At 31.9% G+C, this 72,089-nt stretch overlaps 3 protein-coding genes across 3 annotated transcripts in view; 1 reads left to right on the plus strand and 2 right to left on the minus strand.

Annotated features, from left to right (window-relative positions):
- Positions 1–31,034: 31,034 nt before the first annotated feature.
- LOC101221779 (vesicle-associated membrane protein 722) lies at positions 31,035–42,773 on the minus strand. Its single transcript, XM_004145407.3, has 5 exons — positions 42,300–42,773; positions 39,742–39,883; positions 39,542–39,662; positions 32,005–32,067; positions 31,035–31,442 (listed from the first exon to the last, which is right to left on the minus strand). The coding sequence occupies exons 1-5, from the start codon at positions 42,487–42,489 to the stop codon at positions 31,290–31,292; spliced, it is 669 nt and encodes a 222-aa protein (XP_004145455.1). The 5' UTR covers positions 42,490–42,773; the 3' UTR covers positions 31,035–31,289.
- An 8,397-nt stretch (positions 42,774–51,170) lies between these two features.
- Positions 51,171–55,127, minus strand: LOC101222010 (peptidyl-prolyl cis-trans isomerase FKBP17-1, chloroplastic). The gene is made up of 4 exons (XM_004145408.3): positions 54,756–55,127; positions 53,217–53,339; positions 52,486–52,602; positions 51,171–51,622 (listed from the first exon to the last, which is right to left on the minus strand). Exons 1-4 carry the CDS (start codon positions 55,041–55,043, stop codon positions 51,473–51,475), a joined length of 678 nt encoding a protein of 225 aa, XP_004145456.1. The 5' UTR covers positions 55,044–55,127; the 3' UTR covers positions 51,171–51,472.
- A 7,828-nt stretch (positions 55,128–62,955) lies between these two features.
- LOC101208000 (zinc finger protein ZPR1) overlaps positions 62,956–72,089 on the plus strand; it is a 21,731-nt gene continuing 12,597 nt past the window's right edge. Inside the window, exons 1-6 of the mRNA XM_004145433.3 lie at positions 62,956–63,326; positions 63,538–63,582; positions 63,666–63,706; positions 63,794–63,875; positions 66,694–66,738; positions 67,526–67,582. Coding sequence (XP_004145481.2) covers positions 63,198–63,326; positions 63,538–63,582; positions 63,666–63,706; positions 63,794–63,875; positions 66,694–66,738; positions 67,526–67,582 — 399 coding nt within the window. The 5' untranslated portion in view covers positions 62,956–63,197. The remainder of the gene's footprint in view (positions 63,327–63,537; positions 63,583–63,665; positions 63,707–63,793; positions 63,876–66,693; positions 66,739–67,525; positions 67,583–72,089) is intronic.

The raw sequence follows: 72,089 nt of genomic DNA on the forward strand, positions 1-72,089 counted from the left end.
TGACGCACGAGATATCGCGTCGACTTCGATTTCTACGCAAATTTATGCATTGGAAAATCCTTTTCCAATGTTTTTCTATTTCTCCTGACGCTTTTGTGAGTCGAAAGATCCCCATTTTCTTATAGTGAATGAACCAGGGATTTCCAAAAGATGCTGGTGAAAGGAATCCTAAGTCCAAGGGTTGGATGCTGAAGAAGTGAATTCCGAATCTAAGTGGCTTGATGCTGGTGAAACGAATCTCAAGTCTAGGTGAGGGAATGGTTCATGTTCATGGTGGAAAGAAATAAGAAGGAGCTAATGTGCGATTTAAATGTTTTCTGAAATGAGGCGTTGGGAGCCTGTTTATGAAAACTAAAATGAATTTGTGTGATTGCATTGTATTTCCCAAAAGGATTTCAAAATCATCACTCACTAAGTATTTGACTTGTAGTTTAAGTTTTTCTTCCCCAAGTATCAGACGTTGATACCAAGTAAAGAAGGATAAGGCGAGCTACTACACAGTGAGGTGGGAAAGCTAAGCATTACAAGCTATGCTAGATGTGAAGGCATAAAGTTTATATTTGAAGCTTTGTTGTAAAGAGAGCATGTTCATTATATTATAGAACTCTTGCATGTTGCTAAGTTAATAAAAAGTTGTTTGTCATTTTTCGCTGCGTTTTGTCCGTCAAAGTTAAGTTGATGTAAGCGACAAAACTAAGTTCTAAGTTGCATTGAGATTGGTTGTTGAAGTATTTTCGCTTACTAGGCGTTCAGCATGTTATCTCACGAAGAGATATGCGTTGAGTGTCTAGGCAACACGTCTCCACTAGGTCGCGTAAAGTGACATTTAGAGCGGAGCGTGACACATATCAACTAGCTTTCTCATATATATTTTTGTTTATCATTTAAGCATTATTTTTCAATAGCACTTCTCGCTCTTTTATCAATGTTGTAAGAATATTATCAACGACTTTGTTCTCCATCTAAATGTATGAAAACAATTTGTTTAATAAAATTATTGTTTTGAATTTGGGATCTAAATTCTAGGTTACAAAGAACAAGAAAAATATAAGTGAAATATTTTTTTAAAAAAATGTACAACTCCCAACAATTTGGTCAGAAGATGCCACAACATTTGATGTGGCAAATGTGGAAAGGACTCTCAACACCGTCAAATCACCGTTATAGTTAAGATGAGTTCTTGAAGTTGGTAAAATAGGCGTAGGGAGTTAGTAACTGCCCACGTTGTATATATATACACCATCAGGAGTTTTTATAAACTCTCGATGATTTTTCACTATGAGTTGGAAGATACTCTTCTGACGCAAATCTCCCCACCTTACTCCTGACAAAGCTAAAGACGACGAGTCCCAATGCCATTTTAATTCTTTGACATGAATGTTAAAGTGTTACTTTTTTACATAACCGTTAAGGGTAACAAATCTCAGGCGTTGATGATCTTCTAATCATTGAGGCGTTACAAAATCTACCACTATATATATTTCATCTCCTCGTCTCATTTCATTAATCCGAATACACATTCTCTTACAAATTTCTCTTAAAAACTTATTCTCTTATTTTAGTTTTCGAGCTAAGTCATTCACGAGTATTTAGTATTCTAATTGGTTTTGGTACATTTTTTATTGAATATTTTGGTTGTTTTATCTTGGAGACAATGTGGCAACATCAAGAACTGTTACCACTTCGAGCAGAGTCACTAAATGTCTTAAAGAGAGCGTGTTCCACTACTCAGCAATCTTCTAATAACTTTATATTTTGCAATTAGACGTCCATAAATTTAAGCATTTTGTTTAGGCCACCACCATTCAAGCAGTCTAGGTGTTTAGAGTAGGTGACAAGGTCTTGGCCACATACCTTAGACATTCAACCTCTGCTACCATACGTTGAGTTCAAACGCATTTCGCCAGGCATTCAGTACTTGCACCAACAACATATAATGTCAGTCACTAAACACAAGAATCAATATCGATCAATCTATCACCATCCTAACTTATGTTTTAGCTTCCTTTTTTTAAAATAAAAAAAATTGTGTTTCTTCCCACCATCATTGTTTTTGCACTCAAATTTGGTGAATGAGATTTAAGAACAATTTTTTTTTTTTTTGTAGTATTTACTTATTTAATTTCTTATAAAATCTTTTTTCTTTCTTTTCTTTGATATTGTGCACCCTACCAATTTACAAGCAAGGATCCTTCACATTTTTAGCTATATTATCTTGAATCTAACCTAAAACTAACTCTAAACAAACATGAACATAGCTGAATGCATTAACCTAATTCAGTTTTTAACTATCCATATTTTAATCAAGGTTAGTTACAGAGTTCTTTAATTTTTTGTGTTATAATCCAAAGCCACGAGTCAACTATTTTTTTTATTCATATCAAATAGAATGACTATAGCAACATAGAATTTTGATCCACACAACTCCATTATCCTTTAGTGCTTCATTTGCATAAAAGACTTTTGATAATCATATCATCAAACTTTATATCAATATTCTTCACTATATATTATTGTTTTGGTATTCCATTCGTTGATAATATTAATTAGATGATTGACCTTGTAAGCCAAGTTTTGTTGTAAATCTTGCTTCCTTCTAAAGGAAAATGTCACTTAATGCAAGCTTTTGGAAGAAAAAAATAATAATGATAGGCATACATGTACTTTGAAAATGTCATTCTTAATTCTAAAGGAAAATGCCACTTAATTTCATTATAATATTGATTATCAACTATTAATTTAAAATTCGGTTGAAAATCCATTTATACATAGACATTTTTAGAGTTTTAATCGATTAAATTATGAGTTAATAACGATATCAATTTACACTCCAAAATTTTGTAAGTGAATCAATTTATATTTTTTATAATTACATTCTACTGGATAAACATCATGCCAGAAATTTAGCTGGTACAATTACAAGACTCATGCAAAATTTTCAAACAAAATAAAAAATGATATGGTACGAAGAATTGATACAATTACAAAAGTTATAAGTTTTACAAAATTTTCAAAGGTAGTGATTTGTTTAGTTGTCTCGCACAAAGTCTTAACATCTAGTTTTAATATTAGAAGATTTTCCTCCAAATATTTTTCTTATTGGAAAATATGTAGTTGTATTATTTTATCTTATATCTTTTTTCATTTTGGAATATTGGTTTATCTTTTTCTAATGGTTGGTAATTCCCTTTATGGATTAGACTATTTAAAGTAAGTTATGAAACTTATTTAGAGTTGTCAAATATATTTATTGTGTAAGAAAAAGTGGTGCTTGTAATTTCCCAAATTTAGGAGAGGGACATGAATAAATCGTTATCACATCTGAATGAGATGAATCCTAAGGACATGAAAGTAATGTTAAAAAAAGACTTAAAAGAATTAAAAAGTTTCTACTTAAACCAATAAGGTGCACCTTCATTTCCGATGGCTCAATCATAAGAACTCTAAAGTTAAGCGTGCTTAGCTTGGAGCAATTTTATGTTGAGTGACCTCCTAAGAATTTTCCTAGAATGCATGTGAGTGAGGACGGAGCATGCTGAAAGGACTCGTATTGGTTTATGGAGGACATAGCATATTGAAAGAATTTGTGTGGGAAGCACTTTCAGTCTAATAAGCCTTTAATACAGTAGGGAAGATATTATCGTTAGAGGGAGCGAGACTTTCAATATTAGTGGATTATCTTTACTAGGCTCATTGCCCCTCAAATGTAGATGGTGTATCAATGAACTAGGTTACCAACTTTTAGTCTCTTGTACTTTTACTTGTTGGTGGTGTTTTACTTGTTTCAATTATTGTTTGTGCTTTTTCGTGCGACATCCGAGAGTGTGTGATGAGTCATCTACATGATTTTTCAAAATACATCCTCAAAATTTAAATGAATAAATTGACATTAATAAATTCATCTCAAGTACAAAGTCTTCCACTTTCTTTGTTCTTCTTAATGGGCAAAGGCATATACCCTTTAAGCCTTCAAGAGGTCTTCATCAAGGGATGACCCTCTTTTTTCCTAATTGTTCCCTCCTAATTCCCATATTTTGTACCCCCATTATGCAAAATTATTTCACATTAATTCCCATCTTTTATACCAATGGCTGTTGAAACTTGATTGTTTTGAAATTGGAATTGTGTTTCATGGGACTTAGGGTGGAGTATATTGCATAGTGCTGGTGAGATCAATGCTTCTTGAGAGTCGATCTCGCGCAACCTAATCTATTTCGCTTGGTTGTAGTTTCTTTGTTTGTATGTTAGTATGTTTGGTTTGTGGGTTTATACAAGTTAATCCTACCTGAACAAGCCTACAACTTGACCTAGTTTGTTAACTCCATAACTTTTGTGACGGTTCTTGATTCTAGACCGCATAGGTTCAATTGTGATGTTGCCTATGTTAGTATAGTGCTTTTGAATTTGGATCATATGGTGTGTTATTGATTCAAAGTCATTGCATACAAAATGCTCTTCATGAATCCCTTCATAATGTGAGTGGATATGATCATTGCATGCAAAGTGCTATCAATATCTTTCATCATTGTACAAGTTTTTCTATTGCTTGTCCAAGTGTAAGTGAAACAATAGGTTTTCCTAGATGAACCAGGGTTGAACACAGATAATTGATATCAAAGTTTTGTTCTAGAGTCTACTTATCAATTAGGCGATATAAAATAATAAAATAATAAAATAATATAAAAGAATGGAAGTATAAAACTACATCTACTTATCTACACGTAGAGCATGCTGTAAAGATAATTTAATGAGGTGGTTGAGATGGTGTAAATGTGAACTAACTTGTATTAAAGAATAGAGTGGAGGAGTGTCCAATGCTACCAGGGGAATAAGCTATATGACCACCTCAATGTGATATAGCTTGATTAACTAGCTTGTGGTTAAGATGTGCTCCTCTTAGAGTCATGGAATATCACACTTGGTTTATTGTCAGGATCTAAATGGCTAAGCAGCCAAACAAGGTATATCTAGAAGTGTTTACCTATAAAATTTATAGAGCTTCACGTTTAATGACAACAACTTCTCGACGCCTATTGCCCACACTTGTTCATTTTTTGGAATATAAATGATGGAAACTATCTCACAGAAGAGAAAAATCTTCCTTGCGTGTTTTAGCCATATCCTTGCTACTTGCCCTCTCGGGTAGTTGGTGTTATACACTGATCAAGTGATGAAAATAGTGCAACTAACTAATAATAATTATAAGTAAAGTTGCTTGTCAAGAATGTATCATAAACCTACACTACAAATAACACAATAACGGATGGAAAGTAAATAGATGGACAAAGTGAATGAGGTGTAAACTTATATTGTATTAAAGAATGAAGGCATTCGGCCACTATACAATATGAACAAATACAATGTAAAGAAATACAAAAATGGTAAGAAATAGAAGTGATATTAAAAGTTAGGGAGAAATGGGGGATGGACTCTTCTTCACTCAGCTTTCAAGCTTTCACTTTACAACTGATCGAAGAAGAGGAAAGAATACTTTACATGTGGTGGGAAGGCTACTCCTTCCATCAACTCTCTAAGGTTCCACCTACCTCTTCAAGTGAGTGGTTGACCCAATTAAGCTTGTAGTGGCTGGTCCATTCAGACGTCTAATCCCTCTAATGGTAAAGATAAAGTTCATTTTCATAGGCAGATTTAGGCGGAAAATATAATATTATGAACATGTTAGTGCTTAAAGTTGTCCATCTTGTCAAGTCATGTCAACTCCATCTATCACTTTTGTCTTTTAGTGAATCTCTTCTCACGTTTTGATGTGGTCTTCTCTCCTAGTTTTTACGTGAGTTCCTTCGTGATTCACCAACTTCTTCTTTTGTTGATAATTCTACGTTTAGACACTAAAAGCTGGGTAGAGCAGACATATTGCTTGTGTAAAGTTTATTTCTAAATAATTATGCATTTACAACATGAACTATACGTTTTGACACTCTTATCATGCATTTTGAACCCATTATTCTAGCTAAAAGGCTATAATAACTTGTATTTATATAAGTTATCAACCATCCTCAGCTCAAACGTTTACCACACTTTTTTGCTGAGTTACGGCTGTGCGGAGTAATCTCCACACATACAGTAAATTTTTCATCAATTCCATTACGCATAACACGTCTTCTAATACCAAATCAAACAACAAGCAAAGGGTATCTTATACCAAATTACACAACAAGTATAAGAAATCTCATACCACATCATACAACAAGTATGAGACATCATATTTTAGAACACGCAACAAGAATAAGGCATCCTACAACATATCACAAAGCAAGTGTGAGGTACCTCATCGCATAGGGTACTGAAATCATTTCTCAACAACCAATCAAGTTCATTTTCAAATTCAATTCATTGGTAAACCAATTCCATGCATTTTAGGAATTTGAGAAATATAATAATAATAATAATCATTGAACTTAAGAAATTCAAAGAGAATATGCAAAGATTCCAAACTTCATGAAAATTCATTTAGTTTGAAAACATTTTTAAGGAGAAACCACTTAAAATCAAGTAATCTTCTCGTGGAGCTCTTAGCTAAGAATCCCTTGTAATTTCTTGAAAATGGTAGCTCACCAAAAATCTTTGCAACTCCTTCAGCTTTTCTTAAGTAAATACAAGGTAAGAGTACCTCCTAAAATGGTCGAACTTCTCATGTTTATAAGTTCTCTGATGAAGTTTTCTAAATTGAAATGATGGCTTATGTCCGCCAGTGAGGTTCATCCAATATTAAAATGTTACGTGTTACTATCACCTCTTATCCGGAACTCAATTGGAGAACAAGGTCAAATCAATTTGTCGACCTTATGAGATCAGCTACTTCATGATGAAGGAAGCTCCCATCGCCTCTCAGCTCAACGCATAGCTCTTCTTAATGCATAATTGAAATGGCTAACCCAATTTGCTTCACAACACTTCCAATCGCCAACTCTAATCGCACGCAATCTCATCGCATAATCAATTCTTGTTGCATGTAGTCTTAACACATAGTTCATAATACAATTAGGGTCTCACACTTATTCTCCTTTTGAATGATAAGACTTAAACCTTTGAGAGGTATCTTTTTATTATTATTATTGAGGTGAAGTTTATGATAAATGATTTCAAGTATGTCTCCTTCTTCCATGTGTGATAGGACGATGATGGCACAATTTGCTTGTACATTCCCTAGCAAGTAGTGGCACTAGAGAAGAAATTTCTACTTTTGGTCTTTTGCCTCCTATCCTAAATAGTTTACTTTCCTATTGTCTCGTGATATAATTCTATAGTTGATTGCAATGGTTTTTCTACAAAAGAATTTGATAAAAGTTTTCAAATTGAAAAAAAAAATCATTTAATTAATAAAGTTAGAAATTGATTACATTTTGGTTCATATATTTCAAAATTTAATATTGTAACCTATTTATTTTAGAAATCTTTAAATTTATATAGAGGATATATTTTACGATTCTTTTTAGGTTAATTCATAAATATAGAACAAAATCTAAAAATATTTACAGCTTTGAGTAACAAAAAAAAATAAAAGCCCATGAAGCCACTATTATATTTTCATACATTTCATATTTTCCCTTGTTCATTTTGAATTTCGCTTTGAGTGCTTGTGCATCTTATTCATATTATTACTTCTTTTTCATATTCCTAGTTCTTGTTCACGATTTTTTAATCTCCTCTCCTTCATAATTATTTCTTCCTACTTTGTCATCTCTCATTCTTCAGCATAATCTTCTTATTCTTTTTTCATTATCAGGTATTGTGTCTTTCTTCTTCTTTTTTCACTATATGATCGTATATCAAGATTTAAATAATTTGGTACAAGATCATGTACCAAGATCGTTTAGATATTGATACACTCATGTACTCTGAATGATCGTTTACCAATATATAAACGATGTTTTAGACTATATTATATGATCATTTTAATTAAAAGTTTTTCACGCACGTGTGTGGCCAATTAATCGTGGAATATTTTGTTATTTCACGCTGTGGACTTTTTTCCTTTTTCAAAATTGTTCTATAAATTTTGTGTTTTGTTCTATTTTTTAAAAAAACATCTATTTTTATATAACATTAGATTTTATAAATATATATTTAGGAAACGATGACATTACACTCAACCATGATCTCAAACATTTCTTATATTTACTCATCGTATCATTTTTAATCAAAATAAAATATTTATTTATAATTCAAATCAACTAAGAATCTACATATATTGCAAATAAATGCTAGCTACCTACAAACTTCATAGTATATACCATATTCAAAAAGAAAACTTTAATTAGACCTAACAAGAGGAAATATTTTCTTTTATTTTTCGAAAAGCCATATACAAATACTTTTTGTTAAAATATTGTTTTGGTTTATTTACTCGAAAGCTTACTCGGTTTTATCCTTTGTGCTATCAAATATCAAATTTTAGTCTTTTTTTTTTTTTGTAAATCTCAAATTCAGTCTCTAATACTAATTTCTTGATGATATTTTGAAAAAATAAAAATGATCTACTATAATTGTATTCACATATGGTACTATTACATTTATTGTTATTATTGAACACATTCGATAAAAAAACATAACTTGAAAGAACTATTTAGAGTAAATATTTGAAAATATAAAGATATATGAACTAGAAATAATATTTTAATTTAAATGATTATATGAAATCAAATAACTTTTGAAGAAAACAAAAGTGTATATATATGTACAAAAGTGGGATAGCTTTTCCACCACATCTCTTTCTTTTCTCTCTACTTACATTTGTATCTATTGACAAACAAACAAAAGCAATATAAAAAAAAAAAAAAAAAATCAATGGCATTGACAAGGCAACCAACACCTTTAATGGGAAACCAAATAGATTGCATTTGTAGAAAAAAAAAATTAATGAAAAAGAAAGGGAAAAAAAAGTCATTTTCTTGGAATTTCTCTTTTGGAGGCTGAATAATATTGTTCATATTATGGCATTTTTATTGCAATGATGTGTCCTTCACTCATTGAATTTTGTCTCCCCAAACATATGGTCCAATATATTCATCTTTTCAACATTCCATCTCTACAATCATTTTGATTTTTGATTTTTTTTTTCAAACCCCATTAGGGTTTTAAGTTTGGTAATCTGATTAATATCAAATCCACTGTCTCTTTCAATCTGCATATTCATTTTCTTCTTTTCTTTGTCATAATCCTAATCCATATTCTTCACTTCTACTTTTCTAAATATATTTGAATTTATCTCATTGTACAATATTGAATAATATATTAACTGTCGTGGCTTGACATATCAACATTTAATTGAGTGATGTGACATAGGATTGATTATTAAAAGATAATAGTTTTATAACTTTCCCCAGGACACAATTGAAATATAATAATACATATTTAATTTAGTTTTAGAAGGATATATTTTAAAATTTATAAACTTGCCAAAAACATGTTTGATTAATATTTGTACAATTAAGAATTAAATTATTTGGCCTTGTTCTTATTTAGTTTGTTTTCCTGGTTGACCTAATTATTGAAATAAGTATAAAGTTGTTATTCTTTCACAAATATCATGGACTATTAATTTGTACAAAATAGTTTTAAAAATAATCACTAGAAGCTCCCTCTCTTCTTTGAAAGCTATTTTTGTGTTTGATTTTTCATTTCTTTTGAATGTCTCACCAACTAATCTTGGAGAAAATAAAACATGCTTTAGCACCATGTTTATGATTATGTATTTAAAAATTAAAAATAATTTAAAGTTCAAACTTGATTTATATTGAAAGATATATGTACCAAACAAGCAATATGACAATTGATGCAGCAACCAAAGCTAAGGCCAAAGAAAAGTAGATGTCATCCCATCTGTCTAGAAAGGTGTACCAAAAGATTTGGAGAGAAGAATGAAAAGGAAATTTATCAACTTGAATCAAGTATCCAATTCTAGTTCCTACATTATACTTATCCAATTCTCAACATGGTTTCCATAAGGATCAATGATGGCCATGTTAAAAAAAGAAAAGAAAAGAACTATCAATTTTACTTCATGTGTATCTTATTCTTTTGCATGCTCTTTTTGTCATTTTTTTTCTATAAATTAATAGGATGATTTGATCCATAAACTTCTTCATTCTCAACGTGTGCGACGTCGATTAAACTAAAATTTTGTTGGCATTGCATTTGTAAAATTTAGAAAACAAGAATTGCATACTTAACTTATTCATGCACATACATGAATTTTTTTATTCAAAATAATAATATATATGTAAGGTTAGTATGATATTTTCACACGTACTCATATACTTAAATTAGAATTATGGAGATCCAAAGGAGCAGCAAGCTTAAGAGACTCAGTAGGTAATGTCTCATGCATGTGCTCAAGATTTGAACTTGGACCCAATATTTCCTTGCATACCATGCCACTCTAGTCGCACTATGTTTCTTGTCTTCAATTACTTGCTACAGTTAATACTCTTTGGTGAACAAAATAAGCTAGTCTTTAGACACAAAAGTTTTAGCTAGTTATTAAATCAATTTAGTACTTTCACGTGTTTAATTGATTAAACAATGGATTTTGAGTATTTAGAGCATAAAAGAGGATTTATTTAATGAATAGATGCATTTTTAGCATTAAAGAACATAAAATTAGTAGTGTTCCAAAATTTAAAAGAGGATCGTAAAAGCCTATGTAATGTTGCAAAGTTGTGTTGTAACATTATATTTCAACTTACTATATGTTAAGTGTGTGGTGGGAAGATAAGACAACATGCTTTGATTACTATACAAGATGCATTTTATCTTGTCTTAATTCGTAGATTTATTATTGGTGTTCTAAGTATACAACTTTAGTTAAGCAATAAGATCACATGACTGTGCTTTAAAAAATGCTTACTATGCCTATGCGTTGCTACTTCTAATGATAGTCTGTGTTGTGTACAAGTTTTTCTCTCATTTGTCCAAGTGCAAGTGAAGCAAGAGGATCCCTGGGTAAGCCAGGGTCTGTTATGGATTTTGGTTGCTATTTTATTAAAGGCAAAATTGGAGCATAAATTCCTTATACATATTTATTTAGATTTGGTTGAGTACAAGTTTTTCTACTGTTTGTCCAAGTATAACCGAATCACTAAGTTTATCTGGGTGATCCAGAGTCGAACTCGAGTAAATGATATGAAAGTTTTAGTTCTAGAGTTTACCTATCTATTAGGGGGTATAAAAGAATTAATTAAATAGTATAAATAATGTAAGGATAAACTCTACATACTTATGTACACATAGAGAATTATGTAAAGAGGAATTAAAATGGTTGTGCGATGAAGATGCAAATTAGCTAATGCAAAATGGAGGTGAAGGAAGATCTGCACATTATCAGACGATTAAGCAATGCGAGAGCTTTGACGCAATATAACTGCTTACCAACTTACGATTAAAACGAACTCCTCTCAAAGTCTTTAAACTCGCATTTTGAGATTTAAGTGGCTAAGCGTGATTAGGCAATATATCTACAATAGTTCATTTATAATACTCGTAGAACTTCTCGTTTAAGGAAAGCAACCTCTCGGTGCCTAATGTTCGCATTTGTTCACCTTTCGGGATATAAGTATTGAAAGTTATCTCACTAAGGTGGAGTTTGTCAAACTCCTCCTTACGCATATTAGCCTTATCCTTGCTACTTGTCCTCTCAGATAGTTGACGATTGGCACTAGTCAAGCGATGAACATAGCTCAACTAATGTGATAAGAATTGTAAGCGAGACTTCTTATCAAGAACTTATCACCAACTTAAACTACAAATAACACATTGACAAGTGAACAGTAAAAAAGTGATAGATTGAAAACGTATAAACAACATATATTACAAAAAAAAAAAATGCAACTAAAAATGGCAAGAAAAGAGAATGGAAAGTATTAAAAGTTAGAGGAAATGAGAATACCAAATCTTCTCTACTTAGAAGTTGAGTTCTCACTCTACAATCTGACCGAAGAAGAAAAGAATGGGATTTACAAACGGCATAAATGCTACTCTTTTTCATCTCTCTCTAGGTTTTTGGCCCTTGCAGTCTCTTAGGTCTATTCATATCTCCTTCTCTCTTGGTAGATATAAAGTTCTTTTATAGGCATTTTTTTTGCAGAAAATTTCTATTATTGTGATCATTTTAGCTTTAATAGCAGCTTTGTCACGTCACATCCATCTTTAGCTATCATTCTTGTCATCTAGTGAATCTTCCTCACATGATGATGTGGTTCCTCGCCTAGAGGTGTTAGTCACCAAACGAGTTTCCACCATGTAGCCTTTGCGCAAGATGTTCCATGTGATTCACGAGTTACTTTCTTTCTAATCATCATTTGTTAATACATGAAAATCACATAAAATAAGCATAAAGCTTATGTAAGATGTATTTCTAAATACTTATGAATTTGCAAGATAAGTACATGTTTTGACGTCCTTACCATGTATTTCGAACCCATTATTCTACCTAAGATGTCATAATAATGCGTATTTTTACAAGTTATCAGGGAGCCTAAACTTTTATATTGTAAAAGTCATAGAATTCGAGATAGTTGATTCTTGATAAGCTATGTACTTGTGATACTCTTCAATCTTTATAAATGAACTTTTTAATTAGACTAAAGGCCCTCCAGATGTAGGTGTGATTACATCGAACTGGGTTACCAAAGTGTTCGGGTTCTATTCTATCTTTCACTCTGTTACTCATGTTCTTTCCTCAGTTATTGTTCTTTCCTCAGTTATTAGCTTGAGCATTAACTTAAGCCGTCAAGTAATTAATTATGACTTAGTTTTTTTAATTGGTATTAGAGCGGGTGACTGTTGGTTCATTGAGTCTCAATGGAGTCGATCAAGGAAGGTGGGGCTACAACTCATCCTCCAGTCTTAGATGGAACGAATTACTCATATTGAAAAGCTCGAATGATTGCTTTTCTCAAATCTATTGATTATAAAACTTGGAAAGCTATTGTGACTAGATGGTCTCCTCCTCAAGTTACTGATAAGATTTGAATTCTTAGTCCTAAAACAAAAATTGAGTGGCAGTGGCAAACGATGAAGCTTCAACTGAAAACTTACAAGCCTTTATGCAATTTTTAATGAGATGGATCAAAACGTATTCAAATTAATCAACACATGTACATCTGCAAAGGAGGCCTAGAGTATCTTGGAAGTAACTTATAAAGGTACTTCTAAATTGAAAATGTCATTACTGCAACTCTTAGCGTCAAAACTTGAAGCCCTCAAAATTTAGAAAAAACTTATTCATTGGTCAAACAAATTTTCTCACCTAATTTTGGGCTAAATATTAAATGAATCTATCAACAAAAACTAGTCTTAGTGGCAAAATCGGGTCAAACGTAGAAAGCATGTTAGATTTCTCAATTAGCTCGAGGGTAACCAATGGAGGGTTTGTTATACTTTGTTATGAATAAAAGACAATTGCACTAACTTAAATTAAGTAAACAATCAAGATTAGAAAACCTAGCTTAGGTCGTTACGAAATTTCTCTATTTGTAATATTTGTTCATCGAATTCTCATCGTCAAACTTAATATATCAGTTACTGACAATTTGTATAAATACAAGTTATTAGAGCCTTTTAGATAAAATAATGAGACCAAAATGCATCATAAATGTGTCAAAACGCATAACTTATGTTTTAAATTCATAAATATTCAGAAATACACTTTATATAAGCATTTACGTCTATTTCACCATGATTTTAGTATCTTAAACCAGGATTAGGAACAAAAGAAGAAGCTAGTGAATCGTAGAGGATGCGAGAAGATTTTATCGACAAGCGAGAAGAGGTTCGCTAGATGACAAAAGTGGTAAATGGAGTTTATGTGACTTGACACAGGTAGCTTTCGATGCTGAAATGTTCAGAAGAATAGATTTTCCGCCTAAATCTGCCTATAAAAAGGACTTCATTCCCATCAAGAAGGGTATGCATGAATGAGCCAAATCAAAGAACGGCGTTTGAATGGATTGCTAAAACAATGCCCAAATAGGCCAAAATCCTAGAGAGTCGGTGGAAAGGAACAGTCTTTCCACCATCTGTAAAGGATTTCTTTCTCTTCTCCGATCAGTCCATTAGTGAAAGCTTGAGGTTTAAGTGAAGAAGATCTCATTTCTCATCTCTCCTAACTTATAATGTTATTTTCTATTCTTTCCATTTTTCGTATTTCTTTACATTGTATTTGTTCATGTTGTACATTGGTTGAAGACTTTTATTCTTTAATACAGTGTATATTTATATCTTTTCAATCCATCACATCTTTACTGTTCACCCATCCTTGTGTTATTTGTAGTTTATGATATATGATAGATTCTTGATAAGAAGCTTAGCTTATAATTCTTATCCTGTTAGCTTAGTTATTTTCATCACTTAGTCAGTGTATATCACCAACTACCCGAGATGGCAAGTAGCAAGAATATGGCTAATGCACCCAAGGAAGAGTTTGGAGACAAACTCTACCTTAACGAGATAACTTCCATCATTTGTGTCTCGAAATGAGAACAAATGTGGGTATTAGGAGTCGAAAGGTTATCACTCTTAAACGAGAAGCTCTATAAGTCTTGTAAGTAAACTCTTCTAGATATACCCTATTTAACTAGGCTTAGTCATATAGATCCCGAGAGGTGAGTAAATGTGGCGTTTGAAGACACCGAGAGATGCTTGCTTTAATCATAAGCTAGTTAACTAAGTTATATTGCATCAAGGCTTTCAATCTTACAACCACCTTCATTATTCCACCTTTACGGATTTTCTAGTGTAGATAAGTAGATATAGTTTAAACTTACACTCTTTTATACTATATAGTTTATTCTTTTATATCACTTAATTGAAGAGTATATCCAGAACTAAGCTTTGATATCAATTTCATGTAATCAATTTTGGATCATCCAGATAAACCTATTGTTTCACTTACACTTGTGCAAGCAATAGAAAAACTTGTACTCAACGAGGACTTAGGAATTACATTATGAAGAGATACATAGCGAGCATTTTGCATGCAATGATATTGATCAATGACTAATCAAGTAGAATTAAATACCAACATATGCAACAACACTATTTCCTAAGTTTGAACGAAGTTAACCAATCCAAGTCAAGTTTTTGGCTCCGTTGAGTTGACAACAAGCACTTACACCTAACCAATTTAATTAGAGAAGCTAATTACATGTATTGTTCCAATTAAATAATTATTCCAATTCAACAAGTTGAAAAGCATATATGTTGAATCTTCCTAATCACATTAATATCTAGAGATCGTTAAGGTGGAAAGACCGATTTTCAAGTACCTAATTGAGTATTCGTTAGGTACAATAGTAAGTTGATTAGAGCAAAATTCATTTAATTTGAGTAGCAAACCAACCTAACATATTGCTTATAAAAGAGTGTAAGTATAGATCAAATATTATAAAATTTTTGTTTGTAACCCAGGTTCCATTTATATAATCTATGGAAATAATGAAATTCTTAATTTAGTCCTTAAACCACGATAAAAACATAAAAAATGAAAATTTAACGAGGAAAAAGCCAAAAAACTTATATGATCTTCAACATATCTAATCGAAGCTTTGTCCTCTCTTATTTGTTCATCTCACAGAAAATGCTAAAGGACTGAAAAGTTATTTATCTCTTATTTTTTTGATATATATATATATATATTATACTCATAACTATATTCGATAATAATTACACAGCAATAATAAGGACTTTTATTTATCTTTTGTTTCCACATGAAAGGGTAGCTTTCAAACAACATTTTTTATACATTATTGCTGTTGTTATTTTGAAATAGAAGACATGCATGAACTTAAATAGTACTTTTTTTTTTTGGCTTTATTGAAACATATAGTACAAAATTATGTATATTTGAATTAATTCAACCCAAAATATTAAAAGAAAAAAGAAAAAAAAATCATTGCTTAATTTGAAGCCTACCATATATCAAAGAGTTATCTAAAACTAGACTCAACTTTTGTTCAAAAAAACAAATGAATCTTCATTGTTTATATATGATATAGATTGGTTGGTTGGAATACATTAGTCATTTAATTTCTTGCCTAAATTTTCTCATCCAAACTATGTCTTATAATTGACCTTGAAAAGTGTTGATTAATTCTAATTTTTGTTTATAAATAAACATATATATAATATATATGTATTGCGAAATTCGTTTTCTATCTCTTTTCTACATATTTCAATTCCCAAGTTGCTTAATTCCAAAGATATTCAACTACCAAATGCCGTCTTCAATGCGTATAAGCATTGGAAAAAATGGCCTAATTAATGTCAATTTTTGTAAATACTATATATACACATACATATGTAACTGTCTTCATTTATTTTTTAAAAAAAAATCATAATTAATGATTGAAGTTTTAATAAGAGACTTAACACACAATACAAAAGGTTATATGATTTTTCTTTGGACGATTTTCAAACCAAAGAGCATAATCCAAATTATACATCTTTATCGCATTGAACTTATCTTATGAATATATCATTGTGACTCCAAAATATGCGTTAAATCAATTATTACTTTCAAAGCTTAAATCTTTCCATATCTAACTTTAACATTAAAGAGTGTATAGTCAAATTTTATCCAAGGTGCAAATTTACCATTTAGTATTTACTTTTTAGTCAGAAATAATTATTGGTTCAAAATGGTAAACAAATGCATACGTTCACTATGTGACCCTCCCTTTCTCATTGTTTAAGATAAGGTTAATTATAATTATTATTGCTTTAGTTTGACAATCAGATGGACAACTTAGACACAACATCTCATTTCTCGAAGTTTGAACAATGTATTTTTCTTCTCATATATTAATTAATCAACCCATATATTATCTTAATACACAATACCTATCCATTTATTTGTGTTTCCAAATTGACTAGCTACCAATGAAATATTATGATCTCATCTAAATTTCGAAACAATAGAATATCAAGTCTATATGCCTTTAATTTCTAGTAATTTTTAACTTAAAACAATTACACATATATATAATATATAATTTATTGGGATTTAGATTATTTTGGAAAAAAGAATAGAAAAATGGGGTTTTGAATGGTAAGTCCTTGATTTTCTCATTTCGAATGGAAACTTCTTGATCTTCCCAACTATGGATTGAAATTTTAGTAAAATTTGTGTATGCCTATTTGATTGGATCAAAGAGAGAATAGATAATAGAAAATGGTTGGGGTGTCTATTTTCAAATTGTCTTTGGTTCTGTTTTCCAAAACTTATAAGTAAAGATAATAAATGAAATGGTTTAAGAAAACAAGAAGTATGAAAAAGAGAACAAGACAAAAGAAAAAAAGAAACTCGAGTCAAATTCTTTTTCAAAAAGGAAAAAGGTAATTAAAGTGTTGTTAGATTGGGATTGAATATTTTGGTACTTATATATATCAAACAAGAATTTGCTCAGTCTTCATTGATAATTGCTAGTCAACTTATGAAAAATATTAATTTTAAAAGAAAAAAGAAAAAAACTTTATTATGTCACTTTAGGAATTTTCTTCCCCATGGCTGATTTCTCTTGGAAGGAGAGGAGAAAGAAAATAAGTAACCATTAAAAAAAAAAAAAACTTTGTTAGGATTAAGTATAGGGTTTAATTTAATTATTTCCAAGTGGAAAATAAACATGTTTTAGTGAACCAATGAATGGATTAGTGTGCACAAGAGAAAGGGAATAGAGGGAATAGAGGGAATAGCACACCAACCTTGTTTTCATATTTATAAGCAATTAATAAAATATTGTATGTTACTGGAAAAATATAATATAATATGATTTTACCGAGAAAAATTGCACCAATTAATACAATTTAGAAAAGTATATAAAATTTATAGCACGAGGAAACAATATTTGCAAAAACGCCAACTTTTGACCACCCGTTATATGTTAGATCTTTTTGAAATTCCAATTTTGCACATTGGTTTCCTTTTCTCCTTGACTTTCACTAATTTTGAACTTTGGTTTCCTACTTGGTTGGTTTTGTTCGTCTTTTCTCAACAAGTTTATCCATATTTTCAGTTGTGGCCTTTGTTCTATACATTTTGTACTATTTTTAAGAGTCCTTTCAAGAACCTAAAATCATAGAATAAAAAATTACACAACATCTAGCAGTAAGGTAAATAAAGCATGTATCATTTATACTATAAGTAATCAGCCACTCAAGACTATTACTGATAGGATGCTAATTCTATCTCTTTCCTTTGTTCATTTATACTAAAATCAAACAACTACAATGTAACTTTATAGACAAATTACCTTGATATATCAATCATAGCTGTATATTAAGGATGTCACTTCGGTGATATTCTTCTACTATTTAACACTGATATATACTATTAGTAGATGGTATCGATGATATCCTTCTACTGTTATTAGTACACTTATAGAAGATATCAGTGATAGTAATTGATAGCACATTTCTCTAATCGAAGGTTAGTTTGCCCTTTAGTGACTTTTATTGATAGAAGTTATTGTTGATAGTCGCTATCAATGACAATCTCAATTGATATCAGATTTCCCAAATTCAAAGTTGTCATTGATAGCATTTATCAGTGACAGAAATTCATAACAACTATCAGTTGTTATAATTGATAGACGCTATCAATGATAATATCAATTGATACCACATTTCTCAAATTCAAAGTTGTCATTGATAGAATCTATCAGTGATAGAAATCATAAGAATTATCAATTTTTATAACTGATAGTAGCTATCAATAAAGCATTCAATTTGAGAAGTCAAAAAAGAAACACTCGTAAGGGTGGCAAATAAAAAGTTAATTATCAATGATAGTAACCATCAGTGATAACAAATGATAGCATCTATCATTGGCATTCATTGATTGTAACTATCATTTATAGCTTTCAACATGAGAAAATCGAAAAGAGGTGTGCATGTGAAACAATCATTTCTCAAATTGAAAGTAATCATTCATTTCTCAAATTGAAAGCTATCAATGATAACATCTATCAGTTATAAAAGTTATAAGTGATAACAACTATCAATGATAGTCACTATAATTCGTAGTCACTACCAGTGATATATACCATCAATTATAGGTTTTAATTTGTTTAAAGATTGTTGATAAAAAAATTATTTTAAAATAATAAATATATTAAAAAATATATAACATTAAGAATGAAATATGACTAAAAAAAATGTTCCTAAAGTTTGCAGTTTATGTCAACAATGCTACTAAACTTTGAAAGTTTCAAACTTGCCCTAATTGTCAAAAATAGAACATTTTGACAAATGTTTTATACTTCATAGAAAAATAAGTGTAATTAATTATGTCTGTTAGTAGTTTTGTTCTATGGAGTATAAATAATTAGTCAATTTTTTTATTTTGAAAGAAACCCTACAAGATATACTTACCATTAGATTTGGATAAAAATAGTTAATTTTTTTTTGTTTTAAAAGGAGAAATTGTCAAAAATAACAATTTTGACAATATTTAAAACATATAGCAAAATTTTCAAATTCTATCAATAATACACATTGATAGACACTGATATATTTCTATCAGTGACATAGATAGATAATGATAAAAGTCTATCACTTTTTATTATTGATAGAATCCAAAATTTTGTTACAGCTTGTAAATATTTTATTTTATTTTAATGTTTTTAAAAATGCCTTAAAGTATTAAAAAAATTCATGAATACCTTTAAACTTAGAGAATTTTTAAAAATACTCTCATTGATCTAAATTTTACCCCACAATTTTCAACGTCCAAAATAAAAACCAAAATTTTAAGTTAAAGTATAAAATTCTACTAAATTTCACAAAATAAAAAATAAAAAAAATACTAAAACGATAATTAGTCAATAAAAAATGAATTTAACTATTAACACGCTAAACTAATTTATGAAAGTTTAAGGTTATTTTCAAAGTTTACTATGTGTTAATAGTAAAATATGGTTTTTATTTGACTAGTTATCAATTTAGTATATTTTATGGAAAAATGCTACTTAAAATTTTGAGAGATTTTTTTAGAATTTTATGTTTTAACTTTAAGTTTTTGTTTTGATCGGTGAGAAAGTTGTTGTAAATTTTGAATTAGTGAGAGTATTTTTAAATTATTGTTTTTAAGTTTAAGGATATTTATGAAACTTTTCAATCATTTCTCGAGGTGCTTTTTTAGATAAAATTTTGACTGTTTCCATCCAAAACTTTAGGTAAGGTTATTTTTTTAACCTTTTCTTAAAATTTAAGGATTTTTTTTTCAAAAGTTTAGGAGCATTTTTTACACAAACAACAATACTTAAGTGTATTTATTATAGATTAACTGAAAATATAATTACGACATTGAAGCCAAAGAATATTGATCATACCACCATAGAAATGAAAATGTTAGTTCAAAAGAAAAAAAAATGAAAGTGTCTAAAAGAAAAACAATAGAAATGAAAATGCTAATACTTTGATTTATGTTGTCTACTAGAACTTGTCTAAAATCAAAATATAATTATCTTTTTTTAAAAAAAAATTGTCATATGAAAATATTTAATGAAAGCTATTTTGAGAAGGCAATCATGTAAAAAACACTAAATTAAACTATTTCATATTTTTAGTGACGGTTATAGGTTAATTTTCATAAATATAACAAAACACTAAAATATTTAAGGTCTGTATAATAATATCAAAAAGCCTATGAAGACAGCCATTTTTAAAAAATATTTCAGTTTTCCTTTCCTTTCATCTTTTTTCTTCTTCTCTTCTTCTGCATTTTTTCTTTTCTTTTCCATTGTCTTTCTTCGCTTCTTCTACAATTTTTCTTTCATATTTTTCTGAAATCATGATCTTTGTTTTCAATCAATCATAAATCTTGTATTTTTTTTAGATTGTTATTTAGTTTAGGATCGTGTACCAAATATAAAATATTTTTAAAAAATCATTGAGATATTGGTACACGATCGTTTAGATTTGATAGTCAAATCTAAACGATCAAGTATCAAAGAATCTGTTTTAAAAATCCTTTAGATGGGTAGCCAAAATAATATAAACGATCGTGTTACCATATCTAAATGATCGTCTAGCCAAATCTAAACGATCGTGTATCGAAGGATCTCCAAAGAACCCTCGAAGTCTTCCTCGTTATTTTCAAGGTGAAAATCAACATAGAGTTGTGAGCTTCTGTGATTTGGTTTGGTGAAAGGGAAAAGCTTTTGAGAGATTTTTTTTTTCTTTTGGAACAAACTGAGATTGTAAAATACAGTGAGAATGTTTCTAATTTAAGTATAAGAAGAAAAATATGATCAAGTGTTTTGAAAATTTGCGTTTTGGATAAGAGGATGTGTTTCAAAGTAACACTTTGCGATAAGAAATTAGCATTTGAATCAATCCACATAAAGGATTAAGAGATAAAAAAATATGATTAAGTATAAGTTTTGCGATTAAGAAGTTAATTCACGGGAAATTTTGAGAAAAGAATGATTTGCGATATGACCTATAAATTTAAATGCTCAAAGTGAAAGAGTCTTCGCGAGAAAAGGTTGGGTAGTCCGCAAAAAGAGTTTTTGTGTTAAGACCTTCAAAAGCCATGTTAAATAGTTGAAGTTATTCGCATAATAGAGTTAGGCGAGAAGAAAGTTCTGGCAAAGAAAATATCAAATATGATTTAACATGGGTTAACGTGTAAGATTAAAGATTTAAGCATGTATGAGTTAATATTAAATTTACACATGTACAGTTTTAAGTAGAAGTTGGTGAACTAAGAAGAGTTTAAACATGACTAAGTTAGTTTAATGGCTCTATAAATAGAGAACTTGGTAATTAAGTAAGCACAAAGATTTTATTAAAAAAAGTTAAAATGCTATTGTTTTGCTTTGGCAAGGAGAAGAAAAACAAAGTATTAAGTATTGCAGTTTGTTCCGCGAAAAGAGAAGGGAGAGGAGGATCTTTGGTAAAGTGTGGTGAGTGTTTTCTCTCAAATGAATTTATGTTAAAATCTTTATTGTAATTTCTCTTTACTGATTTGAAAGAAGAATTCAAAATGAGAAGTATTTCAAAAGAGACTTCTATGAAAATTTTATATGTTTTGAAGCATGATTTATAATGGTAAAACTTGATTTTTTATGATTACGATTTCAATACTATAGAATGCTTTTCAAACCATTAGTTATTTTTTTTAAAATAATGCTAACTTTTATATATACATAAAGAGTCAACCATGGGGTGTACAGGGCTACATGGTGATAAGAAGTTGGCCTATGCATTGAAAGGAGCGTATAAAGTTTAGTGACCTGAGCAACAGGGACGGATCTGTATGTTCTCGATGCTGTTGAAACAATAGTCTAAACCAAAGTAATGAGACCAAGTGTAAAGAACGATTCAGGATCCTTGACGAAAAGAATAATTGAGTAATGGGTATTTATGCGAAATAAATATTGATGTCATTTGTATGTTTATCTAACTTTATTGTAAAAATGATTACATACGTTTTGATATGTTTTGCAAAATGAAGTATTTATTAATAAACTGATTTGTATTGGAATTTGTGATTTTGCAAAAATGATTTATCAAAGGGCATTGCGAAAACGACTTCATAAAATCTCACTAAGTCTTTTAGACTTACGTTTTAAAAATCTCATCTTCTAGGAACATGTGTTTAGGCCAAGTAGAGAAGGAGGTTAAAGGGCTTGCGGCGAGTTGAGAAAGTCACCAGGCATTTAAGAGTTGTTATTTATGTTTGGTCAAAGTGTTGTAATTGTATATTTTTAGCTTGTTATTAATAAGTATATGTTTTGGTTATGTTATTTATCATATTTGGCGTTTAAGGTTGGCTACCATTGCATTTTGAGTTTTGTTGATAGTTTACAAGGAGTTGAGAATAAGCTTAGCTATCAGACCAGCTGCACAAAGCTAAATCGCATTCTATTCGCACTACATTATGTGTTTGGGTTGTCTTGCGGATTAAGGTGTGACATTGTATCTTAACCATCTTTCTCAAGAAGATGGGGGAAGTTATCAAATAACTCACTCTCTCTCCCTCACCTAGAGTTATTCTATTAATTAAAAAATATATTCAATAAAATAAAATAAAATAAATTTAAATTTAAACCATATTATATCTTATATAATATAAACTTTATATTATATCATATATAATGTAACAAATAGTTTATATGTTTCATATGACTTATAGTTCTAATATAAATCAAATTCATATTAATTTTGACCCATAGTTTATTTATGAATCTTATTTATATTAATAATAATAATATTATTATTATTATTATTTGAATCATATTCAAATATTAACTTCTCTCGTAAAAATTTTAAATTATAATACATCAAATACATTATATTAAATGTATCATAAACAATTTATTCCCTTTAATCAATTTGAATCATTCAAATTAAATCAAAATACATTTTATTCTCATTTATCCTTCTCGAGCTAACAAGAGGACCTTATGGACCTATTGATTGATGCTCCAGTGAAATAAGATTAATTAATTAAACTCTTTAATTAAATTAATCTTTATTCATTAACTATTAGTCATTTCACTAAAGACTAACAATTGCACTCTTCTTACTATAGACATATGTTGTGTTCATTAGATATAACCAATCAACAGCGCAATGACCCTTCACAGATTGTTTGTAAGTACATTTAGGCCAAAAGTTACCGTTTTGTCCCTATAATTACATCTAACTCCTTAAGTACCATTGATTCCTCTAATAAACAATAAGTTATAGTCCCACTATAACTGAACTCTTCTCGAGTCAAGAGAGAGTGTGGCGTCACATTGTTCAAGCCCTGGAATCAGCCCTTAAGAGAGAAATTTCTCTACTTACTCTATCTATAGAGAATGAGTGAATTCTTTCTTGTGTAGTTGTGTTCTCAACTCTCCAATCAAATGAATCACCAAAATGGTAGGTATATTGAGTAGGTGACATAGGTCACCCATGCAAATCAAACGAATCACCGAGCGATACAAGTTTATTAGTGGTAGTTTTGCTATATTTGTAATTTTTTTAAAATTTTGTCATATCCTTAATTATTATGGTTGAAATGGTTATCCATTCCAATTTTTCAATAAAATTCGTAAAATTTATATAATTGTTGGTTTAAAATTTTAAATTAAAAGAATAGAAATTGGGAATGATTATGGATTTTGCCTCTGCATACTAAAAATAATAAAGCTATGGAAGGGAACATGAGCACATGAAGGACTCTTTTTAATCAATTCCTTCGTTTCATAAATATATATAGTTAATAATCAATGTATTTAATAATGGTCTCTTATTCTTATGATTATAATATATATATATATATATATATATATATATATATATATGACCAACAAATGTTTATTCTATCGTGAATAAAAGAGAGTAATATTTTATGATATTTATAAATATTTTCATTTATCATTTAAAACAAACTCTTGTTTCTTTATATTTAATTTTTACTTTCTAAAACTATAAATAAAAAATTATATTCAATTTCTTAAACGTTTCTTGAAATTAAGATATGAAAAGGAAGGTAATTAATATATACACTTTATGGAATACTCAAAACAATAATATGAAAAAGAGAAACATGTACATCATAGACAACTCAAGCATTCAACTTTATCAAATTAATTATGACCTATTGTTTTGTATTCATTTAAAAAAAAAACGGACCACTCAAACAAGGAAACAAAAGTCCATCCCCAATAAAACCCATTTTCCTTGGTTGTGTTCTTTAGAGAAAGAAAAATAGGTCCATATGTCACATGAGTTGATATATATATATATATATATACACACACCCTCTTTAATTATTATATATGATCTAAAAGGAATATACAATATGTGATATTATCAAAGAAGAAAGAGGCCATAATAACAATAATGTTTACAATTTGGAGTTAATAGTTTTTAACATATGTATATAAATGCAACCAACTTGCCTAATATTATCCCTTTGCATTGTCTATGCAAGATATTATTATAAGGTAATAATGTTGTTTTTATTCATTACCTTATGCATTTAATTTACTTTATTATTGCCTTTTCTTTTCATCTCTAATTAATTAACTTTATACATTAATATGCAAATTTATTGTCTTTTTTTTTCAGCTTCTTAAAAGCCTTTTTGTATTATAATTAACTAAACTTTCCTTCAATCAAAGCATTTTTTTTTATTAAATTGTATATATATAAGTTGAAAAAAAGGGAAATTTGAAGTTGAGATGTGCATATAGTAATAATGGTATATCAAAGTCTCTGTCTTCTTTATTGTACAATGTGTAATAAACTTTAAGACAAAATTGATGGGAAAATTTAGAAGGATAGAGAAGAGAGACTTTATAACTCAAAATAAAAAAATAATGTATCTCTTTCACTCAAAAACTTTTGAGTGTGATTGGGGGGTTGGGGAAAAACTCCATTAAATGAATTCAATTTGAGAGAGAAAACAGATATAGATAGTGAGAGATCTTTGGCAATAAATGGGGAAGGGATTTGAGAACGTTTTAGGTTGTTTTTCAATTATAAAAAGGGAAAGGGCAACTCAAAAATTTATGGTTTGGTTCAAAACTAAAAACAAAAAATCTAACATTAGAACAAAATGAACTTCATAGGGTTGGCCAATGGCAATTATGGAACAAATTGAGATCATTCGGGTTTGGAAATTTATTTCCATGAATCAATAAGTTATTTTTCGACCTATTCTTTTATTATAAACGTTTTTAAAAGAGTTTCTAACGTAGAATTGTTTCAAAAGGGAGCACACTTAATCTAGAACGTACACATTGTCGGTATAGATAATAACTTTTATTTATTTTAAGTTTTCCTTAACCCTACGACTTTTATATACTTTTAGATGTGGTCTCGTGTCAATCATATATGTACATATATCTTTTCTTAACCTAAGGTGTTATATCGACAAACGTTAACCAGTGATTAAGTCATCTATTTTGAGAATGTAATTTATATCTTACCTATAATAGGGATTGTTTTGATTTTCATTGTTACTTTATAGATAGAAGTATATGGGAACATATTTTTCTTTCAAAGAAGAAAACAAAAGAGTAATGATCATTGATAAAAACTAGGGTTTTCTGTTTCACACTGTGGGAAAAGGTGTGGTGCATAATTTGGCCATTAATTTTATGACAATATCATATTATACATAAGATATATATATATATACACACACAAACCTATTGATCTCTCTTAAATGACATTGACACCACACCTGATCTGATTTTCAGGATGAAAATAACTAAAGAGAGGACATAAGGACAAACTTATTACTTCATCCCACATGCAATAATATCCTAATTTTCTATTTATTTTATTGAAATTCTCTCTCCTCTGTGCTAATGGGTGATCAATCTGTTGTTTTGTATGAAATGATTAATCAAATATTTATATGAAAAGAAGAAGTGGGAACCCCACTTTATGTTTATATATTGTTCATAAATTTCTTACCCAAAGTAAGAGGCAATGGGAGTGCCCCACATTTTGTAGGTCATCTATGCCCTTAAATCCTTGAGGAACCCTTTAATTAGTCCTTATTGGAAAAAAAGTTGCTTTCTCTTCACTTTGGCAGAGATATTCCCATGTGGAAGTTTGGTGGGAAAGATGGGAGTGGACAAAATCTACCTTATAATAAAAGTATGGGTATCATTTAATTTTCTTTTAAAAAAAAATCAACCCTTATTGTTATTATATTGTTTATCACAAAAAAACATGTTACTTTTTTCCTCCCTCTCTCTCTCTCAAAAAATATATCAAATAAGAAAGAAAGAAAAGAAAAACCCTAAAACAAAGGGCTTTGGACCCCTACAAGTTGCACCTTGGCTTTAGGACAAAAATTTATTATTTCCCATCACCTTGAAAGTGTCCCATGTTTGCTTCTTAACACACATTTTCTCTTCCTCCTTCATCACATCTAGGGTCCCATCCCACATCATTCTCTAAGTTTTGTGGACCTATTCTTTACTTTAATAGATTGTGGATTTAACAGAGATATGGTAGATGGGATGTAGAGACAAGTCATTATTTCTTTTAACAGTTTGTATACATATATATATATATATAGCATCGTCATTCTTTTTTAACTCTTTTTAATCATTTATAGTTGTGTCTCTCTTAAGTTATGAAATGAAAAATTGATATTTGGTTAAATGGTAAAGCTGTCTATTTAATTTAAAAATGAGATATGAAATTAGGAGAAATGCACTTAATTGTACTAATGTGGGTCTGTTGGAATAATTTTGTAAAAGAGATTGAAAGATATTACTTCTTTAAGACATGGAGAGGGAGTACTATTTACTTTAGCTAGGAAAATTAATGTTCATTTTGTGGGGAAAGAAACAAAAGTGAAACCAAGGATGAAAGGGAATTTTGTGCAAAAAAAGTGTATAAAAGTATGCATAATTGCACATGCCAACCTTATTAAAAACCTCAAACTTAATTAAACTAAGGTTAGTGCCTAGCTATCTACTTTCTTTTCTAAATATAAAGAGGTTTTTTTTATTAAAAAACTTTAAAAGAGAAAAAAAAAAAACAAACAAAAGATAAGAAACTTGAACCCATCATTGGGTGGAATTTTGGAAGTTGATTGCAACCTCAAAGCTAAGTTTAGTGCATACCTAACTCATACCATAGGATTCAATAATTATGTCTCACTCAATTGCCAATTTGTAATTAAATTATGTATATAAATATAAACAAATTAAACCAATATTAGTTCACCATCCAATATGGATGACATTTATGCCATAGCTTTCTATATGAGAGAGAGAAGGGGATTATATTCTACTCCAAATATTGGGTTAGTGGTCACCCCAATGATATATCTATTACAAAATATTTGACCTTTTTATACCTTTAAGGATAGGATTATTTGAGGAAGATCTAGTTGGAAGGCCCTTTTTGTTTGCTATATACTAAAGATATATGTAAAATATGTGAAAATAACCCTACATAAGTATCAATATTTTTTAAAAAATATAATACAATAATACATGAGTTTAAATATGTACCTAAACTTTCTAAATCTAATAATATTCTTACACAAGGATTTGAAAATGCAACAAACCCTAACTAGATAAACGAGGGTAATTGCAAATATAAACAATTAGGTCTTGTGAATGATTTAGTACACACTAGCTAGAATTTGTTAGTGATAAAGCTAATTATCACTAATAGGAGTTTATAGTAATAAAGTTTATCGCTAGTAAATAATTTTGTTATATTCGCAATTTTTCTAAATATTATTATACATTCATTAGTATATGTAAAAGTGTAGTATATTACATTTAAATTTCAATGTAAAAATTATTAATACCGTTTTATCATAACTCAACAAATATAAGTATGTTAGGGATGTTTAATGAAATTATGGAAGACTTGGAAAAAAAAAGGGATAATATGTTATCTTTCTTTATATTTTCTTGTTCCTTCAAAATTTCTTGGGAAAGGGAAGTATTTGAACATGCAAGTTTAAGGGAAAAAGACAGCACTGTGAGGAGACTTGATAATCAATAAATGCATACTTAAGAAGTGGGGAAATTTGATTGAATCTTTAACCAAATTACAATGTTCTTATGACTTATAAAATGATAATGAAACACCACTTTTGTTAGATAATATTATTCCATTCAATAATGCATCACCTTTTTTGCATAAATATTCAATATGCTATTTCTTCCCCCTTACAATAATTGCTACACCCAACATGAAATAGCAACAAATCTTGATTGTGATTTTTACTTACCTCTCCCCCCCTTTATTTTATTACAATCTTCTTCTCAATTTTCAAAACATATTTCCAATATTTGACTTGTTTTATTTTTTATTTTTAAAAGTTGTGCTTTTTTTTCTCATTTTTCTTCAATTAGGGTTTTTCATTTTTCTTAGGTAAACCATTTAAATTTTAAGCCGTAATTCCAAAAAAAAAAAAAGTGGTCAAAAACGTTTTTTTTTTCCAAAACTTGATTTGATTTTTTTAAAAAATACTCATTAAAAAAAATTAAAACAGAAGAACCAAGAGATGGAACTAATTAATGTGTATAAGCTTGTTAATATTTAAAAATTAAGTAGTCACTCTGACAAATCAAGTTCTTTTTAGGAAACATGCTTATTTTAAAAGTTAAAACAATTGTTTTGATTTCTTATGATAATGATAATAAAAAGAATAGACCACTAAATTGAAAAAAAGAACCTCAAGAAAGAAAAAGAAATAAATAAATGGTGTAATCCAATCCAACCGTTTTAGTGTACATATTCATAATTATTGTACAAAGTCTAAGTGTTTGTTTTGAACTATCCCTTTTCTTGACTTCACTTCCCTTTATTTGAAAGACTTTTGATTTTCTTTTATTGGAAAAAGAGCATATAATTGTAATTTCAATTCAAAACCGTGTGGGCTAAGTTCTTCACATTTGCTTCATTGTTTTTCCAACTTTCATACATTATAATTATTTATTGGGAGTTTGTTGAATTCATTCAAAGTGGGAGATTGGTCAAATATATTCATTACACTGTGGAAGATTTGTTTTTGAGATACCTAAAATGATAAGTCTATTGGTGTGACTTTTACTACCACACCTTCAAACACAATGTCCTTGAATTTATTTATAGATTTATGGTGAATTTGAATTTGAATTTGACAAACATAAGTCAACCGTTGGGAAAGGACTGTTCAAAAAAGTAAGTGTAAGATAAAGTAGGTTTGGATTCAAATAGATTGATTGAAAACAATTAATCAAGTAAAGATGATGAAGAAGATCAATAATATTTGTACCATAAGCCTTGAGGTCAGAAGTTTGATATTATACAATTCTCTATCTTCAATTTTTACGCCTTTAAAAATGTTCCTGAAAATTGACAAATTTTAAAAATACTCTTAATCTTTCAAAAAAGTGTTAGGATGTCTTGATATTATTAATTTTGGATGGAAAACGTTAATGTATTGTTTCAAAAGTTACAAAAACACTCTTATTATTAGTATACAAACAATTGGTTAACATGTTAATTGCAAAATGATGTATGGAGTTTCAAAAGTTCCATCAGTGTTTTAGCTGTAAAAAAAAGTTAAAAAAAGTTCCCTTACGGTTAACCAAAAGCTACAACTTCTTCTGTTTCCCTTACGGTCTTATTCTCTCTTTCTGCTACCATTGTTTCATGTTGAACTGTTGGCCTTTTGCGTGTGTGTGTATGTATGTCTTAATTGAAGAACCAAAATAAAAGGAAATTTCTCAACAAATTATTCCAAACGTAGTGCTTCTATGTTTGACGTAATAGTGCACTTATGATATCTAGTATTGCCCAACAATTACATATATTTCAGCCATATGCTTACACTTGAAAACTTCTTCATGGAAAAGAAAGATTCTTATTCAAGATTTTGATTTTGATATTTCCTTTGAAAAACTCACAATCTTTATTTTTCAGTTCTACAAAATGAACAATATCTTTCGATATGACACCACTTGATAACGCAGACCATTCCACCTTCTAAATCAATTATGTTCATTTCACTACTACTTCCAATTAATACTGAAACTTTTGTATAAACCATAGGAAGATTCTGGAAAGTAAATCCATCAAACTGAATTACCATTTTTTTTTAGAATAAGATCGGAAAACCAAAAACAATCTACATGAATGCATCACAAAGATACCAATAGCCTAAAGTTGCAAACTACCCATACTAAGGAGTACGAAGAATGAGAGATGATAAATAGACTGAAATACTCTCCAGCTCAGAACAGTGGTTATCCCAAAACTAATTCCTAACAATGATAAATACCACCAAGTCATTGCAGACAAAAGACCATCTCCTTCACACAAATCTTAAATGCACATTTCCCAATTCCCATTCAGCATACCATTTCTGACAAGAGTGCTAGAGAATTCAAACCAAACCATAGACCTGTTAGTAAGAGAAATCCTTTTAGAGCATACAGACACCTTTTACATTCTCTTCACCTTAAACCTCAAATGGCTATTACACCCAAAACACCCGTTTATACACAGAAACGATAGGATATAAGAAAGTAACGAAAAACACATAAAGCAGAATGGCACATTTTTTATCTTCAATTCAGAAAATCCAATCCTCATGTTATCTTCTGACAAAGAAAAAGGTAACGAATATTATAGGTTATCATCATTCACACGTAAATTTAGCTTTTAACAAAACAGATAATCTGCACTTTGTTGAAAGTTTACTACATACATAACCAAATCATGTATATTACTTATCTCTCTCAAAATATCATCATGCCAAAAGATTTCAGTGTGAGGGTTCCTCCTTGAGAAAGTGTTCATTTTCCACCACAGTTAAACCCACGGCAAACTGAAAGGACTATGATAAGGATCAACGCTATCAAAATCCCCAAAACAATCAACTTGATCTTCATGTTTTGTAGCCACATTTTCCTTCGAATTTTTGTTCCACTAGTCTTAAAGTCTTGTGCCTGTACAGCAAACCAAATAAAACACCGTAATTGAGAATATAAAGAATGCATTGATTGTCCTTTGTTCTTTGTGTTTATAAGAGGTTGTAAAGAAGGTACCTCGAGGACTTTTAATGGGGGATTGGTTTATGAAGGAAACTCAGGAAAACATTCCTTACTTGAACCATATTTCCAATTAATTTACATGCTCACATAAAAAACTGAAATATAAATTCCACAACTGTAATATTTGTTACCTTTTCTTTGTTAATTTACATGATAGTATGCACCTACGTATCTAGCCACTGTATCCACTCAACTTAATAAAGATAATTAAGACCGAAAAGAAATAGTGTAATTAAGATTTCATCCTCAGCTTAGGAACCACATCTGGCTATAACTTCTCAAACTTTCCAACAAATTAACTCATCAATGAAATTGGGGGCACTGTCCAACCAATTAAAATGCTTTTGTTTCCAATCAAGAACAACATTCGTGCATAAATATTGAAATCCAAAGTATCATGCCATTCATGCACATATTCACACGTTTACCAGGGTCATGGAAAAGCGATAACACAAACCTGGGTATGAAGGTTTTCTGTCTTATCCACCAGAAGTTCTATCTTCTCTCCCCTGTCAAGAACCTGCATCAATAAGGATGAGTGAATGAGAACAAGGGGAATGCTATTTGTGATAATATTACGTCTCATTTGCATATTCAAATACAACATATACTCTCCAACCCCCCCCCAAAAGAACTTTGATCAACCCATGACACACCAACCGAAGTGTGATTACAAAACTGTGAAGAGAATATCTCTAAGAAATTAAAGTAGCAAGAATAGCAGAAAAATCAAAAGGAAATCAGATTATGCCTCAAGAGATAGGTTTCAAAGGTGCAAAGGTGTGCCAACCAGGACATTGTATCATTGCAACCACTATGACATATACATACCATCTTTGTTTTTACATGGGACTAAGACTTCCATTAGCATAGAGTCTAAAATACAGAAGATGAGGGATACTGGCTTCTTGCCGGATTGATCATTGGTTGATTCAAATGCAAATGCTCATTGGTTGGAAGCTAAAACCCTTCCGAGGTTGTTTGTTTTTGGGGAATATAGATAATCTGAATCTTAAGTATCCAGAATTATAGATATACGGAATTATCAATCTCCACCACCAGTGTACCCCTTTGCTCAAAAGACAGTGAGCTCCTAATACACATTCATTTTCTGTCCTTTCTCATCTAATTGCTGGTTTAGCATATTTTCTATGCTCAAAACAGCTTGGGTCTTTGATGGTTTGTTAAGCACCAATGTGTTCCAATTATAGAGAAACATTTTCTAATTTGGGTTAATTTGATAAAAGCGCTCCTAGCAGAGATTTGGTTTAAACGAAACCAACGCATCTTCCATGATAAAGAAAGGGACTGGGTCGACATTGTAGACAATTCTAAAAGAAAAGCTTCAGCTTGGTGTTCTTCAAATGCAGAATTCAAAGATTACTCCATACATGACATATGCCTCAACTGGATTGCCTTCATATGAAGAGATTAAATGCAATTTCCCCCAATTGTTAGTTCAGAATTTGTGCTTTTGTAGTTTTGACGGGCTTTAAATTGTATTTCTATTGTTGAGTTTTTACTTTTCAGCTTTGCTTCTGTCTACTGTAGGAAGCTTATATTGTTATTTAGGTTTTATCTTGGTCTCGCCAAGACCTTAGTATTGTTCTTGTATTTTGGATATGACGAAGGTGAAGCTAAGGAGATGTTAACTTAGCTGAGATGTTCGGGTACACCTAGTGATCCTCTCTCTCTCCCCCCACTTCTAGGCTTCTCTATTACTCTCAATGTATAACTCTATTGTACTTTAAGTTTATTAATAATATTGAAGCTTGTCTCCTTTTCAAACAAAATCAATCTCTAGCATCTTTAGATTACCTATTAAATATCTCAAATTTACATAATGTTCCAAGAATGCCTTTAGGACTATTTAATAATTTATAATTAATTTGATATAATTTGAACTTATATAATATATTTGTTTTTATCAATTTGAATATGCCTTTTTAAAGTAATACAATATATGTTATTTTTTCCAACAAAATAATGTATCATGATTTAAGATTTTTTATAAAATAAATATTAATTTAAATTTAAAATTGAATATCTAGTTAATTATATAATGCAAATGAAGATTAGTGTGTGGGTAGGGACTAAGCTATTTTCAAAAATAGTAAAACATCACATTCTATCCATGATGAACTGCAAAAATAGAACACAGATAGAATAGTCTATCTTGGACTATCATGGTCTACATAGGTAGATTGTGATATTTTGTCATATTTGTAAATATTTTCAGAAGTTCTGTTATTTAAAATAATTTTCCTATATAAGTGTGTAAAATAAAAAAAATAAAAGACAAAAAAGTAAAATGGAGATGTTGGGAATCTAGAAACCCATGTGAGGGCACCCAAAATTCTCTAAATACCCTCCGTCCAAACATCCTAGAATGCCCGAGAATATCCAAATGCCGGAACATCTTACAACAGTCCCTTAAGGGTTTGTGTGTGAGAGCATTTCTTTGGGGCTGCTAGTTAGAGAGATACAAGTGAATTTAAGACAAGTTGTCTGACTTGAATACATTTTGTGGCAACGTACAGCTTAATACTTCTTGGTAGTATCGAAGCAACAAAAGGTTCTTTTGTAATTATCCATTGATCATCAACAATTGAGGAATGCTTTGTAACTAGTTTCCTCTAGGACGGGATGTCCAACCCCTGCCCCCCAAGGGTATTTTCTTTCTCATTTTAATTCATCCAAGTTCACACACACACACACACACATACAACGGGGAAAATGAATCACCCTAAGCTAAAGAAAAATTAAAAGATCGCAACTTGATGAACCAAGGAGAGATTATAATTAAATAATGAGTAAAATAAACTTTTGGTCCCTAGGTTTCAAACATAGTTTTAATTTGGTCAGAGTAATCAAAGCTAACACTTCATTCTTTGAGATTTCAGTTTAGCTTTTATTTGGTGCAGAAGGTTTTGAGTGAAATATCTGGTCCCCAAATTTTAAACTTTTGTTCCTAGGTTTTGAACGTAGTCTTAAATTGGTTGAGTTATCAAAACTAGTACTTTTGGTTCCCAAAAATGACACATTTGGTCTCCAAGTTTTAAATTTGATTTCTAATTGGTCTCTAGAGTTTGGAATTAATTTCTAATTGGTTCCCATCTAAAAAATAAAATAAATTTCCAACTCATTTAAACAAATATGTAGTTACTTTGAAATCATGAGTACTTTACTATCACATGATCAACTAATTGTCGACTCTACTTAGGAAGCATTTACAAGCTCATTTCGAACTTAAAGGACCAATTAAAACCAAATCAACCTAGGAGACCAGACACAGTAGACAAGGTACTTTTGAGTTTTGGATGACCAAATAGAAACTAGATCCAAATTTCAAGGATCAAAACTATTAGTTCTGAAACCCAGGGATGAAACTGAAACTAAGCTCAAATCCAAGGACTAAAAGGTAAATTTTACCGTTAAATAGTTCTTGAACTTTAGGCACCACAACCTGGAAAACCTTCATCTACCAATATGCAAAGAGCATCAACGGTAAAGAGAATCTTGGAAGATCCTTTAATCTTTCTCAAAGCATAATCTCCACAAAAAGAGTCCCAAAGAACCATAAAATGCCAAACATAGGAAACACCAATTACTGCCAGTAAAATAACCGTGGGGGAAAGAGGTGACTTTTGTCTTCATACGCATGGTTACACATGATACACCAATTGAAAGCTAAATGAGAACTGCCTTTGGGGAAAAAGCAAAAGAGCAATGACATTTTTCATAAAAATTTAAATTTAAAAATTAAAAAGAAAAAATTTAAGTTTAAAAAAAGTTAATTCGAAAAACAAACAAGCAAACTTTGCAGAATAGCTTCCAGAACCATCAAGTTTCCTAATCCTGTCATTGGGAGATTGGCCAAGGATAATTTCATGTAGACAACTGGAGAGTCATCCCGTTTGAGAAACACTGTCATTTAGTTGCCTTGCCTCCTAAAGGAAAAGTTCATTCCTACTGTTCCTCAAAACAACCGATCATCATACTCAAATGAGTCTGTTAAATGATTCAGTCGAGGGAAATTGCTCAATAAAGGTCTCTCATCAAAGATAAAGAAACTTTGGATGAGAATTCGGTCTCTCCTTTCAAACTTTAATCTATGCCATCACTAAGCAATGTCACAGCATCTGGAAGTACGCTGAAAATTTAATCCATGCTATCACTAAGCAAAGTACTTGTTGATTATCATTCGTAAAGAGCTTCTGGTTCGTTGAATAAAACCAACTCCATGTAGCACAAGCATAAACTCTCTTTCAAAACGCTTCTACTACCAAGGCCTCCCCCAATCAGCGGCTCTAACCTTCCAATTGTCGAGATTACAACCTCCTGAGTTCCTACCACCCCTCTTCCACAAGAAATTCCTAATATTTTTCTCAAACAAAACTACTACTTTTTTTAATTCAACAAAACTACTACTTTCTTTATTCAACAAAACTACTACCTTAAAGCGTAGAGGAAATTTTGAAAAAGGAGGGTAAGCAGGGATGCAGAACAAATGGCGTTAGCATCAAAGAGGGCCCTCCCCCACAAGAAACTAAAAAATGATGGCCTTCCAATTACTGAAAATCATAGAAAGGCTATAATTACAAAAGACTTCTAAACTTAAAAAATAAAAAATAATAAATAAAATAACAAGATTTTGTCCAGAAAGCACTTCAAGATAAAAGGTCGCGATCTCTAGCATGTTCCTTTATGTGAGTCATCTTTTTCTTTAAGAAAAAGACTTTCATTGAGAAAAAATGAAAGAATACAGGACCTACAGAAAAAACCCAGCCCAACAAAACAACTCAACTAAAAGAAGGGGTTCCAAGTAAGTAGAATGATAACAATGGAATAGTTACAAAAGGTCTTCAAAATCGAAGCCGAAAGCAAAACATGAAATCTAACAAGGGACTAACATTGTCTCAATAACTAACTAAGAGGTCACGGGTTCAATCCATGGTGGCCACCTTCCCAGGAATCAATTTCCTACAACTTACCTTGACACCCATGTTGTAGGGTCAAATGGGTTGTTCCGTGAGATTAGCTTGTCCAGACACTCACGGATATCAAAACAAAAATCTAACAAGGGACCAAACCTCACAATAATCTTTTCACTCCCCCTAAACACCCTATCATTCCTCTCCCCCCAAACATCCCAGATTACAGCACACATTACATGAGTGATTGATATTAACACCGATTATGACAGATCTAAGCCAGTTAAATTTCAAGCTGAAAAATGATTTCAAAAGGACAAATCACTTACGAAAGATTGTTGAGCATGTGGGTCCTTGCATTACAAGAGAAGTAGAATGGAGATTTTCATTAGCAAATAGCAAGTGAGGAATGTGAGAACATTTTCATTAGCAAATTGCAATTGAGTAGTGGAGGACATTTTGATTAACAAATTGCAAGTGATTAGTGCGGACCATATCCTTGCCAGCCATCAAACCTTCAAAATTATCAATCTGCACGCTGTTATTAGAAGTAGTTTCTGGTTTACTCTAAGTTGTTAATAAGAGTAGTTAGAAAATCAGTTGTATTGGGTTAACTCTCTGATCAACCTTATAAATACATCTGTAAAGCTGTGATTAATTTAATGAGAAATATCTCTCTTTCTCCACTCTTATTTCATGGCATCAGAGCCAAAAAGATTAACATCTGCTAAACGATCGTTCCTTGCTTCTTCAATCTTTCTTGTTTAAGACCATGACTGATCCTACATGAGATACTGCAAGTTCTCCAATCTTTCTTCTCTCACATACGGATTCAAAATTGAAGGATACGAATTCAAGGTCAGATCCATTAACACTTCTTATCAAAAGAGTTGGTCGAATATTGAGTCTGTCCTCTTGAATTTTCTGTCACTTGAATCCATTTCGACAAAATAGGATATTTGGAGGAAGGGTCGGTTCAAGACCTACAATGAGTATCGATACGTGGAGGTGTCAAGCATGTACGTTTGAAAATTTTGGTTTATAAATGTAACACCCCAGGTCCAGGATTCAAAATTCAGATTTGGTAACTGATGGTCCCAGCACTCCCATGCATCCCCTGCTATTTGACAACGTCATTCTTACTTGTCTTGAACTACTATCCCTACAAACCAACACAAGTTTTTCAGCATGATTTGACCTCACTCACATGCATCCTAAGAAAATTCCAAGGAGGTCACCCAATATAAGATTGCTCCAAGCTAAGTATGCTTAACTTTCAAGTTCTAATGATTGAACCACCAAAAAGGAAGTGCACATTGTTAGTATAGATAGTTACTTTTAATTCTTTCTTAACTATATGTTCATGTCCTCAGGATCCCTCTCATTCAAATTCGGTCTCGGTTCATTCATGTTCCTCTCCTAACACGATGCGTTACAATTAAGCAGATGCAAAATGTGGAACAGATCAACAAGATATGGTGTTGTCTTCTAATCAATTATCAAGTCATTTCAATTTAACTTGAGAGTAAGTGTGTTGTCGGAGGCTTGAAAGATTTGGTTGATGATAGTAGAGATTGTTCTTTTTCTCACACCACCAAATATTTGTTTTTGATATTCGTGAGTGTTTGGATCAGGTACACACACATCTCAAACAATCTCACAGAACAACCCGCCTAACCCAACAACATTTCAGTGTCAAGGAAACTTGTAGAAAATTAATTTCTAGGCAGGTGGTCACCATGAATTAAACTCATGACTAGAGACTTTGTCTCCTATTTTACCACCAGGCGAACCCCTAATGGTTAGGTGAGTTGTTAATATCCTTCTTGATAAATCTTGTAAGCATTCAAGCAAAAGTTGCTCATGATTCTAGGTTTCAGATGGGTGTTGAAAGACATAAAAACTGTTCAGTTCATTAAGAAATAGTACGACCTTCAACAAAACAAGAGAAGTTAGCAATCCCTCTCTCTTGACAAAATCCCAAAAACCTAAACCTTGTTTAATATACCCCACTGGTGCATTCTGTCTTATCACCTATGTCAAAAGTAAAATTGAAAATGAAAAGCATTTATTCTTAAACTACTAATTCTGTAGCTATATTTGTTGACCTACTCTCAACATCTTTTATTTTTATGGTGTAAAGTCCCTTTGTTTTACTACTTTCAGGACAAAGCTGAAGTCCTTATTCAAGCCCAATGAAGGGCCTTTTCATTGTTTTCAATCACTATAACCTGTCTGAGGATATTTTTACCTTCACACAATTGCCTCCCTGTACAGGCCTCTCTTTCTAACCCAGTCGTGAGTTAAAGAGCAATTGGAAACTACTAAGGTTCCGTTCCAATCAAAATAAATGAGGTCTTTTTCATTTTGTTAGTTCAGTCACTATCTACAAATCCAAACTATTGATATATGATAATTGCAACTTAATTTAACGTTTTGTACATTTTTACAATAAAAGACCAAGTTCCATTCAAAAGATGAAAGAAGCAACTACCAAGTATAGACCCATCAAACAAGAACCCTATCAAATTAGGGGAAACAACCACAACACGTTTACAAGAATGGCTGCCAACTTCTGATAACCATTTTGTACATGTCACTAATGAGATTCAGTTTCTTTTATTATTTGAACTTGAAAAAATATACATAGATCAAGTGATCAACATTCAAGTCAAGACACTTACATGCCATTGAAATCATCATGAGCAAACAAACAACGAGTAAATTCAAACAAACAAATAATGAACTTCTAGGTAATTTTAGTTTTGAATGTTAAAAACAACTACAATGTATAAAAATAGACGTCCATTAAAGACTAATGTGACGGCTGAACAAAATTAAAGTTTGGAAATAGCTAGTAGTGGTCAAGTACAGTGTGCAAATGGGTTAGAATGTGTTAAAAGCTTTAAAAATAAGGATAGAAAAGAGTTCCATTTTATTTGAAGAGAAATAGGTGCAAGATGAGGCTAGATAAAGAAGCTCGTCGCTGGTACTTTTTAATATGTTGAATAGATCTAGAGAAAGCTTCCATGAACGCACAAGACAAAATTGAATGCTTACCTTCTCAATATTTTCCATCATAACACCTTTCACTTCTGAAACCTGAGCTTTCACCTTAGCAAGCTTGCTGACCTCTTCAGGATGATCAACACAGTACTGCATATGTTCCTTCAATTTTGACCTGTGTTTAAATTTAGAGTTAAGTCAAACAATAATGAATACTCTATACACCAATCACAGCAAGTACTTTAATCAAATACCCAAATTCCTTGTTAAGACTATTGGCAGGAGCCGTGGAAGCCTTTCCCCCTGCATATTTCGACACAAAATCATCCTTAATACGCTCCAAAAATGCAATAGGCACTTGTCTTCCTGCTGATTCAGTAGCAACTACACAGTATGCTGCAATGTTCAAAGACAAGAGAAAAGGCAAGGATGACTTTTTGGTTAAAGTTCAGTAATTAATGAAATACTACACCACAGTACAGCCAAATCTTTCATCTGGAATAACAGAAAAGGGAGAGAAGCCTTATTTTTCAAGGACTCAAAGTAAAGAGTGAGAAGAAAAAGAAATTTTCCAGCAAGGTTTTAGCATTCAGCCACAAGGAAAGTCATTCTCAAAGACAAACCACAATTTTAATCAATAACATAACAAGGCATATTAAGGAGGGGAAAAAACAAAAAAAGAAAAACACCCTGCTGAGGAGAATAAGAGACAATTTATCAGAAGTACAAGCCTAGCGGAAATGTTAAAGGAGGGGCTGCAGCATTCACAAACTACACAACAATGGCAATATATTGTTTCCATTTAAATGGTTGACACCGGGTATTTTTCATTGTCAACTATATGAATGGAAACAAGACTGAATTTGAGTAGTCTCAAGTTGTAACCAATAATTCCAAGTTGTGATCATCCTATCCAGGTCAGATCATTTTAAAGAGAAGCCAAGTGACTCATTTATAGGTTTTCTTGAGAGGTATCTTATCTGTGTTCCATCACATGTTGAGTATTGAGCTCAGTTTAGTTTTAGAACCAAGTTATAAACACAGCACAGTTTCTTCATGCCACTTGGAGAGGTTTTTTACCTCTTTTTTTCAATAAGAGACTATTTCATTGATTGAATGAAATACAAAGGTGCACAAAAGGGCCCTATAAAAGGGAATACAAAAGATGTTTCCAAATTGGAAATGAGAAAAAAGTAACTGTGGCTCTTGATAGCCTGTGTATCTTTACACCAAAAGAAAGTATTAAAATAAAACAGATTTAAAACACCCATTGAACATTTGGCTTTGTCTTGGAATAATCTTGCATTTTTATCGATCCAACCCTTCCACAAAATCACTGAAACAATATTTTTTCCCAAATACGTTCTTGGTTGACCTTGAAAGGGTGGTCAATAAGCAGCATTTTAAGCCAACTGCGAGTGCCATTGGATGGCCCCATGGACCAATTGGAGGGTTTTATTAAAACTTTGACATCAGTTCTGTCACTTATTCGTTTCTTAAACTAAATATATAGTTCGTCTATAATTTACATGTTTTTTTCTTTATAAAATCCCTCTTTTATTAACAAATGTACATATCATTTTTCAATTTAATCCCTATCTCACATTTTAAAGTTTCAACTGTATCCTTTGCATTAAGTTTTTTAAATCAATTATTTACTGTAAATAGACATGAAAATATGATGATGTGAAATCTTCTTGTGAGAGATTATTGAGAACTTTAAATTTTGTATCTTCTAAATGTGTGGGTCAATATGTTAGTACAGTAATCTCCCTATTGGTTCCATTTTCTCCTTCTACAACAAATAGCAAGTTAAGAAAATGATTACCAATTAAATCAAGAGAAGCAAGTCATCTTCAAACTTATGTGTGGGCATCTCCATATCATTAACTTGACAATGGGATTTTTTCCAGCTCAATTACTAAATTGGACTTAAGTAACATTGCTTCGCTAACTAATTTTATTGTCAATGGCATGAAATACTTGGTTGAGAAAACTTACCAGATGAAGAGTGAAACTGAAACTAAAAAAATATATAGATAGTAATTAAATTAATAGTAACAAATTATGAAGAAGAAGAAGAAGACGAAGAAAGATAATGTTTGGACCTGAAATTTAATAAAAATTACTCTAGACAAACTAGGCTATGTTTCAGAACTACATCCTACGCACTAAGCTTTAGGAATCGCTAGATCGAAACAAATAAGCTAAGCATTTTAAACCTTGATGGCTCAAGATAGAAATAACAATAATTCTTAGAGTTGAACTCCGTTGACAAAATAAGAATAATCATAATAATAAAAATATTTTCATCTTCGAGCAAATAGTGCCCATCTTTAGGATCGTCTATTCTATATAGTGACCTAATAGGGAACAACGGAAAGCGAAGTCCATAATTAAGGACGGTAAAGAAAAATGAAATCATTTATGCTATAAATAAACCTCGAGTCTATCTTTTCCTATTACGTAATTTTTCAAAAAAAAAAAAAAATCAAAGAATTTTCATATTAACTTCCAATGGTAATAAATTAAATATAAGAGATAGAAAAACGATGTAAAAAGAAAAGGAAGCTTGAACAATTAAACTTGCATAAATTCCCCAGTTTCTCGGCATCCAAACAAAAGGTTTGAACAGGGTTTATTAACGGATCGGGATTCTTCAAAATCACTCAATCAAAAAACTTCCTTACTAGGCATCATCTCTCAACATATCAAATCAAGAAACAAAACGCGATTGCAAAAAAAAAAACAAAAAAAAAAAAAACAGAAAATTGAAGAAAGAAGAAAAAAGGGGGAAAAGGGTAGGACTTACTGTAACCGTTGTCAACGAGATAATTGAAGGTGTGGCCATCGCAATTGTAGGTGAATTTGTTATTGGCAGTAGGCAATTTCTGGAGGCATTGAAAAGCAATAGAATTGAAATTGCCACTGTACTCGGTGTATTCAGCGAGAATGACGGTTCCACGAGCAACAAAAGCGTAGATCAAAGACTTCTGCGCCATGTGAAAGAATGAAGCAGAAATCTAGGGCTTGGAGTGAGTGAGTGAGTGAGTGAAATGAGAAGGGAAAGTGGGTGATGAGGGTTTGAGAGAGGAAACCCAGATGGGGAAATTGGAAATCCCTATTCTATCTGGGCTTCAAATTTGGGGATGTAAAAAAGCAAAGAAATGAGGAAAGAGGAAATGGAGAGGTTTTATTTATGGAGGTTGAAAAGGCAAAAGAAGAGAGAGAGTAGGGAAGAAGAAATGGAATATAATTATCAGAGAGAGTTGGAACTGTTGAAAGGTTTGAAAAAGTGACTCACCAACAAATTGCTAAGGACAATCCTCTCCTCTCCTCTCCTCTCCTCTCTCTCTCTCTCTCTCCAATTCACTCACTCCAACCACTTTTTTTTTCTTTTACTTAGTTTTAATTATACTCCCAACTTTTCATATCTCTAAATTCATGCTTAGAAAAGTTTACAATGTTTACGTGTTGTTTGAGTAAATGAATCTAAATTCATATGTGGAGTAAATGAAGAAAATTAGTATTTTTCTCAAGTTTTGAGAAGTTTAGTTTTAAATTTTGTAACTTCTTTTTAGTTAAAATCATGGACGATGAATTTATAACTGTTTAAGTGAACAAATCTAAACGTATACATTAAGTTTGTAATATTATTATTGAATAACTAGCTTGATATTTATAAGGGTAAAGAGAGGGATAAAAAGACACCTACACCTCAACAAAGAAAATAACCAACAAACTAAAAATAATAAAAGAGGCAAATACTAATTAGAAGAAACAAACCTAAACCATAGTTTTCTTTAACACTCTCTTCATCGTAGAAATAACTTGAGTTTGAGAATCGGTTGATTGAAATTGATGACATAAACTAAAGAAAACTTTTGAGTCAAATCACGATAAATCTAGGCTAAAGACATAACTCACAAAGAACTAAAACAAACAAAAAAAGTTATAGATTGAGAAAAAACCCACGAACAACTGAAACACAATGAACTTTTGGGTTGGTAACAAAATCCACGAATAACTATAACAGGGAGAACTTTTAGACTAGAAACAGATATCTAAAACAAAATTCGTGAACTTCTGACTTGAAAACATAACAAATTAAAAATAAATACTAAAATCATGGCAAATTTGGTGAATAGTTAACGTGAAAGAACGTTTGAAGTTTTGATACTATGTAATGTTATTTGAAATAACTAGTTTGATATTTACGATAGTAAATGGTCAAATAAATAAAGGCTTACCACTTAATAAAGGAAAAATATTAGAAAGAAAATAATAGGAAAAAAAGAAAGAAGCAAATAGTAGTTAGAAAAAATAATAAACCATAACATTGTTTGAACATAGTAAATGAAGAGGATGGGTATTTTTTATTTTATGGGTATGGTGTTTAGATATGTTCACATAGATATAAACTTTTTCTTACATCAATTTGATTGCACAAACCTAGAAAGGTTGTTTTGAAATAAAGTTAAAAATTGAGGTGTTAAAGTAATTTGATACTAATGATTAAACCAACTTCATAGGCTCTAATTATCATCAAGGACTCAACATATATGTTCTTACATTTTGTTTTATGTTTTATTTGTTTTCTAAAACTGTTTTCTTTCCTTACATGTGTGCTCTTTGAATTTGTGACCAAAAAGGACAGATGGAGCTCTTCAACTACACTTTTCTTATTTAGATCAAAATTTGAATCACATTCAACCTTGAAATTTAAATTTAAAGCTTAAAAATTGAAGTTCAAATTTTGGTTCTATGTGAATTTTATTTAATTGTCATATGTGATTCGTATTTGTTTTCTATCTAATAGTTATATGATGACTGCGATATTATATTGATGTGATATTGTTGGAATTTCGAAAAGATTCAAAGTCTCGTTTGGGTTTCCTCAATTCATTTTTGGTTGAATATTGAGTAGTACTAACGATTGTTTATTTGATTTTTTATGTCGTTATTCAAGTTTGATTATTATTTGATTTTCATCTTATTCATGTTTGATTGCTATTTAATTTCTATATTCTGATAATCATTTTGCAAATGAACTTCTAAAACAGGAACAAATTTAGTCTCTCGTTTGTTTTCTTTGCATTTTTTTTATTTATATCAATTTTTTTATTTTCTTAAGTAGCAAACACCAAGGTTTGATACTTAAAAAGCTTAATTTTTCAAGTAAAACATTGTGAATTGTGATTTGGTATTTGATGTTGGCAAAAAAAATAAATTGAAGTCACATGAAGTATAAAAACTCTTAGTTTGTCATTTTGTTAAAACATTAGAAAAATTTTCATAAAAAAGGACTTTAGTCTCTTTACGTGATCTGTCCAAGAATCGAACATACACCAACTTGGTATTAGAGCTTCACTGATGAAAGGAGTTGTGACTGGCAAGAACACCTTCGACAAGAGAAAGGAGGTAGTGTCGACAAAGGAAGAAATCTCATCTCCATGCACTTCGACTGCCCGATTGATGGCCGTTGAATAAAACATAGCAGAAATATTCAACCGAATAGGTATTCTTGAAACCATCGTGGAGAGACTTGCTCGCCGGCTTGAAAAGGCGTTGACTGCCCTTCTTCAATAGCAAGAGATTAGAAATGGTAACCACCAAGAACTCTGGCGCATTGCCAGTCAGAACGCAAAAATCGTCGGAGTTCGTTCGAATCGTCCGAGGAAGGTGGGGACCACCTCAGAGGCTGTCGACTACAAGAACCCAATATGGGTCTTCAAGTTTCGAAGGGTTCTGAAGAGGAGGAGATGTTTTTTTGGCCATGCCAGAGAGAAGGAGAAAATTTCGAAGATGGCCGGCAACAGAGAGGGATTATATATCAAAACCCAGTTTTCAGAAGGATCGAAACGGTGGAGAAGATTATTTTAAGATAATCGATTGACTATTTCAAAAGGTTTTAAAATTGGGGAGAAAAAAGGTTGAAGGTAATCAAACAGTAACCAAATGACCATCTCGATATTTTGTTGTTGTGGTTAAGCTTCCTATGGTCATTTTTCATAGTGATAATAGGATGATCGACAATGTTATGTAGATTACAAAAATGGATGGTAATAAAAAACTATTTAGTAATTGACAAAAAAAAAATGTAAGATAATCAAATGTGAATCATAATGCACTAAAAAATCATTACCAAATGACAACAAATGGAAGGTAATGACACGTAAATATGATGATAATTATAAACAACTTAATAATTGACAAAAGTTCGAAGGTAATGAGATGATTATCACCTTCTACTTAGTAATTATACAAAAACTGTAAAATCATTAGATAGAAATCAATACCATTTGCAATTAAATTACAACCAAAATTAAATTAAATAACAATGAGATGGTAAGCCGATATCATTAGCAATCAGATACACTGAACACTAAATAACAATCAAACATTAGTTAGATAACAATCAAATAGCAATCAATATTATCGATAATTAGTGGTAAGCCTATGACAATCCAATAAAATTCAGACAGTAATCAAATACAGTTTCATATTTTTAACTATGAGAGCATTTGGGTCAGTTTCAGTTAGAATCAACTTGTTAATTTGCGATTTCTGCCAATTTTAAAATGTTCACAGTCGACTTAATTTTGATTTTATATTTTGTCACAAGTGGAAGTGACCCTTTTTAATTTTATAACTTTGCTTATAATCTAAAAATATTAAACAATGTGACACTCACTTTTGCTTTTCAATAAATGAGTTATTTTTAAAAAATATATTTTGGATCACTAATTAGACATACTCTTTTGAAGAATTTCAAATATGTATATATGTACCTTATGGAATTTCAAACGTGTTGGAAACAAGTTTTCAAATGTAGCTTTCAAAACTATTTAATTCACCAAAATATAAGTGATTCAAATTCATATTTATCCATTTATTATTTTTGTAGGTTGATTATGTACTAATAAAAAATAGTTAAATAATATTTTTGGTGCGATATTAAACATAAGAAGATCGATCAACTTATTTATAAAAATAACAAAAAAATTATTGTCTATGAGTGTCTACTACTGTTACACATTGGTTGGCGTTCATAATGGTTTATCAAACAGTGATATTTTGTAATATTTAAAAATATTTTCAACCGGTTTATTATTTTAAAAAATTAACATAACATTCTCTCTATTCTATGCTCTCTTATTGTTTTTTTTTTCTTATTTTGTCGTCATTCTTACATCTTCATGCAAAAATATTACCCAAGAAGATTTGTATATATCACATAGAAACGTTTTTGTTTCAAGGAAATAAGATCATATTTGAAATATATTCTCTAACGGTTTTGTTTATAAAATAAGTCATTATTTTGAAATATATTTTAAAAAGAGTTTAAATAAAATTAATTTTTTCGAAAACATTACTTAACAAACTTGGACGAGTATAGAACGTAACTATAAGTTGAGTTAAGTGAGGGATAGTAAGGTTTTATTCAAACTATTTTTGTTTATAGAAATCTTTTTAACTTTGTTATTAATGCTCATAACTCATGGGATTAAATAGATTTAATTGAACTTGATAATTTTGTGAATTTATTGAAGAAATTTAGTAGTTTATTGTTGCAAGTGAATTTGTTGATTAAGTGAAGTGAAAATGAACAAAAGAAAAAAGGAGTGGAAAATAGGGAAAGACAAAATGAATTAATTGAAGTTACAAAAATGTAAAGTCATAATTAGTTTTGAAAATACCAATGAATAAGCCAAATTTCTTATTTCAGCAATCTTAAATCTTCCATTATCAATCTTTTTCCAACGCATAGACTTAGAGATTGTCAAATTTAGTGTATTTTATCATTATAGTTTTTCCAAACTCATTTGGATTATTCTCATTACACATATTCCATAATTTTATTTCCTAAAATTAATTTGGTGCTTCAAACACAAAATACAAATTACTAATATTTAGACTTAATTAAGAACGTATTGTTTAAAAAATATATTTAAGAAGTTATTAAAGTTGATCCAACTTTTTTTTCTTTTTCTTTTTTTCTTTTTTTTTTGGTAAATGTATCATGTTAGGCAAAGTATCAATTGCCTATTTTTCCAACAATTATTATGCAATTAAAATTGATATTCACATTTCAAATGTGACCCATATTTGAAGATTTAACATTTGTATTCTTCTTTTAAAAAAAGGTATTAATAGTTGGGAATGTAATAATCTTAAGATATATTGGTTGCTCTTCTATATCAAAAGCATGATGTGGTTTTGGAGCAAAGGTAGGGGAGGATCCACATGGGGTACACCCCATCAATTGATTTTTATTCACCATATTTACATCTTTATTGAATCTTTACGTATCTTATTCCCTTGGTTTTGTTGGATGGAGAAAATTTTCGAGTGTGTTTAAGAGTAGTCAAAATCACTTCTTAAAAAAACATATGATATTTGACGACTTAAAAAAGTATTTTCGAAACTTAAGAAATCACTCCAAATTGATTTTTGAAGCATCACCTCTATAGCGATGGTGGAAAAATGATTAATATGGAATCTATCACCTTCTTTTATTTAGTTTTTGAAATATCCAAGCTACCATTTTTAGTAACTTCATAGTTTTAAAATCGTTGGTAGTATCAAACATAATAATTTAAATTGGGCTTTTAATAAATAGGACAAAACGCGAAAATATTACACCCTATAGAAAAGTTTTGGAAAAGGAAAAAACACACAGGCACACAATGTGAGATAACAAAAATACTCTTGTGGTTAATTAGTCACACATGTGTTACAAAAAGATTTTGTATTTAGTCTAAACGACCTTGTACCCAACCTAAACAATCTTATACTCTTGTACATAGTCTAAATGATATTGTACTAAACCTAAATTATCTATTAGTGATAGTTGTTTATCTCTGTTTACCTAGGATAGACAACTAATTGTTTAGATCATGTACCAATATTGTTTAGATCTTGGATCAAGAAGAAAGAAAAAAAGAAAATGAGAGATGAAGAAGGAATAAATTTTGTACGAGGAAATAAAGAAATTGCAAACAATAAGTGAAAATATGAAGAAGAGAAAAATAAATCGCAAAAACGAAAAAAAAAAAAAACTGAAAAATCGTTCCACAATAATCAACATCCAATAAGGACAAATATGAAATTGATGAAAAGTGAGTTTTTCTTAAATTGTTATAAGAACCATAAATATTTAGCACTTTTGTTATATTTACCTAAATTTACCTTTTAAATATATGAAAACCAATTCTAAGAGTTTGTGATTAGAAATCAATTTTACAAAATCAATTATAGTTTAATCTCTTTTTTTTTTCCTTAAAATCACTTCCAAACAAATTTTTAAACCATTTATGTAAGTATATATATATATATATATATAAATATATATATATAATTTAATTTTTAATTTATTTATGAACAATATTCTTTAATTTAAATATTACAATATATTAGGTTAAATTACACATTTAGTTTTTAAATTTATGTCTAATAAATCTAAAATTTTTCAACATGTGTCTAATAAGTCTTGAATGTCTAAATTTATTCATAAAATTTTAACTTATATTAAATAAGTTTTGTACATTTTCAAAAAAATTAAACCTAATTCTTTTATAGATAAAGAAAATGAATCTTCTGAGAAATAAAACAAATATCTAAAATATTTATAACGTATAGAACAATTTTGAAAAAAAAAAAACTCACAAACTCACAATGTAAATTGATAAAGATAACCTGCGATTAATTGGTCACACATGCAAGAAAAAATCATTTCATACCCAGTATAAATGATCTTGTATCCCTGTATCTAGTTTAAATGATCTCGTGCCCTTCTACCTTGTCTAGACGATCGTGTACAAAATTTAAACGATATTACACCAAATTTAAACAATATTGTACCAAATCTAAACAATATATATCAAATCTAAACGATATTGTACCAAATCTAAACGATATTGTAACAAATCTAAATGATATTGGTAAACGATTTTGTACGTACTCAGTCTAAAAGATCTTATACCCTTGTACTTAAGTTAAAGGAATTTCTATCAAATCTAAACGATCTTGTACCCTTGTACTTAGTCTAAATGATCACAACTGATGATTTACATATTGGTGCATGATTGTTTAGCTCATGTACCAATATTGTTTAGATCTTGTACCAAGAAGAAAAAAAAAAGAAAAAGAAATGAGAGAAGAAGAAGGAAACAAATTTGGAAGAGAAAATGAAGAAATTGTGAATAAGAAGTGAGAATATGAAGATTGAGAAGTAATAATACGAAGAAATTAATAATATAAAGAGAAGAAGAATAAATAACAAAGAAGAAGAAAAAGAAGTGAAGTGAACTAAAGAATGATCCCACGATATTCAAAACCAACCAAGGGCAAATCTGAAATTTATGAAAAATAATAGTGACTTCACCGACTTTAATAAATTGTTATACGGACCGTAAATATTTTTAGGCTTAGTTATATTCCTGTAAATTATCCTAAAAAAAATGTTTGATGTTTTTCAATCTAAATGAGCCTTAATGACTTGTTTTTTTCCTTCCTATAAAAAGAAAATACAACCGACTAGAAGCAAAGTTAAACTTCATATATATAATAGGATAATTTACATAAATGTAACAAAACCTAAAATTTTGTATAGCTCGTGTAACAAAAGAAAACAAAAGCTATGAAAACAATAAAATATTTTCATAATTTTCATATTTGTCCTTGAATATTATGGATGATTCATCACTTCTCTTTCTTCTTTTTCATTCCTTATGATTTCTTTTTCTTCCAAAGTTTTTAATCTTCTCTTCCAGATTTTCTTTATTATACTTTTAAACGATATATTCTGTTTAAATCTTCTATTTCTTCTTCATCATTTTCAGTAAGATTTTTTGAAGCTATTTCACGATTGCTTCAATATCCTTCTTCATTTTCGAGAACATCAAGGTCGTTTAAATATTATTTTAAACAATCAACACGATTGTTTACTATGGTCAATACTATCGTTTAAATTTGAAACATTTTCTCCATCATTTAAAACGAATTACACAATCGTGTTGACATGATCTAAACGATTGTTTATCATAGCCAACACGATTGTTTAGTATGATCAACCCGATCGTATAATTTGAAATTTTTAACGATAATTTATATTAGACTACATGATCACTTATCACAACCAACACGATCATTTTCCATGATAAACATGATTGTTTAACATGGTCAACACGATTGTTTAAATTTTTTTTAAAAATTCCTCATCATTAAAAAGATCTACACAATCGTGTATCATGACCTAAACGATCGTGATACACGGTCGTAGATCATTCATTTAGATTGTAGTACACAATTGTTTAGAAAAATATTACTCGTGCGATCGTGTAGCTAATTAATCGCATATTTATTTATTGGAAAGGTATTGTAATTAATTGCAGGAGTGGGAAGATTTAAACCATATTAATTGTGGGTTGACTGAGGTATTTTTTGTATTTTTCATTGTGAATATGTGAGATTTTTCCGTGTTCGAAATTGTTCTATACAATGTAAATATTTTACCATTTTATTTTATTTTAAAAAAAGTTCATATATAGTATCCAAACTAATTTTTAACATTTTCGAATACATATATACGTACAATACTTTTTCAATATAAACTCTAAGGTTGAAACTAAATGAATCTATCAATTATCAAATACACAATAAAAACTTTGGAAACCTATTCTACACATTTTAAAGTTTAGTGACCATATATATAGACACAAATTGTCAACAACTTACATCATTTGACATCAATATAGGTTGAGATTCAAAAGGTATGTGGTTCAAACCTTCTGCATCCATTTCTACTAAAAAGATTTATATATAAAGATACAAATTTACAAGTACATGGACTAAACGTCTAATCTTATAAACAATTGTGCCCTCTACTATGAAGTTTTGGATTCACTACGGTAGCTAGTATATGATGCACAAAACTTAAATACAATCACAGTGGTGTATAAAAAGTAGAGAATTGGTGTGTTTTCAAGAACCTGGAGATGCAAACTTATTGGTGAGATGCCTTATTTGAAGTAGCTCAATGTCAAATATCAAAGTCCCAAGGCTCGAACCTTCACCATTTGCCAAACGTGTTGGATTAAAAATGGTGGTAAATAGCCTTTGCCTGTCAAAGTACTGCATCCAAAATTCAAATCAAATATTACACAAAAAAAATTGCTATTTATATATTCTTAAGTATTTTTTCTAAACAAGGACAGTAAGTGGCCAATCAATTCCTTCTGATCTTAGTCCTAGCTTATCGATCTCTTCTAACATACTCTGTCTGAAAATTATTTTGTTTCTTATATTGAAAATTAAGGGTATATGCATTACTACTTCTAAAGAGTGTTTTAAAAGACTAAGATAAGTTTTCAAAACTAAAAGAAAAAAAATATATAGTTTTTGTTTTTAGATTTTGGCTAAGAATTGAAGTGATTCGTTAGAACATATGAAAATCATGTTAAAAACCATGGCGTGAGCAAACTAGCCTAATTTTCATAACTCTAAGATGGTTTATATAAGTATAGGTTTAAAAAATGGGTTATCGTCCTAAACTTTTGACTTTAATGGTTCCATGCAACATGAGTTACTACTCCCTCAATCAATTTAAGATAATTGAGAGCTATGTCAGTATTTTAAAATCTTTTTCTTTTTCTTTTTTATCACTATGATCATGTCAAGAAGATTCCAGATCGTTGCATTATGCACATAGTAAGTCCACCATAGAATTAGCTCATCTACCCCAGATTGCTATAGAGATGAAATGTTTAAAGTCAATAATAATTTTAGTTAAAAAGGATTAGTATGTTCAAACATCCTACCGTTTAACACTACGTCAGAATAGAAAATGGTTACATTTATGCATATGCAACCGATTAAACCTAGATTAAAGAAGATTATATTTATACAATCAACGCACACAACCACAAGGCAACTTAATTAAAGAAGACAATAAGGATTAACCAAACAAAGAGAGGGAAACAGGAATGAGTGCGTACATTGGGTGGAATGGGTTCTTGAGACGTATTCTGATATCCTTGGGATGGTGGAATGATGACTCTACGGATGCCACCAACTTTCATGGACTTCACAGCTGCTTCCATTCCCGCAATAACCTTCACATTAATTCAATTTCTGAAAATAAATTCTTTTTTAAGACAAATATCAACTAATAATCTAAACTTCAGAAGTCTATCTATTTAAACTCTGAAATTTCGAAAGTGTATCAATTTACACTATTTAGTTCAACCAATATTATTGTGAAACTTGAGTAAATTAAACTATTCAGTACAATCAAAAGACAATTCTCAAAGAAAATCTTGACAACGAATCTAAATTGACTCATTAATGAAAATTTAAGGGTTTACATGATACAAATTATAAGTTTCACCCACGAAATTCTCAAATGGAATGTAATGGCTGGAGTAAATTGATACACTTGCGAAAACTCAAAATAAAAATTAATATAATATTTAGTTCAAGATTTGAACTGGTACAATCCCTTAAGTTAGTATAAACTGATATTTTCCATTCTTTTTATTTCTAAATTTTTTGTTGAAATCTTTTTAAAATGCATAGTATGCATAATAAGACAAATGAAATAGTAGTAAACAATTTTTTTAAAACAATGTTCTTATCGACCTTATCCAAAATTGAGAGTCAATTCCTTTGCAACTAAAAGCAGATTCAGTTAGGTAGAATGGTAGGATATCGACAACAATTGACTTACTTTCCCAGAGCCAAGAACAAACGTAAAAGGAAGGGGATCCCCGTTTTCATCTTTGTGATCATATGTTGTATCGAAGCGCCATCCCTGTTTTGCTGCCAACCTTCCGTAGTAATGAACCACAACCTTCACGTGAATACTCCTTATTAAGAATATGATCTGAATTTCATACTCGAGCAGAGAAATTTACTCCTATGCAATCTTTTTTTAATACAAATGAGGGTGGAGAACTTAAAACACGGATCTTTTGATCCTTAGTACATATAGATGTTACTTAAATTGAGCTCTTATTTATACTCCTATCCAAACTTTGCAAGCATGTTGTTAATCCAAAAATAATCATAATAGAGGGATGGGGAAAAGGATAAAAATTGCTCACTGGGGTTAGCTATACTTTTTTCTAGGAGGGGCAAAACTTTACCCTCCAATTTTTTACACATATAATTCTTCAAGTACAAAAAGTCTAAGGCAATTAGAAGAAAACTTTAAGACTCAATTATCTGATACATATACATACTAATTCAAAGCAACCTTGGAAAGAACTAGAAGGTTAAATGACTCTTCACTAGTACACCTAATAGTTACATTTCATCATTAGTCAAGCGCACGATTGAGGAATTTGTGGGTCTAAAAGTCAGCTTTTGCACTCGGCATGGTAAAGAGCTGAAAAAAGCGGTGTCCACTGTCTGTGACCCACAAGACAAAAGGGGAGTTGAAGAGTTCAACTCACACTGGTGTCTTGTCAATTAAGTCTACTGTGAGGCCCGAATCAAGAGGTCGGAGGCATGAGAAAGTTGGTAAATCAAGTAGCAGAAAGCTAATGCAATGCTATCCCTACCCTCTTTCTCAGTGGTTACTAATCAATGTGGGGCTAGAGAAAATTTGAGAAGCCTTTTCATGATTGTACTTCCCACTAATTTCCTTGAGTTTTCCTAATATCTCACAATAGAATAGAAAGAAGACCTGAATTTTAGGTCATTGATGGTAGCTCTGGCCCTAGTGGAGAACAAGAAAATGAAGTCGAATCTTTAAATTTGAAACAGAGGACAAAAAAAGAAATCAAAGGAATTTTATTACCTAGATAACAAGAGAACTAGATGTAGATAAGGAAGGTGACAACATCACTAAGGAAAAAAAAAGGCCAGAGTAAAAAAAACCTTGAATACCAGAATTTGGACTTGTACTCCAGAGAGCTTTACAGAAAGAACCAGGTGGCAGATGGTTACTAATTGGTTGGAATTGAAATCCTATTGGAACGACATTTTCCAGAAAATATTGCAGTGGCAGTCAAGTTTTTGGGGAATGATGAATAACCCAAGTCTGAAAACGACATTTTCAGAGAATTACAAAGACATCAAAGAAGATATCGTATCCTCTAAGACATTTTAAGAATCCTTGAAAAGTGGTACATCCCTAACAATAAAAAATGCATCAGAGAAACCTAAAATATTTCTATCCCTTGTAGAGACTTGTAACTTCATTACTAATGAACCCAAAAGCTAAAAAAAATGGGATTTCTAATGGATTTTGAAATGAAATTACCTGGTCTCCGTCAATGGGGGTTTCACCCGAGCCAGTGCGAAGCTCCAGCGCCTTGACGCCGGCCGAGTCCGGGAGGTCGAAGAAATCCGGTGCGGCGGATTTGGAAGGAGCGGCGAAAGAGGAGGAAGGGAAGGTTGAAATGGCGGTGGATATGAGTGCAGAGAAAGAGAGAGCTCTTCTAGTGGGTGGAGAAATTGCAGGAATGAGAGGATAATGGGAATCGAAAGAGATGAAATGGAAGAGAGAAATGGATGGGCGGCAGATTGAAGGCAGTGATTGAATTGTCATCTTCCTTATCTGAACCAATTCACCATAGCCTTATTCTTCTATTTCTACTTCACCTTCCTTCGCAAATGGAGAAACAAATAAAGGCGCGCACGAGTTGATGAATAATAACTAATTATTATTATTATTATTCCTTTCGAGTATAATTGACAAAAGACTTCGCTCCTAACAAGGAATGCTATTGTGGTGCAATTACCAAAATACCTATTCACTTTTAGCGGACCGTTCAACGAATGGCAATTACCGCCAACATACTTTATATCTCACTTACATTTCGATATCTATATTCACCCATCTTTTCGAAAACTATTAACGTGGGACAAGGAAAGTCAACTTTGCTTATGGACTTAGACCCACATGTCATTTCTAACAATCCCCTACAAATGACTGTAACAACAAAGTTACCGAGTTGGTGAAGGAGAGTGAGATTTTGATAATTTTGTTATGAGTTAACATAGAATATTAAGCTTAAACATCAATATCCAAATATTTGAATAGATGTGTAATGAAGTAAGACAACAATCTCGTTAAAGATACTGAAGTATATCTTGAACTTCCAATAACATTGGTTGAGACCTTTACAACACCTGGTTTCGATTTTTTTTCTACAATATAGATTTGTGCTTTTATGGCCATGCACATGCTTTTAAGTTTACATACTTTATTTTCTTGGCCAGTAATTTTGAACCATTCTTGTTGTCATATAAATTTCTTCTTTCTAGATCACAATTTAGAAAAACAGTTTTTACGACTATTTAGTAAATAAGAAGACTGTATGATATCTAGTGCAATCAAGGCCCTAGTTGTAGTTATCTTAGTTACACGATAATACGTGTCAAAGTAGTCAATAACTTGTTTTTTAGTATACCCTACCACTACTAATCTAACTTGATATCTTTCTATTGACCTATCTGGTCTTAATCTTAATTGGTTTACTTCATTTGAGAAGGTCTACTAATTCTCATGTTTGATTCATGGTTAGAGAATCTAGTTCACTTTTAATAGCCTCCTTTCATATACTCGACTCTATAGAGTTCAAGGCTTCTTTGTAAACTTGTGAAATTACCGTCGATTTCATCACGCCTTTCCATTACAAAGGTTCTTAAGAAATTCGGTCCAAAACTTTTCTCAATTTTGTCTTTTACTTTTTTTTAGGTTCTAATTCACATATTACATTAGAAGTATTAACAGTTTTAGATTAAAATGTTTTATTAACAACTGAAAGGTTTTCAAGATCATGCATGTTTATGGACAAGCAAGGACAAACAAAGATTTAATTTTCTTTTTTAAAGGAAAACATGCTAAAAGAACTTTGCATTCCTAGATTCACTTATGGTTTTGTCATCTAAACACATAAATTTATATGCAACATTATTTTAAGCATAACCAATAAATATACTGTCAAAGGTTTTAGACTTTATCGTAGATTTCTTCAGTGCAGGAAATAGTACCTTAGCCAAGCATCCTCACACCCTTAAGTAAGAAAGATTAGGTGCATATCCTTTCTACAGTTCGTAAGGAGTTTTATCCAGTTTTATGTGAGGAACCCTGTTAAGAACAAAATGTTCATACGCTTCTGCTATGAAAATTTTATTTCTTCAAAGATTGCAAAGGAAAAGCTAAAGTTCACTACAGTTCCCCTAGCTGAAAGTTGAAGGCAGAAAGAAATGATTGGTACGAAGAAAGCTCTACAAGTGAGGAGTCTGATGTAGGACAAATATTTTTTTGCAAGAGAGATTTGTCAATGAGATTAAGTGTCTTGACAATGAAAAACAATTAGTTTGTAGTAAAAAAAGTTTATAAAAGAGGTTCTTTTTGTTACATGCATTGACAATAAGTGTGGTTGGAGATTGCAAGCAGCGAGATTGAATGATTCAAATATATTCAAGATTAAAAAGTATGTCAAAGTTCATTAATGTTCTCTTGAGATTTGAATCATGACCATAGACAAATCTTGGGTTGTTGGAGAATTAATAAAGTCCAAATTCAAAGGAGTCGGTCGCCTATACAAACCACGTGATATCATAGAAGACATAAGGTAATACTATGACATAAATATGAGTTATAAAAAAGCTGAGCATGCAAGAGAAAATGCATATGAACGAGTGCGAGGGTCTTCTAAATAGTCATATAATATATATTGTTTAGATATGGTGAAGCACTCAAACTTACAAATCCATGTAAAATATTTCACATAGAACTTAAAGATGATCGTTTCTTCAAATATCTTTTCATGATTGTTGGTTCATGTGTTCGAGGATTCTTAAATTGCATTAGATCGATCATAGTCATGGATGAAATTAACATTTCTTAAGAACAAATATCGAAGTTAGTTGATAGTTGTCGTTTGCTTAAATGGTAACAATCAAATTTATCCTCTTACCTTTGGAGTAGTTGATAGAGAAACAAATGTCTTAATACAATGGTTCTTAGAAAAATTGAAAGGTGCAATAGAGGAAGTGCCTAATATAGGCTTCATGATAGATCAAAAAACATGCATCTTCAAAGGGTATTTCATAGATTTTTTCCTCCGCATTCCACAACCTTTGCGTCTAACATTTGACTCAAAATTTGAATGATAAGTATAGAAATGACATGGTAGCTACTTTATTTTACAATACATTGAGAATATATTGTGAATCAATGTTTCTAGAATCATGGAGAAGTATTCTTGCATTTCCTAATGGTTCAATAAAATATTTAAACAACGTTGGAATAGCATTGTGGTCTTATGTTCATTGCCTAAGATGATGCTATAACATGATGGCAACAAATATAGCAAAGTCCATGAATTATATATTGAAAGAACATAGAGATTTGTCTATTGCTTCATTCATTAAACATGTAAGAGCTTTGCTATAACTTTGGTTTTGGGAGCGTCGAGAAGAAGACATTAAAGTGACGTCTACATTGACCAAATGGGCAGAATTGGTTCTATAAAAGAAACAAGAACGAGTTTTGACAATAAAGGTCAACCTAGTTGACCGTTACCAATTTCATGTCAAAGAAGTAGATAAGGAGGAGGTCGTAAATCTTCATACTCAATAGTGCACTTTGTTAGGAGTTTCAAGTTGAGAAATTACCATGCTCACGTGCCATTGTTGCAACACGGGATCACAATATAAATGTTTATAGATTATTACACAAATTAATGTTTTTTTACATTATATTTGGATGCCGTCTACTCAGTTGAAAATCAGTCAGATTGAAAGATAAGTGAAGACTATGTGCACATGACTGTCTTAACTCCAAAGTAGTCAAAAGAGTTGGTTGAAGAAAAAGAAGATTCTAAGTGTTTGTGAAGCTCCCAAATTGCATAAGTGTGGTCAATATAAAGAATAAGGTTACAACCGATTAACGTGTACCAATCTAATTACATACACCAAGAAGTCAATCATACAAGATTAATCACTAAATCAAATCATGCAACTAGGAGAGAGCTCTTGTGCAATTAGATTTATGGGTCTCGTTGGCCCTTTATTATTATTATTTTTGTTTTCCTTTTCTGGTATATAGTCATAAAAAACAAGTGTGGTTAAATAATCGAATCCAAATTGTAAAGTATATTTTATGTGTTTATAATATAATTATTTAAGACGACCTATCTGAAATGAGTATAAATCTACGAAAAAAAATATGCTTTCCTAAATTCTGCCAAAGTTCCCCTGTGATAGCACCAAGTTGAAACCTGAAACCTGAAACTATTGACAAATTTTAACCTGTATTTCCAAAGCTGGACATGAACTTATTCATAAATTTGAAACATGTATTCCAAATACATAAATTCATAATAGTAAATATGTTCTTCAGATTCATAAGCCCAAAAATTACAATGATATTCATTACATCAATCAATTTATGTACATATTTCGACATACATGATATACAACTCCTATAGATTTCACGACAAAATCTAATACATAGGAGTATTGGTCCATAATTAGAATCCCAGTTACGTTGTTTTCAAAGTAGGACATATTTTCTTGACATAATGAAACTAAATCAAAACCAGAAGCCACATATTCAAAATACTTAATGTTGAAGATGTCGCAATCATTGTTGTTTCATTGGAGTAGAATGGAGTCGACAATGACAAGTGACCCAAAATTCCTTGGTGTCGATCATCCACCTCTCTTAGCAAAAAATCTAGTACTATTTAACAAATCTGGCACCAACTCTCAAATCGGCAATAAATGCTTCTCATCTCTTCGGTACTTGTAAGCGACGAAAGCGAATCCCATACCTTGACTTGACAACTTACCAAATCCAAGCATAACAGAACCCAATGATTGTCATGGACATTTAGTGGAGAGTAAACGTAATCAACACTTGTCAAAGGATCTTAAAAGTTCTCTTTCAACCCAAAGACATAATCGTCAACTAACCTGTACTCTTCCTATTAGTCAAATAGGCAATTCTCTTTAATACATTCCTTGTATCTGAACCACTTTGCAACTAAAAGTCATTACAAAGAAAAAATATATATGTATATATATTTATGTCAAACCAAAAGACAAGAAGACAGCCTTCAAATGCAAGAACATACATAAAGTAGCGTTACAAATATAAACCATGATGATTGTGTCTACAGTTGTGAATGTGCAGAAGGTATTCTAGCTGCCTTAATCTTCAAGCGAATAAACAGGAAAAATGCATCCAAATGCTAATAAAAACAAAAGTAAGCACTAAATGTATGTGGTACTGTTGAATGTACATTAACCATAAAAATAAAAAAAAATTATAATAACATAAATAATAAGAAAAACCATTACCATATCCACCAACCACCGACCACAACAAGTTTCTAAAAAATATCTTCAATTTTTTTCCATAAAATGTGTCATGCACCTCATTGTATATACACTTGTCTGTAATCCAAGCTCTAAGTCTATTTAAATCGATGTCAAAGTATTTTGTGCATGAGATCATAAATGAATGGTTGAAACTAAAAGGTGTGGTGGTTGATGTCGTTGACCGTTTAGTTAGAGTTGTGAATGGGGTAGAGAGGTAAACACTTGCACGCTTCCTATGTGCGGGTTAAACTTCATCATCAATGACGTAGATTAGCTAATCTAAACTAATATGACCTTCTTCTCCGACACGTTGATTGGCTTCTTTAATTCAATATAAACATTGTTGCCCAATGCATTCATTTGCTACTCATCACCCATCTTCACTTCATTATTTGAGTCATCCTCCTTCAGCATCCTCAACTAGGGGGTGGGGTACCAACTGTGTCAACCTCTTGGTTCTAGGCATGAACTTCTTCATTTTGCATGATATGATCTACTAAGCCTTCAAACTGTGTGCGCTCTCCTTCGTTACCTTGTGGAAGCTCAACATGCATGAGTGAGAATAATGATAAAAACTAAATATCAAGATTAGTGAGAACATTAAACTAAATATATGAGTAATTTCCAAGTATCAGACAACTAAACTCGATACAAGATAAATTAACAATTTTGAAAAGCAAGACTTTGATTCCTAACCTTTTTTTGAAGTTCAATGTGTTTGAAGATGGTGGCACTACAAGAAATGTAGGAATGACCGACAGACACACACATCGAAAAAAGTCAAAGTAGACGTTGCAGGCTTACTGATGCGAGTAAGACATCAACAAAAAGCTAACGCCGACATTCATGTGCCATGTTGAAATAGAGAATCTTGACGTCACATCGGGGAAAGTCTTTTTTATTCTTTTTAAATTTATTTATTTTGTTATTTTCTTGTTGTTATTTTTTAATATTGTTCTCGGTTCCCTGTTTTGCCAAGAAACATAATGTGCAATAAATTATAAAATTTAAGAAATTGCATTATAATAAATCAATTACAACATATATAATCAAGACGAATAACATATGTTGAAAATGTTAAAAAAAAAAACAATTACATTAAGTAAAAAAAACCTACACCTATCTTATACATATCTAATAGTGGCAAAAGCTACAAATGACATAAAAATATAGTTAGAATACCATAAATGCATAATGAAGCAAATTAAATGTTGAAAAGTACGTACCCCAAGTGTTCACGGGCCTCTATTTTGCTGACTCATATTCTCGATCATCTTTCTCATATGCTCCATTTCTCGTGCATAGTTTTCTTGCATTCTTCGAACTGTTTCATCCATTTGTCTATCACAGTCTACTATTTGTCGATCAAGGTTTGCTACTAGTCGATCTCGCTCCTCCACACTTAGTCTTTGTTCTTCAATCATGCGGTTAGCGTTTGCAAGGTTGTCCCTAAGTTTGCTAACCTCCACAATGTGTGCATGATGGTAGTAAGATGAGCAAGAAGAGGAAGCATAACTTTTCCTGGACTTGGGTTTGGGGCCCCAACCATGTCCTTTTGAGTAGCCCAATCGTTTACCCAAAACAGTCTCGCATATCTTGTCCTCGTAGAGTGGTTGAGAACCCTCTGAGATGGGCTGAGACTGAAGTTGTAACATTTGATTATGCACAATAATATACAAACTGGGGTTAGGAGAGATCATCATAATTTAAATAGAAATAACAAAATATTTTGGTGAACTTACATATGTGTCCTCTACCGCATAGAAACACTCCAAATGGCTTAGGAGGGGTAACGATTTGATTTTGAAACCCACACTGGAAGTTTAAAATGTGCGAGATGGGTGCAAGATGCGTGCGAGATAAAATATAAAGGCCTAAGAGGCTTACTAAGCATGCATAGAAACACTCAAAATGGCTTAGGAGGAGTAGTAATTTAATTTCAAAATGCATAGTGAAAGTTTGGAATGTGCGAGATGTGTGTGAGATAAAACATAAGGGCCTAATAGACTTACTTAACATGAATAGAAACATTCTAGATGGCTTAGGAGGGGTAGCAATTTAATCGAAATGCATAGTGAAAGTTTGAAATGTGAGAGATACGTGCAAGATAGAACATAAGTGCATAAGAGGACTACTAAACCGAATTGCTTTCACTCCTAAACATATATTGTAATACCTTGAAAAATTCCTAGGTATATATAAATGTTGATTTTTTTTTAAAGAATCTTTCTCACTCGAGTAAATACTAAGAACTTTTAACAAAATTTCTAATAACAGGAGTGCCCAACGTCTCCTTGAGAAGCTCTAAAATGATGTAGTAGTTTATAGGATAAATTAGTATTGAAATTTCTAAGTAGTGCAAAACTACTGACAGATATGATAAGGCAATTCAGACAAAAGGAAAGACCAATCCATAAAATCATAGACTAAAAGGAAAGATAAGCCACTTTTAGTGGAAACAATTCCAAGCCTATAGGATTACTAGTAAGAGGAAAGCCTACCATTCAAAGGATTCAACACATATAGTTCAAACTACAACTTCATATCTTCCACCTTTACTAAAGAAATTAATCCTATTCAATTTTACCTAGTTTTAATTTACAAAAGATCCTCTTGAATGCTACCTAGTTTTAATTTTCAAACAGGCTATAAGATATACCCAACGACTATCACAGATTTATATAAGTCACGAGGAGAGGTGTTTCGACTGCCACAAGAAAGCTATGATGTCCCAATGAAAACTGAAAAACTGCAAGGGTGAACGCTGACCGTGGAGACACGACGTTCAACGAATCAACAAAAACTGAACGTTCACCGTGGAACATGAGTCCCAACGAAAACTACAATGGAGCGATGACCGACACCAGAAGCAAGAAAGTTCAAATTTTGACGAGGAGAACACAAAGGGTTTTCTTTTTTACGTTGAAGATAAAAACGTAAAATTAAAGAAGGATAATTTAGACAATTCACCTTCAATTTGTCTTAAAAATCAATTTTTTCAAAATCAATCCCAAAAATCTTTTATTCCTCTATTTTTTTTTTGTGCTCTCTCATATTTTTCAAACCCAATGGTTTTGTATAAATATATAACTAATTAAAACAACAATATTCTTCCCACCTATCCCACGGTCACACCCTACAAAATTTTAACCTTCGGTTTATATTTATAAAACAAATAAAGTCCCGGCGAAGACGAGGGAGGGGGAGCCGCAAGAACATTCGAGCCTCTTCTTCAAATTGTTTTTGCACCACCATAACATAACAGCACCCGAAGAGCCGAAACCCGCCGGCCGTCGACTCATAGAAACCGAAGTAAACCCTCCTGCCACCAATACGAGTGAAGCAACCCATCCGGTTGATAGTGATGGCCGCAAAAGATGCAGAGGAAGTCTTGGACGTCCAGTCGGTCGTTGAAGCTGTAGTTGCAAATGAAGACGCTGCTGATGTTCCTAGCTACGAAGTAGAAAGCCTTTGCATGCGATGCGGTGAAAACGTACTCACTTCATTCTCTGCTCTTCATCTTCTACGATTGCGAATTTCTCTTTCTGTTTTCCGCCGCATTTTGATTTGTGACTGCCTGGTTTTTACTTAGGAGACGCAAGTTTGAGAATTTTCTACTTCATTACATTAAAAATGAAGATGTTTGTGGCTTTTAGTGTCGTTTTGATGTGTTCAGTTACTGTTTCTCTGCATTGCATTTACAGGGGATAACAAGATTTTTATTAACTTTAATTCCGCACTTCAGAAAGGTAATATTCTAATTTTTACGCCGTTTTCAATTAGTCATTAGTTTTCTTTGTGAAGCTTTAATGAGCGATGGATCTTGCTCCAGATTTTGTTGTCAGCCTTTGAATGTCCACATTGCGGTGAGAGGTAATTACAAATGAAATTCTCTCTGGAAATACGGTGGTTTCATTATCATCTGATAATTGATTTTGAGTTGCCTTGGATTTCTTTCAGGAACAATGAAGTTCAGTTTGCTGGTGAGATCCAGCCACGAGGCTGTTGCTACTGTTTGGAGGTTCATGCAGGCGACCAGAAGGTTATTTCGATGAAATTAAATCATGTTTGCGAGATTTATTTTCTTTTCACTTTATATGTTCACCTGACAAGGCTTAGAAGCAGCTACAACCTGATAGTTTAAGCATTAATGATATGTATATATGTATGTATATCAATGGTTTCTTCTTCTTGTTATTTTGGTTCACAAGATTTTTTTTAAAGCGATATTCTAATCCAAAAGTATTTGGCTCACAAGGTTAAGGATTTCGATCTTACCTATCTATAAAATTCTCACTAAAGTCCCAGTTGACTGTTTGAGAAGACTGCTCCCGTCAATGATTTCTGAGTCGCAATCGCAAGGGGCTTTTTTTGTGGGGTGATAGATTTTGGATCATACCCTTGTAGCTAATGAAGCGAAAGAGGATTTTAGAATAAAAAATAAGTGATTTTTATAATAGATTTTGAGAAAAGCTTGTGATTATGTGGATTGGAATTTTCTAGGTAAGGTTTTGGATAAGGACTTTGGGTATAAGTAGAAAATGTGGTATATGGATATTTTTTCAGCATTAACATAAGCCCTAGGGGTAAAGTTTTGGCCATGAGACGTCTTGCGCAAGGTGACTCTTTATCCCCTTTTTGTTCTTGTTTAGGGTGGATGCTCTAAGCTGGATTGCTTCTACATGTGTTGATGATAAAATCCTTGACCTTTGAGGTTGGAGAAGAGAGGATCACTTTTTCCAGCCTTCATTTGCGGTTGACATGCTGCTTTTCTTTCCCAGCGTTGTTTGAAGGGATGTCAAGGCTGAGGATTAATAGAATGCTGGATAATGGGCTCATTTGTGATGATAAAAAACTTAGAAGGTGGCCTGTTATGGTGGGTTGTAAAGTTGATTCTCTTATTATCTTGTTTTGACTCCCAAATCTTTAATTTTTTGGACTCTTGTGGTGGGTAAAGTTAGGAAAAGACTTGTTGCTTGGATAAAAGGCTTCTTTGTTGAAGCAGGGATGTTGATTCGTTCAACAATTTATTTTGGGAAGGGATTGAAGAAGGAAGAAGGAAAGGGACGTGCTTGGTCAGATATGAGATCATTGGGAAGCCAATCGATTACCTAGGGGTTAGAGATTGGGAATCGAAGGTATCGTCAAAGCTCCGTTAGCCAAGTGGCTTTGGTCTTTTTTTCTAGAGGATTTGGTTGGGGGATAAACCCCTACGTTCTACGTTTCTTTGTCTCTAATTGTTGTCTTCTTTTAAAAATTGGTTGGTGTCTTCCGATTGAAATCTTTTCTGTAATCACCTTTGTGTGCCCGAGGTCTCTCCATATTTCATTTATCAATGAAATATTTCTTATCTAGAAAAAGATAGATTGGTGTCTAATTTCCTTGTTTGGTTGGCTAGATCCTCTCTCTCTCTTTTTCCAAGGTTAGTTGTTCTTTATCCAACATTGAAGCGCCAAAATGTCGTGACTCTTTTGTTCTCACTTGAGTATTAGGATATGTTGGTGTGGAGTCCCAACCCTCCAGAGGGATTCTCGAGTAAAGCAAATCTTTTTTTTCTTTACATAATTTGTTAGGTTTAGGGTTTAGGGGTTTAGACCTTTCTCCCTTAGGTGAGTTGGGTTTTCTTTCCCTTGGAGAATGATCTTGAGAGAAGTGAAGTTTTTTCCTAGCAAGTTTTACTAGGCCGTGTTAACTCGTTGGATCAACTTGCACGGAAGATGCCTTTTGTTAGTTAGGTCGTTTTGTGTATTTTTTTTCGGAAGGTGAAGGAATACTTGGACCATATTTTCTGGAGATCCATTTTGGACATCTTCTTTAAGATGTTTGAGTTTTTACTCATTCGACATTTGGACACCAATGATACATTTGGTGAGTTCCTCCTCCATCCACCTCTTAGAGATATGGGTGGTTTTTTATGTGTAGTTGGGGTGTCTGCTATTTTATAGTATCTTTGGGTGAATGGAATAACAAAGTGTTTAGAGGGTTGGGAAAGGATCCTATTGATGCTTAGTAGGTTTCAATTTCGAAGGCACTAATCACTATCTTGCATGACTGAAGTTCCTTCATGTAGTTGGGCTTCCTTTTCTATTATATTTATTTATTTTAATTCTCAATGAGAATTGTTCTTTTATTTGGGGGGGGGGGGGGGGGGGGGTCTCAACTTGTAAATGTTCTGTTCCATTAATCACAAAATGGATGCTGATTATCTGATTGGTAAGAGTTGTTATATTCTTCCATTTATCACCCCCTTTTTGGTCCTTTTCTAGTGAAGTATCGTGTATCATGCGAGTAACAAATTAGTCTTCATGGATTTGCTTGGCACGCCGTAGAAATCAGTTGTCTATGATGGAGAAGGTTCTTTAGAAACCTCCCTTTTGGGAAAGGGAAAACTTTTTTTTAAATTTCATCTTGTTATTATCTTCTATGTGTTGTCGTCTTGGATTTGAGAGAAATAGTTGAATTTTTAGAGGGTTGACGGTTGAGAGATCTTGGGAAGAGTGGTAAGATGTCGTTACATTCCGCACCTCTTCAAAGGCGTTAGCCACTTGGGCTTTATGGAATTATCAAGGATATCTTTTTTAGCTATTTCGGATTGGCTGTATTTTATTTCCCTTAATTTTTTTGTGCCCTTCCATACTATTTCAGTTATCTCGACGAATTCTTGGTGTTTTTTACAAACAGTTGGCAGAAATATTCTGAGCGTCAATTATACCTTTTTCTCAATCTTAGGCCCTATGTTCTTAATCCTTGCTTGTTTAAGAGAGTCGTGGCCTTCTAATTTTGAATATTATGCTCCATGTTCAAACTTGCATGTTTTCGTGAGTTTACTTAGAGGTCTAATTCGGTCATTATTTATGCAGATGCTCAATCGACAAGTGGTTAAATCTGAATCTGCCATTATTAAGGTACTACATGCAGAGCTACACTTATCCATGTTACAATGAATTGGCAATCAAATTGATTTTCTTAAGCTGTCTAACTCTGCCTGTGCTGGCCACCGTTAAGTAGATATTGTATTCAACATTCTTTATACATGTTTCAAATTTTAAGAAAGAAAAGCTAATCTTTCAGTAATTTTGTAAAACAACTTAATCTTGTTATAAAATCTGAGAAGCTTTTCAGAAAGTTACTACTTTTTCTGATGTTTCCATTTTTCTTTTATGTATTAGCTTGTTACATCAATATTTTGTAATTAGTTTATATTTTAAAGAAGGTCCTTTTTTCTTTTTCTTTTGAAACGGAGACAAACCTCTTTATTAATAATAAATGAGACTAATGCTCACAATACAAAGTATTATACTAAGAGCAAAATAAGAAAAAGACAATATCGTCCAAACAATCTAAACAAAGATGAACTCGGGTAATACAAATGTGAAAACGACCTACAAACGATCACAAAGGAGAAACAACGAAAGAACCAAAGCAACGGAGTATTGAAACATTGGTAAAGAGTTTAATACAAAGAAAATATAAACACATTGACGAAAAACACCTGCTTCAGATTGAGATAGGTTAATGATTGCATTTGAAAAACTACTTTAGAAAACAATGAAAACAATAAAAAAATACAATTACAAAGATGTCAAGGTGTTTTAGACAGCGTAGTAGATTGCTCTGACTCATATAGATACACTCTCGAACTTTTTAGTAAGATTTTTCAGCTATATGACTGATTATATGTTCTATGAGCAGATTCCAGAATTGGATTTTGAAATTCCAGCAGAGGCTCAACGTGGAACTCTATCAACTGTAACTCCTCAAAGTCCTATTTCATATTGGTTGTTTGTTTTAATATTTGCTCAGTCCTCTGGCTTGTTAAGTCTTGTGTGTCTGTGTTTGTGGTACGCATCTCCTTTTGTAGCCTTGGGGTATTCTTTTGCCTGTTTTCGTTATTATAATTTTATGGTACTTCTTATGCTATATTTGTCTGAGGCTATGTAATTGTCTCGTTTAACATTTTTGCATGTTTGCTGTAATGCCCCACATTTTCAGGTGAGTTATATCTTTCTGTAATGCATCACATTTTCGAGAGAGTTGGGATTCCCTCCTCAAGCACAGCCCAAACATTCCACAAAAAAGACCTACATGCTCGTTCCCCACAATAAAAATATTATATTGGTGCTACCACGAGCATAACTTAACTAACATAAACTTGTACTATCAACTTTGAGGTCAAAAGTTCGATTCACTACCTCACATGTTTTTTTTGGTCCCCACATAACAAATGTGCACACCCTCATAGTTTAGGCTTCTTCTTCTTTTCCATTTTTGCCCCTCCTAAAGGTTTGAGTAATTTGGGGCCTTACTGATTCTTGGCTAGCTACAACATTAAAAGCTTTTTTGTTTCTCTACTAGCCTCAACTGTTTTGATGCACAAGTTTGGGTTAGTTCTCAAGCAACGTGACATTTATGTCTGCATTAGAATCTTAATAAATTTGAGTGGTTGAGTGATCTAGTCTATCCCACTTTCTTCAAGTGTTTTAGGTCCAACTTATGACTCTTGGATTTGTCCCCTGGATCCCACTAAAGTGTTTTCGGTCAAATCTCTTATGAGTGAAGTTCATACTATTGGCTGTAATTGAATCGCTGATGTTCACTGATATAGAAGGTATCCTACAGTCAATTGCTTAGAGAGGAGAATGCCTCGTCTCCCTCTTTCTTTATCTTGTTGTGTGATATGTTTTTTAGACACCTAGTGTGTTTGCAATTTTTTTCTCCATTGTACTCTTATATTATTGCAAAACAGTGGTAGCTTCTTTTGGTTGGTTTGTGGTTTTGCCAAATAACATCTTTAATATTCTAGCTTCAGTTATTGTGGGCCATCCTTCTGGGGTATGATAAAGATTTTTTGGTTGGCTATAAACCGACTTTCTTTCGGTGGCTTTGGTGGGAAAGAAATGCAAGGGTTTTGACCTTTTGGTATTGGGAGGCTAGTAGACTACAAGCTCCTGCCATTTCATTCATCAATGATATTCCCTTAATAAGACTAGGAATATGTTGTAACGGACAAACCTCTTTTTTTGTTTTTGTTTTCTTTTGGATTGTATTGAAGTCTTCTTCCAATTAATTGATTTATATTGCATTGTACCCTAAATTTTTTTCTCCAACTTCTCTTTAAAAAATGTGAGAGTTTTAAAGAGATGGGAAAGTTCAAGATATATAGGAAGGATTTTCTTGTGGAGTTAGCAGGGAAGGTTAGGAAAATTTATATGTAGGAAAGAAATAGTGGGAAATGTGGTGAAATGGAGCTGGACTTTGGGATCTCAACTTGGATTAGGAGTTGTCTAATAAGTGCTGCTGTTGCGAATAATCCCAAGGGTTTTTGGTGCAGAAGAAGGTGGAGTTCGCCATTACTTTCTTCCAAGTTTTGGAAAATGCAAGAGGTAGGATTCTTATTTTATCCCTAGAATCTTTTAAAGGAAGGAAAACGAGAATCTTCATACCGAATGGAGCAAAGGAAAGGGATGGAGATTTTTGGCAAAAGAGATTCCGATTTTGCTTCTGGGGTCTACAAGGATCAATCAGAAGTCAGGTTCAGTGACCCAACCAGCTAAGGCTCGGTTGAAAAAAGGGAAAGAAAGGTTTCAGCCGCTAGTAGTGTTACTTAAGGAAAATAAGGGACCAAAGGGCCCTTGATTCGAGAAGCATACAAAAGGATTGGGTTGTTGGGAAGAAGATAGTAGATGAAAGTGGAAAAGAGGTGGAATTTGCATTTGAATGGCAATCGACGATCATAATTAAGAAATTAAGAGCTACATCAGATTGGGGGGTCTTGAAGCAGTTGTTTGAACGGGTGAGAAGCATGGACACGAACACGGATACGATAGGACACATCGATATGCGAATTTCTAAAATAATAGGACACAGACACGTTGGGGATACGCTATTTTTTAAAATTTACTAAATATTCTTCACTATAAAAAGCATAAAGTATCGTTGTGTCATTGTCAATTTTCACAAAATATCGATGAGGTGGAGTGGTGATATCGGCCGACAAGGAGACTTGTGTGGGTCTTTGCCGTTGGAGTTGGACAAAATACAAAATGGAGATGAAAGAAGTGAGCGGGAGATGAAGGCATGGTGGCGTGGAGTGCACGACAAGGAGATTGGATGTTTAATGTGTATATAATAATATTTTTATATTTTGTTTGCAATAAAGTAACTGGGCTTGGGCTTCACCTAAAGTTTGGGCCCATGGGTGTGTCCGGAAATAAAAAAAAAGACAAAATTTGGCGTATCGGACACGTGTCTGTACAAATCCATGTTCCCTAAGTGTCCGACACCGATACCACCTCTAATATGAAGTGCCCATGCTTCTTAGTTGAACAGATTTAGTCCATTTGTTGTGGCTTTAGAATTTTTAGTGCAAATCTTTCTGTTGGAAATCGTGAGTTTGATTCAGAAGCGAAAGATCTTATTTAGTTAGGATCAGTGTTTAAAACTGCTGAGTTCTCCTTTCATCTGTGGGACTTCAGTGCGATTGAAGAGAAGAGAAAATAGGCGTTCGGGGGAGGGGGATGGATTACGGCCCTTGATATTCCCCATTCTTACGAGCAAGGGAGTTTGTTGATTCTTTGGCAGATTGGTGTAGAGGTCTTGATGTAGAAGAAGATCCTTCCTTCGAAGAGGATTGGATGAGGGAGGTGTGCTTTAGGGCCATTGGCAACAAGGATGGGTTTATTCCGGTGTGTTGTGTCGTGAACTATCACGAGTATTCTTTTCTGGTGAGACTTTGTGTTTGCCGGAGCAAAGAAGGCGAGGGACAAAAAATGTCAGAAGAAGGTATGGGTAGGACGGTTCTTTGGTCTTTCAGTCTATTTCTAGGTTAAAAGAGGAAGGAAGAGGGAGATCACATGTTGAATTTGAAATGCCCTAAAGTGTTGGGCCGAGCGGAGCTAAGGGCCATAGCTTGAAGGAAAAGGAGAACTGCCCTAGGAAGTCTTGTGCAAGTGGGCTGTGGTAGAGTTTCGAAGTGGGCTAGGTGGTATCAGTTCTTAAAGAAGTTGATGATTGTATGGGAGCTCAGTAAAGAGCCTTGTTGAGTAAAGGCATTATTAGGAAAAGTCAGCCGATCTCTAGAAGGAAGGCTCAGGAAGAGGTTCAAGTTAAAGAAATGGGCCTAAGTTGGAACCCACAATGAAAGCTAAAGAATATACAACGGAATTTTGTGAGAAGGAGTCGGGGGATGGGTTTTCGGATGTGGGTCTTGATGTAGGAGAGCCTGAAGCGACTCTGTGGGGTTTCTTATGGCCAACAAATTACTTCTTGTTCACAGGAAGCTTTGCCTAGTGCTAATAAAGGAACAAGGGGATGGGAGGTGTTAATTTCGACCGACATTAAGAAAGTGGAGGCCAGAGAAGGAAACACGTTGAATGGTAGGTAACAATAAAGGGGTCAGGAAGGGAGGTGGAGATAAAGAGAAAGGTAAGGAAGGTAGCACTAGGATGACTAAGGAGTTAAAAAAACTGGATAGCTCAGTTAGCTAGCTCTGGGTAAGAAAGCCCCTTCAGAGGTGGGGTTAGTTAGGTCTAAATGTTAAAAGTTGTTTCTTAGAATGTTAGGGCTCAAGATGGCTAGACCAAGAGAAGGCTGGTGAAGAGGTTCTTTTGTCGTGCACTTGCACAAGACTTATCAAAGGGGATTTGGAGGTAGTTTTTAAGGAGTTCTTTGAAAAAGGTATTTTGAGTAGTTCGATGGTGGAAACTTTTGTGTCTGATCCCCAAAAAGGATAATGTCAATATAGTTAGGGAGTTCTGGCCTGTCAGTCTTATCACTAGTGTTTGTAAGATTTTGGCTAAGATTCTTGCTAACCAGTTAAGGGAAGTGTTGCTCTTGACTATTTCTGAAGATCGGGGTGCTTTTTCTAAAGGGAAGGCAGATTTTGGATCAAGCTCTTATTGCGAATGAGGCTTACAGAGGAGTATAGAACGAAGAAAAAGGAGGGAGTTTTGCTTAAACTTGATTTTGAAAATGTGTATCATGTGGATGGGGGTTTTTGGATAGCAAAATGATGAAAAAGGGCTTTGGCTATAAATGGAGAATGTGGTATGTGGGGGTGTATTAGAAATGTGAAATACTCGATTCTCATTGATGGATCCCCAAAATGGGCGATTCAAGATTTTAGGGTCTTAAGACAAGGAGATCATTTGTCCCCTTTTTTGTTCTTACTTATGGTGGATGTCTTAAGCCGTCTTATTAGTAAAGGGGTTGAAGGGATTATTATTGACCCCTTTAAGGATTGGCAGAAATGAAGTTA

Source organism: Cucumis sativus, chromosome 1, assembly GCF_000004075.3.
Source record: "Cucumis sativus cultivar 9930 chromosome 1, Cucumber_9930_V3, whole genome shotgun sequence".
Taxonomy (NCBI): Eukaryota; Viridiplantae; Streptophyta; class Magnoliopsida; order Cucurbitales; family Cucurbitaceae; genus Cucumis; species Cucumis sativus.

Bases quoted from the DNA above. Each gene is read 5' to 3' on its own strand.
- LOC101221779 (XM_004145407.3), bottom strand. From the start codon at position 42,489: ATGGCGCAGAAGTCTTTGATCTACGCTTTTGTTGCTCGTGGAACCGTC. The intron at 39,884-42,299 runs GTAAGTCCTACC...TGAACATTGCAG, and splicing joins TCTCGTTGACAACGGTTACA to CATACTGTGTAGTTGCTACT. The intron at 31,443-32,004 runs GTTTGTGTTATC...TTTGCTGTACAG, and splicing joins CAGAAAACCTTCATACCCAG to GCACAAGACTTTAAGACTAG.
- LOC101222010 (XM_004145408.3), bottom strand. From the start codon at position 55,043: ATGACAATTCAATCACTGCCTTCAATCTGCCGCCCATCCATTTCTCTC. The intron at 53,340-54,755 runs GTAATTTCATTT...ATTCACGTGAAG, and splicing joins CCCCCATTGACGGAGACCAG to GTTGTGGTTCATTACTACGG. The intron at 51,623-52,485 runs GTACGCACTCAT...TTTTGGATGCAG, and splicing joins AAGAACCCATTCCACCCAAT to TACTTTGACAGGCAAAGGCT.